Below are 72089 nucleotides of genomic sequence, written 5' to 3'. Positions count from 1 at the left end.
GACTATGGGTCCATAGCAGTAGCTAGATGGTTGTCTTCTCCCCATTGTGCTATCATTGTCGGATCTTGTGAGCTGCCTAACATGATCAAGATCATCTATCTGTAATTCTATATGTTGCGTTTGTTGGGATCCGATGAATAGAGAATACTTGTTATGTGGATTATCAAAGTTATATCTATGTGTTGTTTATGATCTTGCATGCTCTCCGTTGTTAGTAGATGCTTTGGCCAAGTTGATGCTAGTAACTCCAAGAGGGAGTATTTATGCTCGATAGTGGGTTCATGTCTCCGTGAATCTGGAGGGGTGACAAGAACCTCTAAGGTTATGGATGTGCTGTTGCCACTAGGGATAAAACATTAGTGCTATGTTCAAGGATGTAGTCACTAGTTACATTACGCGCAATACTTAATGCAATTGTCTGTTGTTAGCAACTTAATACTGGAGGGGGTTCGGATGATAACCTGAAGGTGGACTTTTTAGGCATAGATGCAGTTGGATGGCGGTCTATGTACTTTGTCGTAATGCCCAATTAAATCTCACTATACTCATCATGATATGTATGTGCATGGTCATGCTCTCTTTATTTGTCAATTGCCCAACTGTAATTTGTTCACCCAACATGCTCTTCGTCTTATGGGAGAGACACCTCTAGTGAACTGTGGACCCCGGTCCAATTCTCTTTACTGAAATACAATCTACTGCAATACTTGTTCTACTGTTTTCTGCAAACAATCATCTTCCACACAATACGGTTAATCCTTTGTTACAGCAAGGCGGTGAGATTGACAACCTCACTGTTTCGTTGGGGCAAAGTACTTTGGTTGTGTTGTGCAGGTTCCACGTTGGCGCCGGAATCCCTGGTGTTGCGCCGCACTACATCCCGCCGCCATCAACCTTCAACGTGCTTCTTGACTCCTACTGGTTCGATAAACCTTGGTTTCTTATCGAGGAAACTTGCTCGCCGTACGCATCACACCTTCCACTTGGGGTTCCCAACGAGCGTGTGCTTTACGCGTCATCAAGCTAAATTTCTGGCGCCGTTGCCGGGGAGATCAAGACACGCTGCAAGGGGAGTCTCCACTTCTCAATCTCTTTACTTTGTTTTTGTCTTGCTTAGTTTTATTTACTACTTTGTTTGCTGCACTAAATCAAAATACAAAAAAATTAGTTGCTAGTTTTACTCTATTTGTTATCTTGTTTGCTATATCAAAAACACAAAAAAATTAGTTACTTGCATTTACTTTACTTATTTCATCATGTTTCCTTTTAATTTTACCACGAAAGATATACCGGTAGGACGTGGGTCTATAGTTGGGAGAAATAATATAGAAGAATTTTTCAATCATGTTAGTACCATTGAAAATTTTGAAGATAGACACTTGGTAGACCTTGCGCCTACTTATGAAATTGCTGCTGCGCATTTAGTTACTTTGTTGGAAACTAAATTTGTTAATCTTAATCCTATAATCCAACACATGTTTCTCACACTTGGTGATATGGAAGAAGGGGAAAAGAAAGATTTTGTTTTAGAAACCCTTCTTAGAGAATTTGGTGGTCTAGCAAGAGAAGCTAGAAAGGTCTTTGCTAAATTTAATATGCTTGGTTCTCATACTAATTTTGTTAGTCTCCTTGAAAAGATGGACATGGATAGAATAAGATACACTAATAATATTGATGATGGTGGGGAGATCAAAGCACCAATACCATGTAAACTCTTAGCTATGAATGATGCACTAGAAAATAACTATGCCTGGCTTGTTCCTGAAAATTTGTTTGATGAGAGTAGCATGCCTAAGACTAATGAAAAGGGAGATGCTAAAACCTATGTATCTAATATATTATGCCTGGTTGAGAAAACTCCGCACCCCGCTGAGAATGCACCACCCTTCGATAATACTTGATGCACACTTTCTGCGCCTAGCTGAAAGGCGTTAAAGAAAAGCGCTTATGGGAGACAACCCATGTTTTTACCTACAGTACTTTGTTTTTATTTTGTATCTTGGAAGTTGTTTACTACTGTAGCAACCTCTCCTTATCTTAGTTTTGTGTTTTGTTGTGCCAAGTTAAGCCGTTGATAGAAAAGTAAGTACTAGATTTGGATTACTGCGCAGTTCCAGATTTCTTTGCTGTCACGAATCTGGGTCCACCTCCCTGTAGGTAGCTCAGAAAATTAAGCCAATTTACGTGCATGATCCTCAGATATGTACGCAACTTTCATTCAATTTGAGCATTTTCATTTGAGCAAGTCTGGTGCCATTTTAAAATTCGTCAATACGAACTGTTCTGTTTTGACAGATTCTGCCTTTTATTTCGCATTGCCTCTTTTGCTATGTTGCATGAATTTCTTTGATCCACTAATGTCCAGTAGCATTATGCAATGTCCAGAAGTATTAAGAATGATTGTGTCACCTCTGAATATGTTATTTTTTATTGTGCACTAACCCTCTAATGAGTTGTTTCGAGTTTGGTGTGGAGGAAGTTTTCAAGGAGCAAGAGAGGAGTATGATGCAACATGATCAAGGAGAGTGAAAGCTCTAAGCTTGGGGATGCCCCGGTGGTTCACCCCTGCATATATCAAGAAGACTCAAGCGTCTAAGCTTGGGGATGCCCAAGGCATCCCCTTCTTCATCGACAACATTATCAGGTTCCTCCCCTGAAACTATATTTTTATTCCATCACATCTTATGTGCTTTTTCTTGGAGCGTCGGTTTGTTTTTGTTTTTGTTTTGTTTGAATAAAATGGATCCTAGCATTCACTTTATGGGAGAGAGACACGCTCCGCTGTAGCATATGGACAAGTATGTCCTTGGTTTCTACTCATAGTATTCATGGCGAAGTTTCTCCTTCGTTAAATTGTTATATGGTTGGAATTGGAAAATGATACATGTAGTAATTGCTATAAATGTCTTGGGTAATGTGATACTTGGCAATTGTTGTGCTCATGATTAAGCTCTTGCATCATATGCTTTGCACCCATTAATGAAGAAATACATAGAGCATGCTAAAATTTGGTTTGCATATTTGGTTTCTCTAAGGTCTAGATAATTTCTAGTATTGAGTTTGAACAACAAGGAAGACGGTGTAGAGTCTTATAATGTTTTCAATATGTCTTTTATGTGAGTTTTGCTGCACCGGTTCATCCTTGTGTTTGTTTCAAATAAGCCTTGCTAGCCTAAACCTTGTATCGAGAGGAAATACTTCTCATGCATCCAAAATACTTGAGCCAACCACTATGCCATTTGTGTCCACCATACCTACCTACTACATGGTATTTTCCACCATTCCAAAGTAAATTGCTTGAGTGCTGCCTTTAAAATTCCATCATTCACCTTTGCAATATATAGCTCATGGGACAAATAGCTTAAAAACTATTGTGGTATTGAATATGTAATTATGCACTTTATCTCTTATTAAGTTGCTTGTTGTGCGATAACCATGTTTACTGGGGACGCCATCAACTATTCGTTGTTGAATTTCATGTGAGTTGCTATGCATGTTCGTCTTGTCTGAAGTAAGAGAGATCTACCACCTTATGATTAAGCATGCATATTGTTAGAGAAGAGCATTGGGCCGCTAACTAAAGCCATGATCCATGGTGGAAGTTTCAGTTTTGGACATATATCCTCAATCTCAAATGAGAAAATTATTAATTGTTGTTACATGCTTATGCATAAAAGAGGAGTCCATTATCTGTTGTCTATGTTGTCCCGGTATGGATGTCTAAGTTGAAGAATAATCAATAGCGAGAAATCCAATGCGAGCTTTCTCCTTAGACCTTTGTACAGGCGGCATAGAGGTACCCCTTTGTGACACTTGGTAAAAACATGTGCATTGTGATGATCCGGTAGTCCAAGCTAATTAGGACAAGGTGTGCGGTGACCCAGCATACCACTGCATGTTGTAGTATACAAGTCGTTGATATGATCTTTGTGAAGGGGCTTCCTCACAAATTGCCATATCCCTCAGAGTGGTACAACAGAAACATTGCAGGTCATAACACTCCATACTTTATTACAAACATTGTCTTAACAAGTTGGTATTCTCACAGGTCCTATGAGAACACCCTAAGATACTACTAAAGTACAATTACAACTCATACTAAAGATGAAAGAGCTCAACAACTTATTTAGGTAAGTTCTACGTTGCTCGGCTCTATGATACTAGGGTATGTCACTACTCCTCCACCTCCGTGTCATCTGGTCCGTAGACTATCCCATAGTCTACGCCTTCCACTCCGCCGGTAAGATCAGGTTCTTCGTAGACCAGCTCGTAGCTTCCTTCTGGTGCTCCATCGTTGATAGCCTCCACTTCCGGATCACAGTCTAGCAAGGGTGTCGAAATAAAGTGAGTACAGAGGTACTCAGCAAGTTCTAAAAGAATAAAAGGTGTTTGATGCACTAGCTACGACCATTGATCAGGAAATCGCAGGTCAATGCATGTTTTGAAAACATTTCTTCAAAAGGTTGCTTTTATTATGAAAACTATGCCCGTCAGTCTTCACAGGTTGACCAGAACTTCGTGGAGTTCCTTTCTGCCGCGTTCAGCGATTCCTTCCCGGAACAAGGAGTGACAGCCACAATTTGATACACTCTGCAGAGGTGCGTTACTTTTCCCACAAGAGATCTCACCCTTTTTGCCATCCGCAGGGACTTGCCCCCGTTCACACTTCCTTTGGTGTGAGGCCAGGTATAAAGATCCAAGCCCACACCGCCTTCTCCGCGACTGCAAACCCACCCTTTTGTCCGACCGTACACCTCCAGTAGACTTCCCCCGATAATACGGCTTTACTCATGGTGTACTCCGGACAATCCCTCATAGATCGTGGAGCTTATCATCACTAATGGATGGGGATTTAAAAGGATTTCCCAACCTATTGCGGCAGTGCCTCCAGCACCCCACCAGCTCTCCGATCCGTTGGCGTGCAGAAGGGAAAAGATACAGCTGGCTTTTCCAGAGCCATTATAGATCTCATGGTCAACGCGGTTTGTACGGCGCTAGAATCACTGGACGGCATTGGTAATTAATCCTAGGGTGATATAACCCATTACAATGGAACCTCCACCATATCAACACATACCATGATTCCATTGCCATCCACATAGTCATATTCATAGTTGGAAAATAACATTTCATTTGCGATGCAGGAATGATAAGTATATAGCTTTGCATTAAAGTAGTAGAAAATAATCAAGTTGACATGAGCAAGGGTGAACTTGCCTGTGGACTGCGAGATAGTGCGATTCAATGCGATTGATGGAACCTGGACCTCGGGTTCTGTAAGAAGCATCATTGTCTGGTAAGGACAATGTTATAAAAATCCAAATAATGCAATCATGGATGTATTATTTTATGGTGTATCCCTTTACCCCATTGAGTTATTACAATTTAGGGTTGTATTTAAGAGTTATGTCTTTGACGGTAATTTACAATTGATTTAAAAGTATTAATCATTATAATTCACACAAAGTACAACAATTCAAAGTAAAATGATTTTACTTGATAATTACCTTAGTTATTCCAAAATAATTTGAAATTATAGAGTTACCTCTATAGTTTTTGGAATAAAAAGAAATATAGTAGTTTTCTGGGAAAATTTCCCTTGTTCAAAAGAAATGACTTGGAATAATAGAATCTCATTTTGAAATGTTGGAAAATAAGTATTTGAACTTATTTGAGATTTTTCCTTGAATTTTAAATACAAGGAAATAATAATTTAAAATTCCAAGTTATTATTTAAATTCTGAAAATTCATAATTTTGAATTTGTTCCATAAATTCCATTTCATATTTTATTCTGGTTAAGATTTATTTTTCATTTATAAATCCAATTTTTATTGGATTTTTAGAGTTGTTTATGATTTATAAAAATTTGGTAAAGTTTTGGTCTTTTATTAAATGTAAAATGACCAAAATACCCCCTGGACCCCTATTGGGCCCAGCCCAATTAAACTAACCCAGGGACGGCCCAAATAGGCTGGCCCCCTTTTGGTTTCGGTGGCGCCGAAGCGGCCCACCTCACTCACTCTCACTCGGCCCTCTCCTCACTCGACCTAACCCTAGCCTCTGGCGATCCCGTGGCGATGGCGTCGCCGCCATGGCCGCCGCCCTGCTCCGGCCATCGCCGGCCTCCTCCGCCGTAGCCATCTATAGCTCCTGAACCGCCGCGAGCAGATCTATCGATCTGTCCGCGCCGTTTTTCCCCTCTCGTCCTCTCCTGGCGAATCGCCTCGATCTGGATCCACTGGAGAATCGCCTCGACGAACTCCGGCGAGATCTCGTCCTTGCCGACGACGTGCGCGCCTCCGAGATCGACCTGGCGCGGGTGCTGCTCGCAGCGCCTGTGCCGTCGTCTCCATGCTGTGCTGCTGTGGTGGTGTTCGTCGGCGTAACGCCGGCGACTTCCCTGGCTTTGCAGCTGCTATGGCCGCGCGGGCACTGCCTCGCCATGCCATAGCTTCTGCTTCCAGGCGCGGGTAAGGTCCTATGCTCCTCCTCCTTCTCTTCTGTGCGCCTCCCCTTGTTACTGTGCTTCTTCCTCCTCATGCTATGTCACTCTCTGGTGATCTTGTGATCATCTAGAGTCATGCTACTGCTGCGCAATCTTACTGTGCTTCGGTTTACTGCAAGCTAATGGTCAGATTACCAGTTACTGGTACTGGCACATGTCGATTTGCTTGCTGTTCATGCTATGCTTGTTTCTCTGCTACTTCTAGCTTGCTCTACACTTGCCCTGCTCTACTGTGCTTGCTTTGGCTTGATATACCCTGCTGTTCATGCTTATGGGCTTGCTATGCTTACTGGTTTATCATACTTGCTTGCCTAGGTGTACCTGTGTTGCATCTGTGACACTTGTGTGTGTGCCAGAGGTGCCTGTGATATGATTCAGTACTAATTCTGCAAGCCAATGATCCTTTGGATCATTTCTTGCTTGTTGGCTAATCTCTCTGTGTAGCTTGGCTTGCTATGATTGATCAACTTGATCAATTGACGGTCAGTGATGGCTTACTGGCTAATACTGTGGTTAAATGATTCACTTATCTGGTGATGCTGATGCTCAAGCATCCCTGTGCTGTTGCTTACTTGTACTGTTGCTTATTTCTAGCTATCTAGACTTGCTCTAGTGGCTATGAATTAAGTTGTATTGCTTAACAGTATGCTGTTGTCATGCTTAGCATGGATCTGTGATAAATTCATGCTTAGATTACTTAATTATGATGAACTGCTTATGCAGTGATGATTTAAATGTCTTGCTTGTATATGAGTTTGCTGTTCATGATTCTTTTACAAGCAATTAAACTCTGAATCCATTTCTGGATAGTGATGTGATCTATTTGGCTTGCTCTTATTTGGTGCTAAGTGTGATGTGACCTCAGTAGCCTTGCTACTGACTGGTTGCTCACCTAGTTGGTTGGATCTTGTTGGCTACTCAACTTTGCTTGCATATTAGGGGATCATAGTAAGTATGAATGCCAATATGCTTGCCTGTGAAGAAATCTAGGGTTTTCTGATGGTTGCTTGCTTAGGATCTTCTGTGTAGTCTTAGCTGCTAATCTATGCTATCTACTGGTGCTATCTGTGCATGTGATCTTGCTAGTGTGCATCTGTGCATGCTTTCTAGCTTCTGTGCACATGATTTGTATCTGGATGGTTTCTGTCTTAGTAGCTTTTGACTGGCAGTAATCCTTGGTGAAAACCAAGTGATGATCTACCCATGTGAGCATCTGCTCATCCCATGCTTATGCATATGATGGATTAGATCCATTGGATCTCTTCCAGGAACTAGGTATACCTTGTTCCAGCTCCTAGAAAGTAATGCTTTGTTGATGCAGACTTGGGTTTGTTCACAGCCCTTCACCTCCAGAGCTTGGATGATCTTCTAGGTCACCATGATCTCTGGTGGCTTGAGGAGTTGTGTGTGTTGGTTCTGTTCTTGCTCAAGAACAGATGAACTATGCTTGTTTTTGCTTCACCCTTACCCTGGTGATCTTATCTGGTCGACGGGTCACCGGTTCTAGGGTTTGTGCTCCTTTTATATGATCCCTACTTCTCTCTCTGCATTGACACACAAGCCTGGCATGCTTGGTGACTATGCTTTTGCATGGCCTTGCTGTTGCTGCCCAAAGACACTTGAGCTGTGTGCTCTCATATGCTGAAACTTGAGCCCTGGTGTGTGCTCGTGTTTGGTCTGCTTGCCCTTATCTTGTCTTGTCCCTGGTTTTGGACAAGCACAAGTGTGCTGTGACTTGGTTCTGTCCAAACTGAATATTGTGTCATTTGCTAACTCTAACATTTTGGATAGTTTGATTCTTTGTTTTGCAGGTTTATGAAGTTGGACATGGCCAGAAGATATTCCCCAAGTCATATAGTCTAGGTTTTAGGTTAGGAATAAAATTGTAATCTTCATTTTCATTTCTATTTCTTATTTATCAATTCTTGTATCAAGAATATTGTAAAGACTTTGTAATCTGTGTTGATATCAATAAAGCCCAAGGTTTTTGTTTATGAGCTTTTGATTATGTGACATTTATATTCTGAAATAAACATTGTATTTATGATTTACTTTGAAATTCAAAGTTGTTTGAATTCTGAATTCCATTTATATTGTTCAATGTTTATTGTTTAATGTATTAACACTTGTCAAATGAAATCAATTCCCCAAATCAACAAGATACAAAAGAGATCATGTCGAAATTTCCCTAACTCACATTGCCTAAACCTAAGTGCAAAATGAGAGAGAACCTCGATCCCTCTTAGGTTTAGTTGCAATAAGGCGCGAAAATTTCCCCCGTTTTGCGATGAAATGCACATCCCATTTCTAAATCTACCCTTCGTTGTTCCTATGTTCTGGGTTATTACAGCCTCTCCCCTTAACGAAACTTCGTCCGAAGTTAAGATTGGTACCTGAACATCTCGGGGTAAGACTTCCTGAGTTCTTCTTCTGTCTCCCAAGTAGCTTCTCGCTCAGGATGATGTTGCCATTGCACTTTGCAGTATTTGATTGCTCTGTTTCTTAACTTCTTCCATTGTACTTCTAAGATCTTTTCAGGCCTTTCCACATAAGTTAGGTCAGATTGCAGTTCTATTTCCTCATATGTGATAGGATCATCCGGTGCCTTCAAACACTTTCTGAGTTGTGATACATGAAATACATTATGAACTTGACTTAGTTGTGCCGGTAACTCCAACTCAAATGCTGTTCCTCGATTCTGACTGAGTATCTTAAATGGTCCTATATATCGAGGACTTAACTTTCCTTTTACTCCGAACCTCTTAAGTCCTTTCATTGGGCTAACCTTCAGATAGACCATGTCTCCCACTTTCGGTTCCCAATCTCTTCTCTTTAAGTCGGCGTAACTCTTCTGACGACTCTGAGCTATCTTGAGTCTATCCCGGATCACCTCGATGACGTCTTGTCTCTCTTTGATGTAGTCCGGTGTAAACTCCTTGTTTTCTCCGGTTTCAAACCAACAAATTGGTGATCTACACTTCCTTCCGTACAATGCTTCGTACGGTGCCATCTGAATGCTACTCTGATAACTATTGTTATATGAGAACTCCGCTAAAGGTAAATGATCCTCCCATGAGCCTCCAAAGTTCAGAGCACAAGCTCTAAGCATGTCCTCAAGTATCTGATTGGTTCTTTCGGTTTGTCCTCCGGTTTGTGGATGATATCTTTGTCTTGAAATCCAACTTGGATCCCAAAGATTCTTGTAGTTGTTTCCAGAATGCTGATGTGAAAATCGAACCTCTATCTGAGACTATCTTCTTTGGTACTCCATGCTTACTCACAATTTCCTTCACATATATATCCACAAGCTTTTCTGCAGTATCTTTTGTGTTTACGGCTATGAAATGAGCGCTCTTGGTAAGTCTATCCACTATTACCCATATCATATCCTTCCTCTTACTAGTCATTGGCAAACCAGTAACAAAATCCATTCCGATTTCATCCCATTTCCATTCCGGTATCTCTAGTGGTTTGAGTAATCCCGCAGGACTCTGATGTTCTGCCTTCACTCGTTGACATGTATGACATTCCGAGACATATTGTGCTATTTCTCTTTTCATGTTGTTCCACCAGAACATCTCCTTCAAATCCATATACATCTTGGTACTTCCTGGATGTATGGAATAAGGGGTTTCATGTGCTTCTTTTAATATGATTGACTTCACTTCTGGATCATCTCGGTACACAGATCCTTTTCTGGAAATATAATGAATCAAAATCCCCTAGATGGAATTCCGATGGTCTTCCTTCGCCAATCCTCTTGATTTCCTCTTGAATGAACAAATCATCCGCTTGCTTTCGGATAATCTCATATTTCAAGTCTGAGTACATCTCATCCATAATCCTCATGGTTGCAATACTTCCTTTGACATTACCCTGAATAAACAGAATCTGAGCATCTTCTAACTCTTTCCGAAGTTCCTTTGGAATTTCCCATTCCGTAGGTTGAGTCTCCGTACTCTTCCTACTTAGGGCATCTGCTACTACATTAGCTTTGCCTGGTGTATAGTTGATCTTAAGATCGTAATCCTTAATCAACTCTAGCCATCTCTTCTGCCTCATGTTTAATTCTTTCTGGGTGAAGAAATATTTCAAGCTTTTGTGATCGGTGTATAACTCACACTTGGATCCATATAAAAATTGTCTCCAACTCTTCAAAGCATACACAACTGCCGCTAACTCGAGATCATGTACTGGGTAGTTGTGTTCATGTGGTTTCAACTGTCTTGATCCATAAGCTATTACCTTCCGATCTTGCATAAGAACACATCCAAGTCCATTCTTGGAAGCATCACAATAAACCGTGTAATCCTTTCCAGGCTCAGGAACTGCTAACACCGGTGCTGTGGTTAACTTATCCTTGAGTGTTTGGAAGCTGGCTTCACACTCATCAGTCCATACAAATGGAGTATTTTTCTTGAGTAGCTTGGTCATTGATCCTGCAATCTTCGAAAATCCCTCTATGAATCTTCTATAGTAGCCTGCCATACCAAGAAATCCTCGTATCTCCTTAGTATTTTTAGGTGATTTCCATTCCAATACGGACTGAACCTTGCTTGGATTCACCGCTATGCCTTCTTTGGTTATAACATGTCCAAGAAATTCAACACTATCTAACCAAAATTTACACTTGCTGAACTTCGCATATAGCTGATGTTCCCTCAAAGTTTGCAGAACTATCTTCAAATGCTTGGCATGTTCTTCTTTATCTTTGGAATAGATTAGAATATCATCTATGAACACTATCACAAACTTGTCCAAGTACTTCATGAATATCTTGTTCATCAAATTCATGAAAATTGCTGGTGCATTTGTTAGTCCAAATGGTACAACCAAGTATTCATGGTGTCCATACCTTGATACAAACGCTGTTTTTGGTACATCTTCCTTCTTGATCTTGATTTGATGGTATCCTGACCTTAAATCTATCTTCGAGAAGACTCCTGCTCCTTGAACTTGATCAAAAAGATCTTGAATTCTGGGTAAAGGATACTTGTTCTTGATAGTGACATTGTTCAAATTTCTGTAATCTCCACACATTCTCTTTCCTCCATCCCTTTTATCCACAAAAATAACTGGTGTACCCCATGGTGACACACTTTCTTGAATAAATCCCTTTTGTTCCAGTTCATCTATCTGAGCTTTCAGTTCCACTAACTCCTTTGGCCCCATCTTATATGGTGGTTGTGCTATTGGTGCGGTGCCTGGAATCAGATCGATTGTGAATTCTATCTCTCTATCAGGTGGCATTCCCGGTAGTTCCTTAGGAAATACATCCTTAAACTCATTCACTACAGGAATATCTTCAATTCTCACTTCCTTCAAGCTGTTGAGTTCCAATCCAATCTCCAACTCACTGTACCTATCTCCTTGGAACACTATTCTACCTCCGATGGAGTTGCGAAGTGATACTGTTTTGTCTCCACAGTTAATCATCGCTCCATTTTCTGTCAACCAGTCCATCCCTAAGATGACTGATATGTCCTTCATGGGTATGATGAATAGGTCCGCGAAATACACACAGTCACATATGGTTAGGACTTGTGCTTCTTTCACGTGGGTTACTAAGATCGTTCCCCCCGCGGATAGAACAGTTATAGGGGTTTCTAACTTAGAACATCTAAGCCCGATTTTTTCCACAAATTCCAATGCAAGAAATGATGTGGTTGCTCCAGTATCAAATAATACTTTGCCAGGATGAGTAAGAATGCTTAGCGTACCTAAGACTGTTTGATCCGACTCTTCCGCTTGTTCCAAAGATGTGCAATTCAGCTTTCCATAAGGCTTTCCCTTCTTGTTGTTGTAGTTGTAGTTGCGGTTGTTGTTGTTGTTGTTGTTGTTGTTGTTGCGATTGTTCTTGTTGTTGTTTCCACCTCGTCCTCCAGAGCTCTGTCCGCTCCAGGACGCCTTGTTTGGACAATCCGGCTTGATGTGTCCATCCTTCCCACAACCATAATAGATGATTCTGGGTTTCTGACAATCCTTATGCGTATGACCTCTCAGGCCACAATTGTTGCAGATGATTTGATTGATTGGGTTCTGACTTTGACCTCCCCGGTTGTATTGATTACCAGTAGTAGGTCTGTATCGAGGTTTGAAACTCCGATCAGGTAATGGTTTACTGATTGGGTACTTCCTTGGCTCTATACGAGCCCTCTTCCTCCTGTCCTCCTGGACTTGCCTGTAGTCATCCTCGAAAGTGATTGCCGAGTCAATCAGTTCCTGGAATTCGGCAGTCCGTGCCAACCTCAGTTGCATCTTCATGTATGGATTCATGCCTTTCATGAACCGCTTCTTCCGCTTCTCCTCTGTATCTACATCCTCGGTGCATACACGCTAACCTATTGAAATCCCGAACATACCGCATGATTGGTGCGATTCTGTCTCGCTCTTCAAATTCCCTCTTCTTCGGCTCCACCACGCTGTCCGAACATGAGCATCCCGAAACTTCTTCTTGAACTCCTCCCAGGTGAATACTTTATCTGGAGGGTGTACTGCTACAAGGTTCTCCCACCATGATGCTGCTGGTCCTGACAACAGATAAGTGGTATATCTGATCTTCTCCTCATCGTTGCAACCAACGGTCTTCAATTTCCGTTCAGTATCCATAAGCCAATCTTCGCGTCCATTGGTTACGGGGCTGATGTGAATGGTAGTGGTCTTGCATTTTGGAAGTCCGATAGTGTTACTCCCTTGCCTTCATTACCCCTATCATTGATGACATGGGTAAAGAAATCCTGCATATTCTTGCTCTGGCTTTCCTGGTAACGCCTCCTATCTTCCTCCATTGACCTCATATACTGTTGGAAGTCTGGGTGCAACATTGGGTGTGGTGGTGGTGGTGCGTTTTCTGCTCTAGCTGCTGCATCTGCCTCCTCTTTCTCTCTGGCTTCCCGCTCTCTGCGAGCCTCTTCGGTTTCTACTAACGCCATTTCCCCCTAGTCCTGTAACAAAGAGCGATTACTCATAATTACACCATGCGAATGTTTTCTGAGCTCAACTCATTGCCCAGAACTAGTCACACAATGAAATCAAGAAGCAAATCCAAAACAAACATTTATTATGTATATACACCGTATAATACATAACACACTCACAAACTTATATTACATGTGGTATATATAAACCACTTATTTGGCTCCAAGCCCAAGCCAACGGGAATTTAAAATACGTTCTATTGCAATACCACCTAGATTACTTTATTCTTCATTGGAGCTCTACTCCTCATCGTCTTCATTCGCCTCCGCGTACATCCCTGGGGTCCATCCGGTACAACGGTCTGTCCTCCGAAGACCGTCCGGAATGAAGATTCTTCCCGTAGGTATGTAGTCTGAATCGGACGAAGTGCCGAGACAGAGATCTGTCATTCCAAAGTAACTAGATAAAGACTCATACATATCCCCAGTGTAATACAGCGCCTCTTCTCCAGTCATCCATGGAGGATTCCTATTCACTTGACCCCTCATCTTCTTCTTCTTCTTTTTCTTGGTTCCGTAACTCTCACCTACAACGTCTTTGGGATGTTTTGGGTAATCCCATCTCCAAATCTAAAGAAATGGAGTTGGTGTCTTTCTCTTTCTGCTCAAAGCTTTGGTTAACATTCGGGTTGACCGCATCACTCTCATCTCCTGTATCACATGGAATTGGCTCCTCCTTATCACCGAAAGGTTCCCCGAAACGCCAACCCGTCGAGTTTTCAATCGGTGACTCCGAGCAGTTTATGTTCCATGAGTGGTCTCCCCCATATCCAGTATCATACGATGCTGACACGTGTGGATAGTGCGGAACAAAGTTAGGTGTAAGTGGATCTCTTGTAGGTAGATTTCTCTTGAACCACTGGTCACTCAAATCTACATCACTGTCTGGGTTAAAGAAGGGTGTAGTATGTTGTGGTTGTGCCCTCAAATCATGCATCCGAGTTTGGACTTTATCAGGGTCCGTGAACTCAGCTAGCATGTGGTCAATCTCACCTCTCATCTTCATGTGTAAAAGATACATCGTGGTCAATAAAGACTTACAGCTATCCATGTCTTTGTCTTTGCAGCCTTCAGGACTTCTGTGTGCTAACACCAAATGATTCAGAGTGGGATCCTCATCTTCCTCGGCATGAGGTATATGAGAAAACTCTGAACATAGCAGTTCTACTGACTTGTGCTGCCTTATCTCAAGGATTGCCTTGAATAGGCCCATATGGTAGGCTGTGGTGATAGTTTTGGCTTCTCCGTATGGCATTATACGACTCATCAACAGTTTTTCCGGTAGTTGGACCGATACTCTGCACTTGGCTAGGATTTCCCCATCATAGTAAGTATACTTGATAACAGGTATCCTTGGATCGCAATGAAGTTCCTTCAGCATCCCGCACAGGAGAGCTGTTATTGGTCCATCATAATCACCGAGCCAACCCTCAACCTTCCTCAAAGTCCTCTTAGGAAAAGTGTTCGCCATTATGGCTGTATACAAAAGCAGAATATTAGTAGTGATAATGCATCATGATAGCTATAATAAAGAATTATCGCACTAGAAGATATGGTTTTGCTATTCTCAAGTGAATAACCACCATATTTCTAGAGAATCCTTTACTATTTCTACTAGACTCCTACAGGTTTCTTCCCTATACTAGGTTTTTCCAACCTAAGGTCGCAACATTTGCTCTGATACCAGCTGCGGTGACCCAAAGATACCACTGCATGTTGTAGTATACAAGTCGTTGATATGATCTTTGTGAAGGGGCTTCCTCACAAATTGCCATATCCCTCAGAGTGGTACAACAGAAACATTGCAGGTCATAACACTCCATACTTTATTACAAACATTGTCTTAACAAGTTGGTATTCTCACAGGTCCTATGAGAACACCCTAAGATACTACTAAAGTACAATTACAACTCATACTAAAGATGAAAGAGCTCAACAACTTATTTAGGTAAGTTCTACGTTGCTCGGCTCTATGATACTAGGGTATGTCACTACTCCTCCACCTCCGTGTCATCTGGTCCGTAGACTATCCCATAGTCTACGCCTTCCACTCCGCCGGTAAGATCAGGTTCTTCGTAGACCAACTCGTAGCTTCCTTCTGGTGCTCCATCGTTGATAGCCTCCACTTCCGGATCACAGTCTAGCAAGGGTGTCGAAATAAAGTGAGTACAGAGGTACTCAGCAAGTTCTAAAAGAATAAAAGGTGTTTGATGCACTAGCTACGACCATTGATCAGGAAATCGCAGGTCAATGCATGTTTTGAAAACATTTCTTCAAAAGGTTGCTTTTATTATGAAAACTATGCCCGTCAGTCTTCACGAGTTGACCGAACTTCGTGGAGTTCCGTTCCTGCCGCGTTCGGAGTGTCCTTCCCGGAACAAGGAGTGACAGCCACAATTTGATACACTCTGCAGAGGTGCGTTACTTTTCCCACAAGAGATCTCACCCTTTTTGCCATCCGCAGGGACTTGCCCCCGTTCACACTTCCTTTGGTGTGAGGCCAGGTATAAAGATCCAAGCCCACACCGCCTTCTCCGCGACTGCAAACCCACCCTTTTGTCCGACCGTACACCTCCAGTAGACTTCCCCCGATAATACGGCTTTACTCATGGTGTACTCCGGACAATCCCTCATAGATCGTGGAGCTTATCATCACTAATGGATGGGGATTTAAAAGGATTTCCCAACCTATTGCGGCAGTGCCTCCAGCACCCCACCAGCTCTCCGATCCGTTGGGCGTGCAGAAGGGAAAAGATACAGCTGGCTTTTCCAGAGCCATTATAGATCTCATGGTCAACGCGGTTTGTACGGCGCTAGAATCACTGGACGGCATTGGTAATTAATCCTAGGGTGATATAACCCATTACAATGGAACCTCCACCATATCAACACATACCATGATTCCATTGCCATCCACATAGTCATATTCATAGTTGGAAAATAACATTTCATTTGCGATGCAGGAATGATAAGTATATAGCTTTGCATTAAAGTAGTAGAAAATAATCAAGTTGACATGAGCAAGGGTGAACTTGCCTGTGGACTGCGAGATAGTGCAGTTCAATGCAGTTGATGGAACCTGGACCTCGGGTTCTGTAAGAAGCATCATTGTCCGGTAAGGACAATGTTATAAAAATCCAAATAATGCAATCATGGATGTATTATTTTATGGTGTATCCCTTTACCCCATTGAGTTATTACAATTTAGGGTTGTATTTAAGAGTTATGTCTTTGACGGTAATTTACAATTGATTTAAAAGTATTAATCATTGTAATTCACACAAAGTACAACAATTCAAAGTAAAATGATTTTACTTGATAATTACCTTAGTTATTCCAAAATAATTTGAAATTATAGAGTTACCTCTATAGTTTTTGGAATAAAAAGAAATATAGTAGTTTTAAGGAAAAATTCCCTTGTTCAAAAGAAATGACTTGGAATAATAGAATCTCATTTTGAAATGTTGGAAAATAAGTATTTGAACTTATTTGAGATTTTTCCTTGAATTTTAAATACAAGGAAATAATAATTTAAAATTCCAAGTTATTATTTAAATTCTGAAAATTCATAATTTTGAATTTGTTCCATAAATTCCATTTCATATTTTATTCTGGTTAAGATTTATTTTTCATTTATAAATCCAATTTTTATTGGATTTTTAGAGTTGTTTATGATTTATAAAAATTTGGTAAAGTTTTGGTCTTTTATTAAATGTAAAATGACCAAAATACCCCCTGGACCCCTATTGGGCCCAGCCCAATTAAACTAACCCAGGGACGGCCCAAATAGGCTGGCCCCTTTTTGGTTTCGGTGGCGCCGAAGCGGCCCACCTCACTCACTCTCACTCGGCCCTCTCCTCACTCGACCTAACCCTAGCCTCTCGGCGATCCCGTGGCGATGGCGTCGCCGCCATGGCCGCCGCCTGCTCCGCCATCGCCGGCCTCCTCCGCCGTAGCCATCTATAGCTCCTGAACCGCCGCGAGCAGATCTATCGATCTGTCCGCGCCGTTTTTCCCCTCTCGTCCTCTCCTGGCGAATCGCCTCGATCTGGATCCACTGGAGAATCGCCTCGACGAACTCCGGCGAGATCTCGTCCTTGCCGACGACGTGCGCGCCTCCGAGATCGACCTGGCGCGGGTGCTGCTCGCAGCGCCTGTGCGTCGTCTCCATGCTTTGTCTTCTTTGTGGTGGTGTTCGTCGGCGTAACGCCGCGACTTCCACTGGCTTTGCGGTTTGCTATGGCCGCGCGAGCACCTTTGCCTCGCCATGCCATAGCTTCGCTCTGTGCGCAGGTAAGGTCCTATGCTCCTCCTCCTTCTCTTCTGTGCGCCTCCCCTTGTTACTGTGCTTCTTCCTCCTCATGCTATGTCACTCTCTGGTGATCTTGTGATCATCTAGAGTCATGCTACTGCTGCGCAATCTTACTGTGCTTCGGTTTACTGCAAGCTAATGGTCAGATTACCAGTTACTGGTACTGGCACATGTCGATTTGCTTGCTGTTCATGCTATGCTTGTTTCTCTGCTACTTCTAGCTTGCTCTACACTTGCCCTGCTCTCTTGCTTGCTTTGGCTTGATATACCCTTTGTTCATGCTTATGGGCTTGCTATGCTTACTGGCTTATCATACTTGCTTGCCTAGGTGTACCTGTGTTGCATCTGTGACACTTGTGTGTGTGCCAGAGGTGCCTGTGATATGATTTAGTACTAATTCTGCAAGCCAATGATCCTTTGGATCATTTCTTGCTTGTTGGCTAATCTCTCTGTGTAGCTTGGCTTGCTATGATTGATCAACTTGATCAATTGACGGTCAGTGATGGCTTACTGGCTAATACTGTGGTTAAATGATTCACTTATCTGGTGATGCTGATGCTCAAGCATCCCTTTGTCTTTGTTGCTTACTTGTCTTGTTGCTTATTTCTAGCTATCTAGACTTGCTCTAGTGGCTATGAATTAAGTTGTATTGCTTAACAGTATGCTGTTGTCATGCTTAGCATGGATCTGTGATAAATTCATGCTTAGATTACTTAATTATGATGAACTGCTTATGCAGTGATGATTTAAATGTCTTGCTTGTATATGAGTTTGCTGTTCATGATTCTTTTACAAGTAATTAAACTCTGAATCCATTTCTGGATAGTGATGTGATCTATTTGGCTTGCTCTTATTTGGTGCTAAGTGTGATGTGACCTCAGTAGCCTTGCTACTGACTGGTTGCTCACCTAGTTGGTTGGATCTTGTTGGCTATTCAACTTTGCTTGCATATTAGGGGATCATAGTAAGTATGAATGCCAATATGCTTTTTGTGAAGAAATCTAGGGTTTTCTGATGGTTGCTTGCTTAGGATCTTCTGTGTAGTCTTAGCTGCTAATCTATGCTATCTACTGGTGCTATCTGTGCATGTGATCTTGCTAGTGTGCATCTGTGCATGCTTTCTAGCTTCTGTGCACATGATTTGTATCTGGATGGTTTCTGTCTTAGTAGCTTTTGACTGGCAGTAATCCTTGGTGCAAACCAAGTGATGATCTACCCATGTGAGCATCTGCTCATCCCATGCTTATGCATATGATGGATTAGATCCATTGGATCTCTTCCAGGAACTAGGTATACCTTGTTCCAGCTCCTAGAAAGTAATGCTTTGTTGATGCAGACTTGGGTTTGTTCACAGCCCTTCACCTCCAGAGCTTGGATGATCTTCTAGGTCACCATGATCTCTGGTGGCTTGAGGAGTTGTGTGTGTTGGTTCTGTTCTTGCTCAAGAACAGATGAACTATGCTTGTTTTTGCTTCACCCTTACCTGGTGATCTTATCTGGTCGACTGGTCACTGGTTCTAGGGTTTGTGCTCCTTTTATATGATCCCTACTTCTCTCTCTGCATTGACACACAAGCCTGGCATGCTTGGTGACTATGCTTTTGCATGGCCTTGCTGTTGCTGCCCAGCACACTCGAGCTGTGTGCTCTCATATGCTGAAACTTGAGCCCTGGTGTGTGCTCAGGTTTGGTCTGCTGCTGCCCTTATCTTGTGCTGTCCCTGGTTTTGGACAAGCACAAGTGTGCTGTGACTTGGTTCTGTCCAAACTGAATATTGTGTCATTTGCTAACTCTAACATTTTGGATAGTTTGATTCTTTGTTTTGCAGGTTTATGAAGTTGGACATGGCCAGAAGATATTCCCCAAGTCATATAGTCTAGGTTTTAGGTTAGGAATAAAATTGTAATCTTCATTTTCATTTCTATTTCTTATTTATCAATTCTTGTATCAAGAATATTGTAAAGACTTTGTAATCTGTGTTGATATCAATAAAGCCCAAGGTTTTTGTTTATGAGCTTTTGATTATGTGACATTTATATTCTGAAATAAACATTGTATTTATGATTTACTTTGAAATTCAAAGTTGTTTGAATTCTGAATTCCATTTATATTGTTCAATGTTTATTGTTTAATGTATTAACACTTGTCAAATGAAATCAATTCCCCAAATCAACAAGATACAAAAGAGATCATGTCGAAATTTCCCTAACTCACATTGCCTAAACCTAAGTGCAAAATGAGAGAGAACCTCGATCCCTCTTAGGTTTAGTTGCAATAAGGCGCGAAAATTTCCCCCGTTTTGCGATGAAATGCACATCCCATTTCTAAATCTACCCTTCGTTGTTCCTATGTTCTGGGTTATTACAAGGTGCGGGCACTATTAGTACACTATGCATGAGGCTTGCAACTTATAAGATATAATTTACATGATGCATATGCTTTATTACTACCGTTGACAAAATTGTTTCATGTTTTCAAAATCAAAGCTCTAGCACAAATATAGCAATCGATGCTTTTCCTCTATGGAGGACAATTCTTTTACTTTCAATGTTGAGTCAGTTCACCTATTTCTCTCCACCTCAAGAAGCAAACACTTGTGTGAACTGTGCATTGATTCCTACATACTTGCTTATTGCACTTATTATATTACTCTATGTTGACAATATCCATGAGATATACATGTTACAAGTTGAAAGCAACCGCTGAAACTTAATCTTCTTTTGTGTTGCTTCAATGCCTTTACTTTGAATTATTGCTTTATGAGTTAACTCTTATGCAAGACTTATTGATGCTTGTCTTGAAGTGCTATTCATGAAAAGTCTTTGCTTTATGATTCACTTGTTTACTCATGTCATATACATTGTTTTGATCGCTGCATTCACTACATATGCTTTACAAATAGTATGATCAAGGTTATGATGGCATGTCACTCCAGAAATTATCTGTGTTATCGTTTTACCTGCTCGGGAAAGCGAGAACTAAGCTTGGGGATGCTGATACGTCTCCAACGTATCGATAATTTCTTATGTTCCATGCCACATTATTGATGTTATCTACATGTTTTATGCACACTTTATGTCATATCCGTGCATTTTCTGGAACTAACCTATTAACAAGATGCCGAAGTGCCGATTCTTTGTTTTCTGCTGTTTTTGGTTTCAGAAATCCTAGTAAGGAAATATTCTCGGAATTGGACGAAATCAACGCCCCGGGGCCTATTTTTCCACGAAGCTTCCAGAAGTCCGAAGACGAAACGAAGTGGGGCCACAGGGTGCCCAAACCCTAGGGCGGCGCGCCCCCCCCCCCTTGGCCGCGCCGCCCTGTCATCTGGGGCCCCTATGCCCCCTCCTGACTTGCCCTTCCGCCTACTTAAAGCCTCCGTGACGAAACCCCCAGTACCGAGAGCCACGATACGGAAAACCTTCCAGAGACGCCGCCAACGCCGATCCCATCTCGGGGGATCCAGGAGATCGCCTCCGGCACCCTGCCGGAGAGGGGAATCATCTCCCGGAGGACTCTACGCCGCCATGGTCGCCTCCGGTGTGATGTGTGAGTAGTCTACCCCTGGACTATGGGTCCATAGCAGTAGCTAGATGGTTGTCTTCTCCCCATTGTGCTATCATTGTCGGATCTTGTGAGCTGCCTAACATGATCAAGATCATCTATCTGTAATTCTATATATTGCGTTTGTTGGGATCCGATGAATAGAGAATACTTGTTATGTTGATTATCAAAGTTATATCTATGTGTTGTTTATGATCTTGCATGCTCTCCGTTGTTAGTAGATGCTTTGGCCAAGTTGATGCTAGTAACTCCAAGAGGGAGTATTTATGCTCGATAGTGGGTTCATGTCTCCGTGAATCTGGAGGGGTGACAAGAACCTCTAAGGTTATGGATGTGCTGTTGCCACTAGGGATAAAACATTAGTGCTATGTTCAAGGATGTAGTCACTAGTTACATTACGCGCAATACTTAATGCAATTATCTGTTGTTAGCAACTTAATACTGGAGGGGGTTCGGATGATAACCTGAAGGTGGACTTTTTAGGCATAGATGCAGTTGGATGGCGGTCTATGTACTTTGTCGTAATGCCCAATTAAATCTCACTATACTCATCATGATATGTATGTGCATGGTCATGCTCTCTTTATTTGTCAATTGCCCAACTGTAATTTGTTCACCCAACATGCTCTTCGTCTTATGGGAGAGACACCTCTAGTGAACTGTGGACCCCGGTCCAATTCTCTTTACTGAAATACAATCTACTGCAATACTTGTTCTACTGTTTTCTGCAAACAATCATCTTCCACACAGTACGGTTAATCCTTTGTTACAGCAAGCCGGTGAGATTGACAACCTCACTGTTTCGTTGGGGCAAAGTACTTTGGTTGTGTTGTGCAGGTTCCACGTTGGCGCCGGAATCCCTGGTGTTGCGCCGCACTACATCCCGCCGCCATCAACCTTCAACGTGCTTCTTGACTCCTACTGGTTCGATAAACCTTGGTTTCTTACTGAGGGAAACTTGCTGCTGTACGCATCACACCTTCCACTTGGGGTTCCCAACGAGCGTGTGCTTTACGCGTCATCACACCTAAAAAAGCACTAGTAACAGGGGTGATGTGAAAGCAGCAGTAATATGAGAGCAATAGTAACAGTAACACAACAGCAGTAGCAGTAACACATGAGCAATGACACCAGAAAATAGTTGATACTACTTCCAATGACATATAGAACGAGTATATGATGATAAGAGATGGACCGGGGTTCCCAGCGATCTACACTAGTGGTAACTCTCCAATAACAAGTGACAAGTGTTGGGTGAACAAATTACAGTTGGGCAATTGATAGGATTGAAATAGCATTAAGACAGAACATCAAGATTATTAATCATGTAGGCATGTTTTCCATATATAGTCATACGTGCTCGCAATGAGAAACTTGCATAACATCTTTTGTCCTACCAGCCGGTGGCAGCCGGGCCTCAAGGGAATCTACTGGCTATTAAGGTACTCCTTTTAATAGAGCACCGGAGCAAAGCATTAACACTTGGTGAAAACATGTGATCCTCATACCTACGCCTTCCCCTCCAGTTGTCCCAATTTCTGTCACTTTGGGGCCTTCGGTTCCGGACATAGACATGTGCATACAACTTGTAGATACAATCTAAGCAATAATTATAGAGCTTAAATCTAAGATCATGCCACTCGGGCCCTAGTGACAAGCATTAAACACAACAAGATTGCAGCAACAATAACTTCACAAACTTTATAGATAGACTAATCATAATGTATCATCCATCGGATCCCAACAAACACAACACCGATTACATCAGATGAATCTCAATCATGTAAGGCAGCTCATGAGATCATTGTATTGAAGTACATGGGATAGAGAGTACCAACTAGCTACTGCTAGAACCCGTAGTCCATGGGGGAACTACTCACGGAGCATGATGGAGGCGATGGCGTTGATGGAGATGGCTTCCGGGGCACTTCCCCGTCCCGGCAGGGTGCCGGAACAGAGACTTCTGTCCCCCGAATTGGAGTTTCGTGATGGCGGCGGTGCCCCTGGAGTCTTTCTGGAGTTTCGTCGATTGGTCTCGCGTTTTTAGGTCGAAAGAGCTTATATGGGCGAAGAGGCGGCGCAGGAGGGGCACCCGGGCGCCCTCCCCATAGGCCGGCGCGGCCAGGGGCCTGCCCGCGCGCGGCCCTATGGTGTGGGTGCCCCAGGCCTCCCCTCTGACTCCCCTTCGGTGTCCTGGTCCGTCTCGGTGAATTATGATGTTTGGTCTTCGTTTCGTCGAATTCCGAGAATATTGCCCGAACAACCTTTCTGGAACCAAAAACAGCAGAAAACAGGAACTAGCACTTCGGCATCTTGTTAATAGGTTAGTTCCGGAAAACGCATAAAAACATTATAAAGTGCGAGCAAAACATGTAGGTATTGTCATAAAACAAGCATGGAACATCAGAAATTATAGATACGTTGGAGACGTATCAGCATCCCCAAGCTTAGTTCCTACTCGTCCTCGAGTAGATAAACGATAAAAAGAATAATTTCTGTAGTGACATGCTACTTACATAACCTTGATCATACTATTGTAAAGCATATGAGATGAATGCAGTGACTCAAGGCAATGATCTATAGTTGCTAACAAATAGATAACATATAGCAAAACTTTTCATGAATAGTACTTTCAAGACAAGCATCAAAAGTCTTGCATAAGAGTAAACTTATAAAGCAATAGATTCAAAGTAAAATCATCGAAGCAACACAAAGGAAGATATAAGTTTCAGCAGTTGCTTTCAACTTTCAACATGCATATCTCATGGATAATTGTCAACGCAAAGTAATATGATGAATGCAAATAAGCAAGTATGTAAGAATCAATGCACAGTTGACACAAGTGTTTGCTTCTAAGATGGAAGGAAGTAGGTAAACTGACTCAACATAAAGTAAAAGAATGGCCCGTCGCAGAGGGAAGCAGGGATTAAATCATGTGCTAGAGCTTTTCAAGTTTTGAAATCATACAGAGAGCATAAAAGTAAAGTTTTGAGAGGTGTTTGTTGTTGTCAACGAATGGTAGTGGGCACTCTAACCCCCTTGCCAAACAGACTTTCGAAGAGCGGCTCCCATGAACATTATCTCTCACATGTACTTTAGTTTAATTTATTTTTATTTTTGGGTGACACTCCTTCCAACCTTGCTTTCACAAACCATGGCTAACCGAATCCTCGGGTGCCTGCCAACAATCTCATACCATGAAGGAGTGCCTTTTTATTTTAGTTTTATTTAGATGACACTCCTCCCCACCTTTGCTTTCTCAATCCATGGCTAACCGAATCCTCGGGTGCCTTCCAACATTTCACATACCATGGAGGAGTGTCTATTTGCAAAATTAAGTTGCTTACTGACGAATCAGAGCAAAACATGTGAAGAGAATTATTAATGAAAGTTGATTAATTGGGGCTGGGAACCCCGTTGCCAGCTCTTTTTGCAAAATTATTGGATAAGCGGATGAAGCCACTAGTCCATTGCTGAAAGCTGCCCAACAAGATTGAAAGATAAAACACCACATACTTCCTCATGAGCTATAAAACATTGACACAAATTGAGAAGCATTTTCAATTGTTTAAAGGTAGCACATGAAGTATTTACTTGGAATGGCAGGAAATACCACATAGTAGGTAGGTATGGTGGACACACATGGCATAGGTTTTGGCTCAAGGTTTTGGATGCACGAGAAGTATTCCCTCTCAGTACAAGGCTTTGGCTAGCAAGGTTATTTGAAGCAAACACCAGTATGAACCGGTACAGCAAAACTTACATAAGAACATATTGCAAGCATTATAAAACTCTACACTATCTTCCTTGTTGCTCAAACACTTTTACCAGAAAATATCTAGACCTTAGAGAGACCAATCATGCAAACCAATTTCAACAAGCTCTACGGTAGTTCTCCACTAATAGGTTCAAACTACATGGTGCAAGAACTTAATCATGATCTACTTGAGAGCTCAAAACAATTGCCAAGTATCAAATTAACCAAGACAATATGAAGCATTTTTTGTTTCCAACCAAATAACAATAAGTGCAATAGCTTCCAACTTTTATCATTGAACATTAAAAGTAGAAGCGAAGAACACAAGTGTTCATATGAAAAAGCGGAGCGTGTCTCTCTCCCACACAAGGATTGCTAGGATCCAAATTTATTCAAACACAAACAAAAATAAAACATACAGACGCTCCAAGTAAAGCACATAAGATGTGACCGAATAAAAATATAGTTTCAATAGAAGAAACCTGATAAATTGTTGATGAAGAAGGGGATGCCTTGGGCATCCCCAAGCTTAGACGCTTGAGTCTTCTTGAAATATGCAGGGATGAACCACGGGGGCATCCCCAAGCTTAGAATTTTCACTCTTCTTGATCATATATCATCCTCCTCTCTTGACCCTTGAAAACTTCCTTCACACCAAACTTCTCATAAACTTCATTAAAGGGGTTAGTACTCGAAAAAACTTTAATCCACCTTAGTCCTGTAGTGACACATTGCAAGAACTCAATAAAACATTAGCTACAGCTCTCCACGTGTAGAAAGCCTTGCTTAAAGTCCACAAGAGACAATGCAAAAAACAGAGACAGAATCTGCCAAAACAGAACAGCCAGTAAAGACGAATTTTTAAGAGGTACTTCCGTTGCTCAAATCGGAAAACTCAAAACTATTGAAAGTTGCGTACATATCTGAAGAACACACACGTAAATTGGCAGATTTTTCGGAGTTACCTACAGAGAACCCAGCCCAAATTCATGACAGATAAAAATCTGTTTCTGCGCACAAATCCAAATCTAGTATCAACCTTCTATTAGAGACTTCACTTGGCACAACATTGCAATAAAATAAAGATAAGGAGAGGTTGCTACAGTAGTAACAACTTCCAAGACACAACAAAACAGTAGCAAAATAAATACATGGGTTATCTCCCAAGAAGTGCTTTCTTTATAGCCATTAAGATGGGCTCAGCAGTTTTAATGATGCACTCGCAAGAAATAGGAGTTGAAGCAAAAGAGAGCATCAAAAAGCAAGTTCAAAACACATTTAAGTCTAACCCGCTTCCTATGCATAGGAATCTTGTACGCAAATAAATTCATGAAGAACAAAGTGACAAGCATAAGAAGATAAAACAAGAGTAACTTCAAAAGTTTCAGCATATAGAGAGGTGTTTTAGTACCATGCAAATTTCTACAACCATATTTTCCTCTCTCATAATAATTTTCAGTAGCTTCATGAATAAACTCAACAATATAACTATCACATAAAGCATGTTTTTCATGATCCATAAACACATAATTTTTATCAAGCTCAAAAATAGTGGGATTAAAACTCTCAAACACACTTTTATCAATAATATAACAAGATGTTTGATCAATCTCAAGAGATATGGGACTCCTAGATAAAGTCAAGACTTCTCAAATCCCATTTTCATTAGTAGTACAATTAATATTATCAAGTAACATAGGACCATCATCTAGAGCTTTATCATAAACATTTGCTACGCAAAACTCTTTAGTACCATGCATTTCGATATCAGGCACAAACAAAGCATTATCATAAGATTTATCAAAATAGCACGGATTATCATAAATAACAGTAGCATAATTATTCTCACAAGTTTTACTCATAGGTACTATTTCAAGAGAATCCACAGGAACATAACATTCAACCTCTTTCGGTAAGCATGGAGGACAATCAAATAGTGTAAGAGATAAAGAGTTACTCTCATTAGAAGGTTGGCATGGGTAGCTAATCCATTTTCCTCCTTTTGTTCATCACTCTCCTCTTGTTTTTCATCCAATGAGCTTCCAGGTTTATCAATTTCCTCCTCTTTTTCATCCAATGAGCTTTCAGGTTCATCAATTTCTTCTTCCACAGGTTCCTGCAAATTGTGAGTGCATTCTTGTGCATTAATGAGTCTCTCTTTATAATCAATGATATAAGGATTATCACTGTAGCTTTCTATGCAAAAATTAAGGATAGAAGAGACATAATCTTTAAGGTCCTTACAAACAACACAAGTTTCATAATTTTTAGCTATGAAGGATTCTATCTCAGAGGCTCCCATAAATAAGACAAATTGTTCTACCTCTTCAGACCCAAGATTAATATAGTTATTCCAATTATAGTTCTTAATTAAAACTTCTTCACTAAAGCCACATTGAAATTTCAGATGTTTAGTATCCTCTTTAGAGCAACAATTTATATCATGGCGTTTAAGCAAGATTTTAGCAATTGTATTCAATTTTTCTATCACAGCACTCATGACTTTACCCGTTCTTGATTCTCTATAATTATTATATAATTCAATAAGCTCCAACATGGTTATGCGTACCTCCATAACAACAGTTTTTAATTTTTTTGGTTTTTCAAATTTTTATGGATTTTTGGGTATATGAGAAAAATAAAACAAGACAAAAAGAAACTAAGCAAAAGTAAACTAAGAAAAATAATACTAGACAGAAATAAACTAAGCACAAATAAACTAAACAAAAGTAAACTAAGCAAAACAAAATAAAAGAAAATAAAAACAGAGAGAGAGGTAGAGTGTACTCCCCAGGTGAACTTATGAGTAGAGCTATGCCTCCCCGGCAACGGCGCCAGAAAATAGTCTTGATAACCCACAAGTATAGGGGATCACAACAGTCTTCGCGGGAAGTAAAACCCAATTTATTGATTCGACACAAGGGGAGGTAAAGAATACTTATAAGCCTTAACAACTGAGTTGTCAATTCAGCTGCACCTGGAAAAGCACTAGTAACAGGGGTGATGTGAAAGCAGCAGTAATATGAGAGCAATAGTAACAGTAAAACAGCAGCAGTAGCAGTAACACAGGAGCAATGGCACCAGAAAATAGTTGATACTACTTCCAATGACATATTGAACGAGTATATGATGATAAGAGATGGACCGGGGTTCCCAGCGATCTACACTAGTGGTAACTCTCCAATAACAAGTGACAAGTGTTGGGTGAACAAATTACAGTTGGGCAATTGATAGGATTGAAATAGCATTAAGACAGAACATCAAGATTATTAATCATGTAGGCATGTTTTCCATATATAGTCATACATGCTCGCAATGAGAAACTTGCATAACATCTTTTGTCCTACCAGCCGGTGGCAGCCGGGCCTCAAGGGAATCTACTGGCTATTAAGGTACTCCTTTTAATAGAGCACCGGAGCAAAGCATTAACACTTGGTGAAAACATGTGATCCTCATACCTACGCCTTCCCCTCCAGTTGTCCCAATTTCTGTCACTTTGGGGCCTTCGGTTCCGGACATAGACATGTGCATACAACTTGTAGATACAATCTAAGCAATAATTATAGAGCTTAAATCTAAGATCATGCCACTCGGGCCCTAGTGACAAGCATTAAACACAACAAGATTGCAGCAACAATAACTTCACAAACTTTATAGATAGACTAATCATAATGTATCATCCATCGGATCCCAACAAACACAACACCGATTACATCAGATGAATCTCAATCATGTAAGGCAGCTCATGAGATCATTGTATTGAAGTACATGGGATAGAGAGTACCAACTAGCTACTGCTAGAACCCGTAGTCCACGGGGGAACTACTCACGGAGCATGATGGAGGCGATGGCGTTGATGGAGATGGCTTCCGGGGCACTTCCCCGTCCCGGCAGGGTGCCGGAACAGAGACTTCTGTCCCCCGAATTGGAGTTTCGCGATGGCGGCGGCGCCCCTGGAGTCTTTCTGGAGTTTCGTTGATTGGTCTCGCATTTTTAGGTCGAAAGGGCTTATATGGGCGAAGAGGCGGCGCAGGAGGGGCACCAGGGCGCCCTCCCCATAGGCCGGCGCGGCCAGGGGCCTGCCCGCGCGGCCCTATGGTGTGGGGGCCCCAGGCCTCCCCTCTGACTCCCCTTCGGTGTCCTGGTCTGTCTCGGTGAATTATGATGTTTGGTCTTCGTTTCGTCGAATTCCAAGAATATTGCCCGAACAACCTTTCTGGAACCAAAAACAGCAGAAAACAGGAACTGGCACTTCGGCATCTTGTTAATAGGTTAGTTCCGGAAAACGCATAAAAACATTATAAAGTGCGAGCAAAACATGTAGTTATTGTCATAAAACAAGCATGGAACATCAGAAATTATAGATACGTTGGAGACGTATCATGCACCTATACTGAGTTCTGTGAAGCCATGGGTTTTGGTGGTGGCCGTGCTCAAGGGTTCAAGATTCATTCTCGACCTAAGCTCGTTAAAGGTGACATCTCCTTTTGCTATCCCCCGAACCCTACAGCTGGTCCTCCCACTATCTCTGGGATGTATTACTCTTATCTCCTACTTGCCAAGATGTTCCGTGAGAGTCTCATCAGCAAGTCAGGTGACACCAGTGAAGTCAGGAACTACCACTTGAATCTGATGTACTATTGCCATCTTGACAACATGAGGAAAATTGATGGTTATGATCTCATTCACTGTGAACTGAAGCATTCTGTTCTGGGCCGCATGACTCCCAACTATGCTCAGTACGTTCAGCGGCTCATCAACAAGGTGGTACCTCCTCCCAACAACATGCTAGATCAAAGAATCATCATAGAACCATTCAAGTTCCCCGCTCAGGACACACGTCCGGAAGTCCCTGCCATGATGCCATCTGAGCGCCGTTCCAAGGAGCGACATGATCCTGCAGCTAGCTCCAGCTACTCTAGGCGCCCCAAGCACGGTGCTTCTCGCTTCTTCTCTAGCATGTGGCAAATGTGCAAGAATACCAATGATGTTGCACATCAGAGTCTTGCTTTGGACCAGGAGACACTGAGGCGACATAATGAGTTCATGGCGTCAAGGAATCACCCTATTCCTCCTTCTGGACCTGAGTTGGAGCCTGTAGTTGCACCTGCTTGGGAGATGCCTCCCATTACTGACGAGATGCTCCAGAACTTCGACCTCTCCATGTATTCTCATGGTGGTTTTCCTCCTAGGCCTGCACGTGCCCCTGCTATTGATGATGATGAAGAGGTTGAAGGTGATGCGGATGAGGCTGAGGATGATGATGGCGAGGGCTCCTATTCCACTGGGCATGAGTTCTACTGATGGGAGCGTTAGCATCTCTCCTTTTTTCTTCGCCTTTTTGGTGTTCCGATGCCAAAGGGGGAGAAGAGAGTAGAGTCTAAATCACAGGGTTCTTTGGTTGTCACAAGCCATGGGCGTTGCTTTATTTGATTCTTATATGGCTTGTGCTTATTTGCTTTGCTTTCTCAAGAACCATTTGCTACTTTGAATAATTCATGTATGGACGAGTATTTGTATGCTTAATCACTCTATTAGGATGATCATGCTTTATGCTTATATATCTTGATATACATGTCCATACCATGCTTTCTTCCTAAAGATATTGGGGGAGCTTCTCATATACCACAAATGGTGCACTTTGCATTCAAACGCAAATTCTCCAAGTGCACACATTATGGGGGAGCTGTCGTAATATCTTATATGGAATCAAGCTTTAGAGCTTATCATAATATATATATGTGACTCTAGCTCGGTTTGTCATCGTATACCAAAAAGGGGGAGATTGTAAGGGTATTTTACCCTTATCCATTATTTTGGTAACAATGACACCGTGCTAAGAGTATTTGGCCTAATACATGTTTGTAAGGATAATCCCAGGTATTAGCCAAAGAGGCATAAATGGTGTATCAAAGGAACAAGAAGGATAAAGGAGACCCCCACTTCGACAACAATCAAAAAGGGGGTCTACAGGATGGCGCCGGTCATAGGCCCGGTTGGACCGGCCCGTGCGCCGGCAGACTCCGGTCTGCCGCCCGGTCGACCGGCGCGGGCCGGCGCCCCGGCGCCAACCGGCCCCTGCGCTTACACCAATCGGGAGGGCTACTGTAAGCCTCTGGAACGCTCCGGTTCAAGCCCGGTCTGCCGCCCGGTTTGGACCGGCGGCTCCGGTCCCTGGTCCGGTTGGACCGGGTGATGGACCGGATGCTCCGGCGCCGACCGAGCTCCGTGCCGACGCAAACCGGGAGGATTACTGAGAAGGTTTTCGAGGCTCCGGTTGGGGTCCGGTCTGCCGCCCGATTTGGACCGGCGGGTTCGGTCCCTGGTCCGGTCCGATCGGGCCCTGCGCGGGACAGTCCGGTCCCTGGTCCGGTTGACCGGGAATCTCGGGAGAAAGCTGTGGTGACCCGGCATACCACTGCATGGTGTAGTATGCAAGTCTGATATAACACCAATGAAACAATGTTCCACTAGTATTATATCGCTCAGAGTGGTACAACAGAAACATATGCGGGTCCAAGGCATGTCTATAGAATTACATACAGACTCTGTTACATAAGATCAGCACAGCCTCCTACTTTACAATGAGGTAAATCTGCAAATAAACTCCAGAAGAACGACTCGTAGTCTAATTCTATCACGAACTCTATGTGTAGAGTATTTGACTAGCTATAGGGGCTATGAATAGATTCTAGCTAAATAGGAGCTAGGTTTAGGAGGCTAGTTTCCTTCTATGGCTAAACTAGGTTTTCTCCTTGTTGGATGTGATATCTGATTCTTCTGACAGGGTCATGTCCCGTGAAGTAGTTGTTGACTCCTCAGTCTCCGAGTTGCACTGTAGATCCTCCTTCAATGCCTCCATATCTAAGCAGGGGATTTAAGAGTGGGATGAGTACGAGCGTACTCAACAAGTTCATTATAGGAAAGAGGTGTTTAATGCACTAGCTACAGCATTAGACCAGAAAGTCTAATACCAATGCAGGTTTTCATAATCATTTCTTCAAAAGGTTGCTTTTATTCAGAAGAACTATGTCCGTCAGCCTTCACCGGTTTACTAGAACTTCATGAAGCTCCTTTCCGGCCACGTTCGCAGTTCCATATCCCGGAACAGGGAGTGACAGGTCACGGTTCTTTACACTCTGCAGAGGTGTGTTGCTTTACCCATAAGAGATCTTAACCTTGGTGCCAACCGGGCGTACTCCCCGTCCACACTTCCTTTGGTGTGAGGCCCGGTATAAGGTCTAGCCAATCATGTTCCTCCGCTACCTCGAACACCCACCCTTTGTTGCATGCCCCGACCCTGGGTCCACGCCGGTCCCATTATTCCTGTAGATTTCAAGGTGGACCCCGACCACGGCACGATGCTGGGCTCTACCATACACTCCTACGCCGGTAGCTGCAACCCATCATAGACCGTAATACCGTGGGGACTTAGGACTCCCCAGCCTCACCGCTTGCTCCTTCGGGCGACAAGTGTACTACGGACTATGCCGTGGGGACTTAGGACTCCCCAGCCTCACCACTTGCCCCCTTGGATTACAAGTGTACTACGGTAAAGCGCATCCGTTGATGAACGAGAGGTGGAAACACTTTTGACTATTCCGTCCCACTCCGGATCTTATGGTTAACACGGGTATTACGGCACAAGAATCACTGGCGACATTTGTTGTTTAATCCTAGATGGATATAAACCCTTGAAATGGAACCTCCACCATATCAACACAATCCATGGTTCCATTGCCCACCACATAGTCATATTCATAGTTATGAAAGTAGTGGTTTTGGTTTTTATGCAATAGTGATAACCATAATACTTTGCAAGTAATTTGATAGAAATACTCAAATGATATGAGCAAGCGATGAACTTGCCTTTCTTGACTGCAAGATTATGCAGGCAAGGTCTTCGATACGTAATAACTCCAAATTCTGAAATAGCATCATCGTCCGGTAAGGACGATGTTTAAAAGATTGGCAAGGATGCAATAATGCATAAGTATGAGATGCAATCGTTCTAAACGTGTCCTAACCCCGATGATTTAGGATTAGTGAGTGGTAATGATTGGTTTAGGGTGTGTTGCACTTTTAGAGTGATTCACATACAAGGTTCTTATTCAGGTGTGATTGCTTGGTATTATAAACAGGTAGATGATAAGGCATAGTAATCAATTGAGCACACAAAGAATGATAATTGGCATAATGTTAACAAATAAAGAACAGTGGTTAGTTTTAACTCTATATGTCATGGTTAATGATTGATTATCATATACTTCAAAAGAATAACTTTTGAAGAACATGTTCTTTAATAAAGAACAAGTATGATAATTAGGTTTGTGGGGTTTTATGGTTTTCCATGGTTCTAATTGTTTTCTGGAGTAAGTAGTAGATGGATCCTAACAAAGTTGGATTCATCAACACCAAGGGCTGGTAGGGTTGAGTTAAGCCTATGCATCTTGAGCAATTTATTATAAATAGTTGCTATCAAGTTTGGTATACCTTGCTGGTGATAGCTGGTATTGGCTATAGGTTCTATTAGGCAGGATTGATGATGATTTCTTATTTTCTTCAAAATAATAACTTTTGAAGAACATACTTCTTAAATAACAAGAAGTATTACAATTAAGGTTGAGGTTGTCTTGTATTAGCCATTGGATCTCTAAGTAGAGAATGGTTGGTTCCTAAATAAGATGGTTCATAAGTATCTTACACTAGTAGGTTTTAGTGGAACAGGGTTCTGTAAAGTAAAATGGTAGGTATGGTTGCTGTTAGGGTTCATCACATTGGTGTGATGCTAAATAGGAATGAATAAGGATGATGGCTTTGGTACTAGGATCTAGGGTTTACACTTGGTTAACCCTACTTAATTATCTAGGTCTGATGAAGATGAACACATGGGATGCTAATTAGTAGTGATAGGGTTCCCATATTTTATGTGGATTTGAACTAGTATTTAGTTGTTAGATATGAATCTATGATTATTAATGAAGTAACATGATCACATGTTACTTAGAGTTTTAGGTTTGGAAACAATTTTAGGGTTAATATGAAGTAATGGATTTGGGATTCCTACTTGAATTAGGGTTTTGGGTTTCACATGAAATGATGAGTTCCTAGTTTTCTTCTTTATGGAACTAGAGTTGCATAATTACTATTTAGTTCATAACTTAATAACTTCATTAATAAATTAGAAGTTATTAATAACTTTGAAATAATAATATTGGATTTGGCATTTTATCATTTTTAAATAATTAATAATTAGGGTAATTATTAATCAGGGTTTAATTCCTATTAATGAAGATTTAATAAGTTCCAAGTAAAGAAATTTAGTTTTAATGTTTTCTATATTTACTTTACTGATTTTATTTATTTTATAATTCTTTTCTAATTATTGAATTTTTAATTCAATTATGATAAATAAAAAGGCTTATTTAATGAGTTTAAAATAATTAATTTTTTATTAAAAATAAAAATTTCATATTATATTTTTATTGGATAGAGTTTAGTTTTTTAAGAATTTTGATATCTCATTTATATTTTTCTGAGTTATAATGATTTTTCTATATTTTTGCAAAGTTTCAGGCAATTTCTGGAATTTTGAATTTAAGTGCAATTACTAAAGTTACCCGGTACAGATCTAACCCTAGCAGCTGACCAGTGGGGTCGTGCCCACCTCAGCTGCCACATAGGCGGAGACTAGTCAAATTGACTCTGGAGTTGACTCGCCACGTCACCTCGCCGGAGAGAGCTCCGGCGATCGACGGCAACGCCGATACTGAGCTCTAGAGGTGGTGTGAATGGTCTCGATCGAACCGGTACTCGATGTGGAGTCTTTTGGTACTATCGCCACCAACCAGAGGTCACCGGAGTAGCTCCGGCGAGCTCTACTGCGGCGGCGCAATTCCGGCGAACTCGGGAAACATGCTACGGTGAACCAAATCATGCAAAGGAATAGTCCAGAGATGCGCAAACATACACTGGTGACGTTGGTGTGGTCGATGGCGTCAATCGTGGGCGGAAATGAGCTGAACTTCGCCGATACTGGAGATGAGCTGCGGAAGGGAACCGCCGAATTCGCCTGACCCTGGGCTCCCCTGGACGCGATCTTCCTCCCAGATGGAATAGCAGTCGAGGCGCACCTCCGGGTCCTAACCCTGGCCTCCGGGGTGGCTTGAATCGGTGGCTAGCCGGAGAACTTTCCGACAGCAGCCCCGGTGTGTGGAGACGATAGAGAGAGATGGAGGGTCTGAGAGAGATTATGGAGGGGCGATGAGCGTCTAGGGTTTCCTGGAAATGCCTGGGAAGGTTTTATGACTCGCGGAGAGGTCCCAAACGTCATTTCATCGCCGGCAACGGCTGAGATGCTACGGCAATGTCGGTCTCAAGTTTGGACGGAATCAAGACGAGCTTGGATAATACGGACATGGAGATCCTTGTCTTGGCCTCTGGCATGGTGAATGCGTCCGGCGGCGTCCTAATCCTTGACGAGGACGTGGCCAGGGTGCTCCTGCGCGGTGTCGTCCCCGGAGAGGAAGAAGAAAGCGTTTGCCTTCTATTTACACGAGACGGTATGGATCGTTTCTTGGTGGGCTGGGCCGGTGTGGGGCTGGCTCGTGGGCTGACTGCTGGGCTGCTACGTGGGCTGCTTCAGTCCATCAGGTAAGCTCCTCCTTCCTCTATTTTCTGTTTTATTTCTTATTTCTATTTTATTTTTCTGGTTTCTATTTTATTGTTTGGATTCAAATTTGAATTCAATTCTGCCCTGCAGATATTTGCATATACTTTTAACTTGGCAATTACCTCTTAAGTAATAATTCTACTTGAGACTTACTATTTTGATTTTTAATATGATGATAGGTTCAACATACACAATATTTCAAATATGCATGTTAATAATTTATAATTTCCATTCTCTTTCTTTTGGAATTCCAAGTATTTCTAATACTTGTAATACTTGTTAATAATAGATGAAATGTTGGCTTTGATTTATCTAGCAAGGATTAATTGATGGATTGTGATCTTAGTGCTTAGTCTTCTATTTTAAAATAGGCTTTCAAGAGTGTGATTTCATGTGTCCTAAGTTTTATAATTTAAGGAGTTGATATAATGGCATGATTTCATGTGCCTGAATATTTATAGGGCTTGATAGCTTATTTGATAATTTGACTACTTGCATAACATTTTATGTGAGCATCTATTTGTTAAGATCTTATAAGTTTTATTATAATCCTATTTCAAGGTTAGCACTAGGATTATATTTAATAGCACCTTGAATTACCTAGAGTAGATATTACTCTTATCATGGTTGGGTCTTGGTTATAATGATAAGTGGTTGATCACCACCATAGGTCTAATCAAATGGTTTAGCACTAGGTTATTCTTTAGTTCCATATCTAAGCATGAGCTTTAATTAGTGAACAATTCTAGGGTTCTCATCTTATTCACCTAATGGCAATTGGTTTGAATCTCAATTAGAGCTTGGTTTTATCTTATACCCATAGATTTCTATTATATTCATAATCTATTGTTCCAGTAGCTAGAGTAGCTATATTTCTTTTTATAGTTAACTTTGGTTATATGGATGGATGGTGTCTCACCATATTAAGTATGGAGTTTTACTCTAAGATTTTCTTATGTTCTATAATTTATGAAATATAGATATGGTAGGATTCTTCTTATGATTATCAAGTGATTCACAAGTAAAGGTTGGGATGTAAGCCTAGATTTGATTACTAGTGATCTCCCTATAATTTCATGTGGGAATGGAATCTACTTATCCTAGTAGGGTTTAACTTATCCTCACATACCTCAAGAGCATGATCATGGATTAGGCATGATCAACTTGTTCTTAATATCTTTACCTCAAGTTCTTAGGGTTTATGATCATCACTCAATTTATATTGTTCAAGGTTTGGCTTCCTAAGTTATCTCTTATTAAATAGGTTTCTCACTTCCATGATCAAGCATTGTCTTGATCAACTAGGGTATAGTACTTCTATTTCACTTTCTAGGATGGGCCTACTATGGTTGCCTCTAAAGTATATATCTCAGGAGAATGCCTGAGATATTATGTTAGGGTTCTACTTGATCAATGATGATACAATCATCTGGTATATGGATAGTTCTCTCCCTCACATTCAAGTGTTGCCTCAACTACTTAAGTGTAACACCATAGCTTGGGCTCTCTTATAAAGGAATGGTTTATTCTTGGGTTTATGGTGTATTCACAATATCTCAATAGGTATCAAGTCTAAAACTCCACTTGGGTATATTGGTTGAATTAATCTCCTCCTTACTTTATCAATTCATAGATATGGTATTATGCCATGTGGTATTAGGTTATCTCACCATTCCAAGGGAAAATGGTTTACAACCTAATACTTTAGTTCAAAGGTCTATCATTGATCCTCTAATAAGTAACATAGAACTCTCACTTCTCTAGGTTTGATGTGTATTAGTATGTAGTAGAGAGGAATATATATTTCTAGAGTTTATCTCCTTGTCTTGCTTCAAAGAATGAAGTGGAATGGTTACCATGAGGTTCATGGTAGGATCAAGGATTGGTTTAAGGCATGGAAAAGATAAGTCAAGAATGGTTTGTCCATTTATTAGTACTTGATTTCCAATTAAATGGATGTTCTTATGTTATGGCAAGGAATATCATGTTGTGATCTTTAATAAGATCCAATAGTTGATCATTGAGTAAAGTGTTGTTGTATTAGATTTAATTCCATTTGATCTAACCCCTTAGATCATATCACTTCTACCCAAAACAAGGTTTTAGCAAAGTCACATTGAGGTTTATAGCGCTTGACTTGATGATCTACTTCAATTCCACCAAGGTCAAGTGAAACTTCAGTTACTGTGACTGTTTTACTTTAGAGCGCGAAAATTCCCCAGATTTTCTATGCATGAATGCAATGCACACATCTGTTTCCTCTATTTTTGTAACCCCATTACCTGGGATATTACAGTCTCTACCCCTTAAACTAAACTTCGTCCTCGAAGTTTGATCTCTCTCACGTTTCTGGAGTGTGGATCTGACTTATGCAGACTTAAACTTTTCTAGAACTCCGTAGTGATCTCACTGGATATAATTGAATATATCCCTTGTCCAGATTCTTCCTGGAATCCATTAGGGTTTGTCTCTGAACCATGGTTCTTACTTTGATTCATTGATATCTTCCAACTCTATAAGCTTGTTTCCTTTCTCATTGAAGAATCAATGATGGGACTTTTTCTGGTGCTGCTAGTCTTAATTGAGGACTAATTTGACAATAAACTCCTAATTGATGGATAGGTCTTTGTTTTCCCTTACTACCAAAACTGCAATAATGGTACTAAGTAAGGTACTTAGCATGGAAATGATCACGATGGTTTATTCCTCTAAGAATGGATTAGACTCATTTAGTCCATCCAATCATGGTTTATAATTGATACTTATAACTATTTTGTGTTCTTTAGGTTCCATGAAAGGAATCATTCTATTAGTCTTTGATATTGGTATGTTCAATCTTCTTCATTCTTTGACCATCTTGAGCTGTATTTAATCTACGGTATTTTCTTTGTCCAACTTCTTTATGCTTGACTTACTTGAGCTTCCGTACTATTGAGTAAATATTACTCACTTTCTCAAGTTATAGTCCACTTCTTACTTCCTCGAGGTATGAACCTCGGCTTCTGGTCTGACATCCGTCTGAAAGTAGTGTTCAACAATCTTCTGAAAATAAGATCGAACTTCCTCTCAGTTCAGACCTTCTGCTTCTTTCTAGCTTAAAGTGTTGAGTCATTGTACATCCAACTCAATCTTTACTCTACCCCTAAGAGCATCCCCACTCGTTGGCCCTCCCCACGCCCTTTTCGTCCGGATTGGAGGAAGATTTGGCGTGGGGAGGACTAGTTTCCCAGCCGCGTGCCCAGGCGAAGACGACGGTGCGAGTTTGAAAAACGGAAACTTGATAAACTTCGGCTAAATTCGGGCGAATATAGACTAAATTTAATGATATTTAGACTAAAACGGGCGGAGTTCATACATAGAGGCCGAATTCGACTATATTTCGAATTCGGCTAGGGGAATTCAAATGCTAATTCTAAAACACGGCGCTCTACATGCCCAAACGGCGGTAGAACACCGTGTAGTCGTCGCCGCCGTCGTCGGAGCCGTCGTCCTCGACCTTCGGCGCCCTCGGCGGCGCGGCCTGGCGGCTGCTGCCCTGGCCGGCGTCTCCCCACCCCGGGGATGGCTTGTACCATTCGTCGTCCGAGGACTCGAGGTCGACGACGGGGACAACGACGCCGGATGGAGGCGTCGCAGGACGGCGGTAGCGCGCGGCGTCGTCGGCGGCGGTTGGAGCGGCGCGGGAGGCGCGGACGGCGAGTCGGCGTGCGGCGGCCAGGTCCGGCAGCCGCCATCGCTGCTCCTCCTCCTCGCGCTCCCGATCTTGCCTGGACCACGCAAGGGCGGCGTCCTCGGGGAGGGCGTTGTCGGCGGGCACCAGGTCGTTGAGCGACCTGGCGATCGCCTCCGCCACGGCGGCGTCCTCCGCGCGCTTCGCCTCCTCCTCGGCGAGCCTGTTTGCGGCGGCGGCCGCGGCGTCCTCCTTTTTCGGCGCCTTCCTCTTCCGCCCTGGCTGGGAGGGTTGGTCGCGGATGACGAGGGCGCCGCTGCTGCGCCCTCTGGTCGGCGGCGGAGACGCTGGCTCCTTCTTGACGCGCACCGGCGTCGAAGGCGACGTCGCCTCCTCCCTCTTCACCGGCGCGAAGGATGACCTCGGCGCCGATCCGGAAGACGACGAACTGGCAGCCATGCGCCGTGGCTGCCAGACGTTTCCCCGGCGGCGGCTCGCCGATGCCCTCGATGGAGGGGGCATCGTGAGCACCGGGAAGTTTCCGCCCTCGATGTGCGCGAGGACGTTCACCAGCGTCCTTTTCGGCGCGCTCCACCAACGTCGGCGGCCCGCGGCGTTGTTGCGCGGAGGCGGAGGCGGCGGGCCGTCGTAGGAGGCGAGCTCCCGCTCCCACTGCCGCAGGAAGTACGAGTTCCACGCCGTGTAGTTGTCGGGGTGGTGGCGTGGCTCGGCGCGTTCCTCGTCCGTCAAGGTCATCCGCGCCTCCTCGATGGCGACGTCGAGGGCGTGGCCCCGAGGCGGCGGCGGGATTGGTACGCCGCCAGCACTAAGCCGCCACCCGCCGCCGGGAGGCCTCGTGTCCGGCGGGAAGGGGTACCCCGCCTGGTGGAGGAGGTGCCCCTCCCACGCGTGGAGTGACCGGCGGGGGAAGCCGTTGTTGGCTGCGCCGTCGTCGTCGTAGAACGCCATCGGGAGAGTAGAGGAAGAGTGGAGGGAGAGTGGAGCACGGGGTACGCCTCGCGGCGAGCGGACCGGCGTATATAGGCGCGGCTGGCGCGGGTGATTAATGACGTGTGGAATGCGACGCGTTCGCGGCGAGCTGACCGGCGGCAGCCTTTAGTGCGCGCGGAAGACGATGCGTGCGCGGAAGACGACGACATTAACTCGCCGCGTGGCCGGCGAATGCAGACCGGCGGCAGGCTTTTACAGCGCGCGGAAGACGATGCGATGAGGACGACGATCGGTTTCTCTCGCCGACAAGTTGGGGCCACCAGACGCGCGGGAAGTTTCCTCGGTGTTTCCCGCGCTTTCCTTTCGTCCGGACTCCCCGAGCGCTCCCCGGGGGGCCGGGGATGGCGTGGGATCGCCGGATGAATTTAGGCCCAAATCCGGACGAAAACGAGGAACCGGGGGCGCGACTGGGCCGAATTACGCCGTCCGGATGGAAAAAACGCTCGCCGGGGGCCTCGTCGGGGAGACGAGTGGAGATGCTCTAAGAGTTTTCTTATGGTATTCAACTCCTTTTCTTCCAATTATTGGACTTATGATTAAAATATTGGTCTAGGTGTAGCTTATGTTTTATATTCTTCTAAGGTTTTGCGAAGAATCTATGTGGTGTATCCACTCAGTTGTGGACATCCAATGTGAATCCTTCGACTCAATGATTATAGGTCATTGTTATTTGGCTAACAAAATTTTATTTGTTCACAACTTCTTGGTACAAATAATCCAATTGTGGACTACTTGATACCAATTGTGGCTATTTGTTATCTAAAAATGGATTCTATTATAGGTTCTGATCAACGGGACGAGACATCTTCTACTTTATCTTGCAGTATTGATCCTATACCAATTGTGGTCTTCTAATATCAACTATGGTGTTCTTATATATGCTATGGTTTCATATATATCATCTTCCTTCATACTGGGTTTATTTTGCAAGAAAACCACTAGCTGACACTATGAATATAGTATTCTGAGTGATTTCCCATGCATTCCCTTTTCCATAATGACTATGGTTCTACTTCTACTACTCCATAATCACCAGATTTCTCACCTTCATGCTTCTTATGTACTAAAGTACTCCTATGTTGAGGTAAAGCATGAGTTTTGATTGGTACTTCCTTCAGAGTATTGTGGTTACTTCCCACAACTTTGCTTCCTTTCTCTGATGAACCTTCATCTTGTTTTCGGAATCTTCCAGAATTCGTCGCTTCCTCACACGAATACCATTACCCTCTAGATCTATAGCATCAAGTAATGACTTGATACTGCCACATGCATTTGCATATCAAAGTCAAACTTCATGTATGGATCTAGTGAAACAATGAAATCCAAGAAGATCCAAGAAGATTCAACTTTGTGCTTATAATACACATCATCATAAGCCTGAATATAATAGCTGAGTAAGACATCTCTAAACATCAGGCTGAGATGTGTAGTATATAACACCACATAATATAGGTTTATATCGTGATACTTAGCACGAATATATGGGATTCTACTATTTGTCTCAACATTTACCTTAATTGCACAATTGCAATGAGATAAACTTGACACAAAGTGGTCTGGAATAGTTAAGGTTAATCTAATTTTCTTTGGAAGTGCTAACTTAGCTCCCATTTGGTTGAGGACTATTTCACATGGTATATCTGGGTTCTAATATTGCTACTCTAAACACATAACAATTGGAATATTACTCCGATACTTCCAAGTGTTTCTACCATAAACATATGGTCTTGATGTGCTTGGCACACTTCTTATTGTTTTGGAACACAATTCTTGCACTGTTGTTGAACAACTGGCTTCTTTTTGTACTTCTCCTAAGTATATATGAGGCTCTAGTACATCACATAATGATTCTCAGGTGAATCATATATGATTAGCAACTCTACCTTGTAAGTAGACCTATATTATTCCTATCACTTGTTTGTATCACTTACTATCAGTTGTTTCATAAGTTCATATAAATTTTACTTACACTATTACTTGTCTGGGTCTACATCTTCTATTAGGATATCTTAATTATCTTCATCACTTGATATTACTTCTAGTGCAGGTCTGAGTAATTCTTATTTAACTATAACATGTGTTGGTACACATCTTCCAATAGGATATCTTCCTTATGGTTGTATCCTCTCTTTGGACTAACATGTATTGTATACCAACTGTGATCTACTCATCTATTGTTTTAAGGACTTAATGGTATACTACCTACTTGGGATTAACTAACTAACTTCTCTTAGTAAAGATAGATAAGAAAGGTTGACTTAAGTGTGTCAGGATTATTCTTAAGTGAATATCCATCTCAAATCATAAGAAGTATTTGGTTTAACTAAGACAACTTCCTATAGACACTACCAATCCTATAGGTCTCCTTTTAAAGGGTTTTAATCCTAGGGTCAAAGCATTGGCTCTGATACCAACTGTGGTGACCCGGCATACCACTGCATGGTGTAGTATGCAAGTCTGATATAACACCAATGAAACAATGTTCCACTAGTATTATATCGCTCAGAGTGGTACAACAGAAACATATGCGGGTCCAAGGCATGTCTATAGAATTACATACAGACTCTGTTACATAAGATCAGCACAGCCTCCTACTTTACAATGAGGTAAATCTGCAAATAAACTCCAGAAGAATGACTCGTAGTCTAATTCTATCACGAACTCTATGTGTAGAGTATTTGACTAGCTATAGGGGCTATGAATAGATTCTAGCTAAATATGAGCTAGGTTTAGGAGGCTAGTTTCCTTCTATGGCTAAACTAGGTTTTCTCCTTGTTGGATGTGATATCTGATTCTTCTGACAGGGTCATGTCCCGTGAAGTAGTTGTTGACTCCTCGGTCTCCGAGTTGCACTGTAGATCCTCCTTCAATGCCTCCATATCTAAGCAGGGGATTTAAGAGTGGGATGAGTACAAGCATACTCAACAAGTTCATTATAGGAAAGAGGTGTTTAATGCACTAGCTACAGCATTAGACCAGAAAGTCTAATACCAATGCATGTTTTCATAATCATTTCTTCAAAAGGTTGCTTTTATTCAGAAGAACTATGTCCGTCAGCCTTCACCGGTTTACTAGAACTTCATGAAGCTCCTTTCTGGCCGCGTTCGCAGTTCCATATCCCGGAACAGGGAGTGACAGGTCACGGTTCTTTACACTCTGCAGAGGTGTGTTGCTTTACCCATAAGAGATCTTAACCTTGGTGCCAACCGGGCGTACTCCCCGTCCACACTTCCTTTGGTGTGAGGCCCGGTATAAGGTCTAGCCAATCATGTTCCTCCGCTACCTCGAACACCCACCCTTTGTTGCATGCCCCGACCCTGGGTCCACGCCCGTCCCATTATTCCTGTAGATTTCAAGGTGGACCCCGACCACGACGACAGTGCTGGGCTCTACCATACACTCCTACGCCGGTAGCTGCAACCCATCATAGACCGCAATACCGTGAGGACTTAGGACTCCCCAGCCTCACCGCTTGCTCCTTCGGGCGACAAGTGTACTACGGACTATGCCGTGGGGACTTAGGACTCCCCAGCCTCACCGCTTGCCCCCTTGGATTACAAGTGTACTACGGTAAAGCGCATCCGTTGATGAACGAGAGGTGGAAACACTTTTGACTATTCCGTCCCACTCCGGATCTTATGGTTAACACGGGTATTACGGCACAAGAATCATCAAGACATTTGTTGTTTAATCCTAGATGGATATAAACCCTTGCAATGGAACCTCCACCATATCAACACAATCCATGGTTCCATTGCCCACCACATAGTCATATTCATAGTTATGAAAGTAGTGGTTTTGGTTTTTATGCAATAGTGATAACCATAATACTTTGCAAGTAATTTGATAGAAATACTCAAATGATATGAGCAAGCGATGAACTTGCCTTTCTTGACTGCAAGATTATGCAGGCAAGGTCTTCGATACGTAATAACTCCAAATTCTGAAATAGCATCATCGTCCGGTAAGGACGATGTTTAAAAGATTGGCAAGGATGCAATAATGCATAAGTATGAGATGCAATCGTTCTAAACGTGTCCTAACCCCGATGGTTTAGGATTAGTGAGTGGTAATGATTGGTTTAGGGTGTGTTGCACTTTTAGAGTGATTCACATACAAGGTTCTTATTCAGGTGTGATTGCTTGGTATTATAAACAGGTAGATGATAAGGCATAGTAATCAATTGAGCACACAAAGAATGATAATTGGCATAATGTTAACAAATAAAGAACAGTGGTTAGTTTTAACTCTATATGTCATGGTTAATGATTGATTATCATATACTTCAAAAGAATAACTTTTGAAGAACATGTTCTTTAATAAAGAACAAGTATGATAATTAGGTTTGTGGGGTTTTATGGTTTTCCATGGTTCTAATTGTTTTCTGGAGTAAGTAGTAGATGGATCCTAACAAAGTTGGATTCATCAACACCAAGGGCTGGTAGGGTTGAGTTAAGCCTAGGCATCTTGAGCAATTTATTATAAATAGTTGCTATCAAGGTTGGTATACCTTGTTGGTGATAGCTGGTTATTGGCTATAGGTTCTATTAGGCAGGATTGATGATGATTTCTTATTTTCTTCAAAAGAATAACTTTTGAAGAACATACTTCTTAAATAATAAGAAGTATTACAATTAAGGTTGAGGTTGTCTTGTATTAGCCATTGGATCTCTAAGTAGAGAATGGTTGGTTCCTAAATAAGATGGTTCATAAGTATCTTACACTAGTAGGTTTTAGTGGAACAGGGTTCTGTAAAGTAAAATGGTAGGTATGGTTGCTGATGACCCACAAGTATAGGGGGTGTATCGTAGTATTTTCGATAAGTAAGAATGTCGATCCCAACGAGGAGCAGAAGGTGTTGACAAGCAGTTTCGATGAAGGATTCCCTGTAAATGCTCACAGACAAGTATTCAGGGGGTTTTGATGTAACGGTTGAATAAAGTACGAGTAAGTAAAGTGCGAGAGTAACAATTGCAACGAGTGGCCCAATCCTTTTTAGCACAAAGGACAAGCCGGGTTGTTTACTTATAATGACCAAACGTTCTCGAGGACACACGGGATTTTAGTCTAGTGCTTTCGCTACATACGGCTAAATAATCTTCATTGTTATGATAAGTGTTGTGTGCGTGAACCTATGCTAATGTACCGACCTTCCTAGGACTAATACATACTTGTGATTATACCCCTTGCAAGCATCCGCAACTACAAGAAAGTAATTAAGAATAAATCTAACCACAGCCTTAAACTCTGAGATCCTGCTATCCCTCCTGCATCGATATACCAACGGGGGTTTAGGTTTCTGTCACTCCGGCAACCCCGCAATTGGCAAACGAGTACAAGATGCATTCCCCTAGGCCCATAAAGGTGAAGTGTCATGTAGTCGACGTTCACATGACACCACTAGAAGAATAACACCACAACTTAAATATCATAGCATTGAATATTACTCAACCATAGTTCACTACTAACATTTAGACTTCACCCATGTCCTCAAGAACTAAACGAACTACTCACGAGACATCATATGGAACATGATCGGAGGTGATATGATGATGAATAACAATCTGAACATAAACTTGGTTCAATGGTTTCACTCAATAGCATCAACAACAAGTAGAAATCGATACCGGGAGAGTTTCCCCTATCAAACAATCAAGATCAAACCCAAATTGCTACGGCGGTGACGGTGTCCAGCGGTGGAGACGGCGGTGATGATGGTGGAGATGATGATGATGGTGATGGAGATGATGTCCAGCTCGATGACGGTGACGATGGCGTCGATTTCCCCCTCCGGGAGGGAATTTCCCCGGCGAATTCCTACCCGCCGGAGAGCTCTTTTCTCTCTGGTGTTCTCCGCCCCGCAGAGGCGGCTGTAACTCTTCGTGAGGTACCCTCTCTGGCTTAGGTCTTCGGGACGAAGGGTTTCGCGAAGAAAAGGAGGCGAAAGGGGCTGTGGGGCCCCCACACCACATGGTGGCGCGGCCAGGCCATGGGCCGCGCCGGCCTGTGGTCTAGCCCCACCTTGGGCCTTCTCAGCTCCTCCTTCTGGCTTCCTTCGTCATCTTGAAAAATAGGATTTTTGGTATAATTTCCTTCCACAGTTGATCTTCCGAAATATTGCGTTCTGACGGTGCTTTTTCCAGCAGAATCCTGCCTCCGGTGCTTGATCCTCCAATAATGATGAAACATGCAAAATAGATGAAATAACATAAGTATTGTGTCCAAATATGAAATATATCAATGAATAACAGCAAATTATGATATAAAATAGTGATGCAAATTGGACGTATCAACTCCCCCCAAGCTTAGACTTCGCTTGTCCCCAAGCGAAACTGAACTCAGTAAACAGGACCACATGTTTATGGAGTGAAGAGTCGACAAATAAAATACGGACAAGAAGCATCATATTCATTCACACAAGACATTCTAGTAAACAACTTCCTCATATAACTCAACTTGAAACAAGTATAAAGTAATCACAAATAAAGGTGCATAAGAAATCATAGTTGGTGATGGCAAACTTTGTTCTTGGTCAGAGAACAATTAACAGATTATATTTATCTCATTGAGCAGCGCTCTCATGTTGAAGTTTATAAGGCACAACTTGCATACTCAATCATAATGGTCTTCTCATGATCATTGATAACTTGCAAAGCTATATTCATTCAGATAAAACTTGAACTAAACAAGGAAAAGTAAAAGGCATGATAAAGCAAATCACAATATAATGGTTTGATCACAACTACTCAAATGCTTGCTTGAGATGGAGGGAAATAGGTTTACTGACTCAACATATAGTAAAAGACAGGCCCTTCGCAGAGGGAAGCAGGGATTAAATCATGTGCTAGAGCTTTTTCAGTTTTGAAATCATATAGAGATAATAAAAGTAATATTTTTAGAGGTGTTTGTTGTTGTCAACGACTGGTAGCGGGTACTCTAACCCCCTTGCCAGACAACCTTCAAAGAGCGGCTCCCATATTATTTTCATTTTACGTGGCACTCCTTCCAACCTTTCTTTCACAAACCATGGCTAACCGAATCCTCGGGTGCCTGCCAACAATCTCATACCATGAAGGAGTGCCTTTTTATTTTGGTTTTATTATGATGATGACACTCCCCCCAACCTTTGCTTACACAAGCCATGGCTAACCGAATCCTTCGGGTGCCGTCCATCAATCACATACCATGGAGGAGTGTCTATTTAGTTTAATTAATTTGGGACTGGGAATCCCATTGCCAGCTCTTTTTGCAAAATTATTGGATAAGCGGATGAAGCCGCTAGTCCATTGGTGAAAGTTGCCCAACAAGATTGAAAGATAAAACACCACATACTTCCTCATGAGCTATAAAACATTGACACAAATAAGAGATAATAAGTTTTGAATTGTTTAAAGGTAGCACACGAAGTATTTACTTGGAATGGCAGAAAATACCATGTAGTAGGTAGTTATGGTGGACACAAATGACATAGGTTTGGGCTAAGGTTTGGATGCACGAGAAGTATTCCCTCTCAGTACAGGTTTTTGGCTAGCAAGGTTAATTAGCAAGCATAAGAGTTGAGGGAAACAAACAAATATACATGTGATAGAAACAATCATGCATCTTCCTTGTAAGCACAAACAATTTTAACTTCAGAATAATAAGCTATGAGCTAACAAGAAAGAAAGACAATGAAACAACTACATGTATTTCTCTTTTCTACTTAAACCTCAAAGTGTTGTTGCTATTGACCAATGCTAAGTTTGCCAAAACCAAATAGATTTATTCAATGCTCCCAAAGTGATACCAATACTAACAACAAGGTAAATCATATAATAGAGATTGCAAACTAAAATAAGATGTGCAATATGTAAATGATAAGACTTCTCATTAATATTCCATAACGATAACTCACACCAAGGGATACATAGATAACCAACTAAAGGAGAGATACTTCCAAACTGCAACCCATCTTATATGATAACTTCCCTACTCATGATATGACGCTACTTGACAATAAAAAAGTAAAAGATAGTGATAATGTGATACCGCGGCACTCCCCCAAGCTTGGAACAAACCAAGGGGATGCCAATACCGATGATGAATTACTCCTGCGGCGATGGTGGTGATGAACTCCTCCCGCGCTTCTTACAGATCTCCTTCAGCTTCAGTTTCTCAGCTTGGCAATTCTGCACTAAGACTCGAAGAGATTCATTGTTATCTGAAGTTGGCGATGATGACCTTGTGATGTGAATCGAGTGGTATTCCAGCATTCTTCGAAGACGGCAATTCTCCTCCTGGAGTATCTCCACTTCTCTTCTCAGAGCCCGATATTGATCACAAAACTCATCGGTAGTCCGTAGAGCTTCTTCCAACACAGGGAAGGAGTCGAGGCTAAGAGCGGGTGGTAAAGGTCCCTGCAAGTTATGAGAAAAAGAACGTCGAGTGTCAACAGATCCCACCAAGATTTGCTTGCTCCCAACGGCTTGCTGCTCTTGTCTTGATGGCACCCTCTTCACTTCTTCCTCCGAAAGCCCCTTGCCCTTGTTGTTGGAGGCCATGGTGCTTCTAGACCGAAAACAGATCCTGGCAGAAACAGCTCGAAACAAAACACATCGAGAAAACGATATACGGACCTCCAGGGGTCCGGGGGATTATATAGCAAAAAATTTCACGACAAAAGGAAAGTACCAGATCGAACCAGAGTCGGAAAGGGGCGACGAGGCGGCCAGACCATAGGTCGGCTCGGGCCCAGGTCAGGCCGCACCGGCCTATGGTGGCACGCCCTCGTGCGTACTTTCCACTCCATTTCGATCTCGTAATTTTTCATATTTTCCAAAAACAGCAAAAATATTGTTCGGAAAGTAAATCGCGTACTTTTCATTACCAGTACTGTTACCTATTCAAAGTCGAGTTCTGGCGGACTGTCAATTTGCCCTTTGATGAAAGCCTCCGGCGTTTCCACTTGAATAACATCAACATCAACATTATAGGAATCACCCGAGATATAATGCTTGAGTCTTTGTCCATTCACCACTTGCGTAGCATTGCCTTGGAGAGAGCTAATTTTAATTGCTCCTGAACGATACACCTCCTCGACAACATATGGTCCTTCCCATTTCGAGAGTAATTTCCCTGCAAAGAATCTGAGACGAGACCGATACAATAGGACTTTATCCCCAATATTAAATTCTCTTTTGATAATCCTTCTATCATGCCATTTTTTAACTTTTTCTTTAAAGAGTTTAGCATTTTCATAAGCTTCACTTCTCCATTCATCTAGAGAACTCAATTGCAACAACCTCTTATCACCGGCAAGTTTGGGATCTTTATTTAATTCTCTAACAGCCCAATAAGCTTTGTGCTCTAGTTCTAAAGGTAAATGACAAGCTTTCCCATAAACCATTTTATAAGGTGACATTCCCATGGGATTTTTATAAGCAGTTCTATAAGCCCATAGTGCATCCTTCAATTTACTAGCCCAATTCTTTCTAGTTTTATTAACAGTCTTCTGCAAGATAGATTTAATCTCTCTATTTGATAATTCTACTTGCCCACTAGTTTGAGGATGATAAGCGGAAGAAATTCTATGATTAATACCATATCTAGCAAGAGTTTTTCTAAAACCTCCATGAATAAAATGAGAACCTCCATCAGTCATAATATATCTAGGCACTCCAAATCTAGGAAAAATAATATCTAAAAGCATTCTTAAAGAGGTCTCACCATCAACACTTTTTGTAGGTATGGCTTCCACCCATTTAGTAACATAATCAACAGCAACAAGTATATGAGTGTTACCTTCTGAAGAGGGAAAAGGTCCCATGAAGTCAAATCCCCAACAATCGAACGGTTCAATAACAAGAGTATAATTCATAGGCATTTCATTGCGTCTAGAGATATTACCAACCCTTTGGCATTCATCACAAGATAAAATAAACTTCCTTTCATCTTTGAAGAGAGTTGGCCAATAAAAACCTGATTGTAGAACCTTTTGAGCGGTTCTTTCTCCGGCGTGATGTCCTCCATAAGCACTACCATGACATTTACTCAATATCTCCTGTTGTTCATATTCGGGAACACATCTTTGCATAATACCATCCACTCCTTCTTTATATAAGTGTGGGTCATCCCAGAAATAGTGCCTCAAGTCATAAAAGAATTTCCTCCTTTGCTGAGCTGAAAAGGTTGGAGGCAAGTACTTGGAAACAATAAAGTTAGCATAATCAGCATACCAAGGACTGTCTCGCGAGCTCACCTTTATTACAGCCAATTGTTCATTTGGAAAACTATCATTAACAGGAACAGGGTCATAAGCAATATTTTCCAATCTAGACAAATTATCAGCGACAGGATTATCAGCACCTTTCCTATCTACAATATGTAAATCAAATTCTTGCAAAAGAAGTACCCATCTAATAAGCCTCGGCTTAGCATCTTTCTTTGTCATAAGGTATCTAATTGCAGCATGATCAGTATGAATCGTAACTTTTGAATCAACAATATAAGATCTAAATTTATCACAAGCAAAGACTACAGCTAATAATTCTTTTTCAGTTGTAGCATAATTTCTTTGAGCAGCATCAAGAGTTTTACTAGCATAATGAATAACATTCAGTTTTTTATCTACTCGCTGTCCAAGAACAGCGCCTACAGCAAAATCACTAGCATCACACATAATTTCAAAAGGCAAATTCCAATCAGGAGGTTCAACTACAGGAGCAGTTGTTAAGGCTTTCTTTAGAGTTTCAAAAGCTTCCTTACAATCATCATCAAAAAAAAAGGTACGTCTTTTTGAAGAAGATTAGTAAGAGGCTTTGAAATCTTGGAGAAATCTTTAATAAATCTCCTATAAAACCCAGCATGACCAAGAACACTACGAATACCTTTAACATCCCTCGGATAGGGCATCTTCTCAATTGCTTCAACTTTAGCTCTATCAACTTCAATACCTCTCTCGGAAATTTTATGTCCCAATACAATTCCTTCATTAACCATAAAGTGGCATTTCTCCCAATTAAGAACAAGGTTAGTTTCTTCACATCTCTGCCAAACTTTATCAAGGTTTCGCAAGCAACTATCAAAAGAATTCCCATAGACGGAAAAATCATCCATGAATACCTCTACAATACTCTCGCAAAAACCATGAAAAATAGCAGACATGCATCTTTGAAAAGTAGCAGGGGCATTACATAAACCAAAAGGCATACGCCTATAAGCATAAGTTCCATAGGGACAAGTAAAAGTGGTTTTCTCTTGATCTTTAGTTTTAACAGCAATTTGAGAAAACCCAGAATAACCATCAAGAAAGCAAAAATGAGTATTTTTAGACAATCTTTCTAGCATTTGATCAATAAACGGTAAAGGGTAATGATCTTTCTTAGTAACTTTATTAACTTTTCGAAAATCAATGCACATTCTATACCCTACAACCACTCTTTGAGGGATGAGCTCATCATTATCATTAGGCACAACAGTCATTCCTCCTTTCTTGGGAACGCAATGCACAGGACTAACCCATCTACTATCAGCAATAGGATATATAATACCAGCTTCAAGAAGTTTTAATACCTCATTCCTTACCACCTCCTTCATCTTCGGAATTAGACGACGCTGATGTTCAACAACAGGCTTTGCATCATCTTCCATATTAATAGCATGTTGGCAAATAGAAGGAGAAATCCCCTTCAAATCATCAAGAGTGTAGCCAATAGCGCCTCGGTGTTTCTTCAATATTTCCAATAGCCTTTCTTCCTCAAACTCTGTAAGCTTAGAACTAATAATAACAGGATATATTTTCTTATCATCAATATGAGCATATTTAAGATTATCAGGCAATGGTTTTAAATCAAAAACAGGATCTTCCTTTGGTGGCGGTGTTGTACCCAAATCTTCCACCGGTAAATCATGCTTGAGAATAGGTTGGCGAAGAAAAATTTCCTCAAGCTCATCTCTTTCTTTCCTAAAAACTTCACTCTCGCTATTCTCCAAATGTTGCTGCAAAGGATTATTAGGAACAAGAACAATAGATGCACACTGCTCCATTTTAAAATCATTACTAGGCAAATCAGCTTTATAAGGAGTTTTGGTAAATTTAGAGAAGTTAAACTCATAAGATTCACCAGCAAATTTAGTCAAAATTTTCTCTTTCTTGCAATCTATAATAGCTCCACAAGTATTTAGAAAAGGTCTACCAAAAATGATAGGACAATAATCACTAGCAGCAGAACCAAGTACCAAAAAGTCAGCAGGATATTTAATCTTACCGCGTAAAACTTCCACATCTCGAACAATACCAATTGGAGAAATAGTTTCTCTATTAGCCAGCTGAATAACCACATCAATATCTTCAAGTTCACAAGAATCAATTTCGTGCATAATCTCCGTGTAAAGCTCATAAGGAATAGCACTAACACTTGCACCAATATCACATAATCCATAATAGCAATGATCACCAATTTTAACAGATTGCATAGGAACACTAACTTGTTTGGGTTTATTAGGATGTGAAACAATATTAGAAGCATCTTCACAGAAAATAATATGACCATCCTCCACATTTTCAGTCACAAGATCTTTAACTATTGCAACAGCAGGTTCAACTTTTATTTGTTCTTCAGGTTCTACAGGTTTCTTTTCACTTTTATGAACCACACTATTTATAACAGAGTACTCCTTCATTTTAGCAGGGAAAGGAGTTTTTTCAATATAAGCTTCAGGAATAACATGATCAGCAGTTTCAACTACAACGCATTTATTAATAGATGAATCAATTTTATCTTTATACAGTTCATGATACTTATCAAAATTCTTCTTAGGCAATTCATAATGAGAGGCAAAAGCTTTATAAAGATTTGCAGCAACTTGAGAATCAAGACCATATGTAGCACTCATATTACGAAATTTATCAGTATCCATAAAAGCTTCAATGCATTTATAATCATAAATTATACCTGATTCTCTATCCTTGTCGTTCTCCCAACCTTCAGTATTTTCTTGGATCCGATCAAGAAGGTCCCTTTTAAACTCTTCTTTGTTGCGTGTAAATGATCCAGAACAAGAGGTATCCAGCAAGGTCTTGTCTTGAAAAGAAAGTCTTGCATAGAAATTATCAATAATAACATTACCAGGAAGCTCATGAATGGGGCATTTGAGCATTAAAGACTTCAATCTCCCCCAAGCTTGGGCAATACTCTCTCCATCATGAGGCCAAAAATTATATATGCGATTCCGATCCTTGTGAATTTCACTTGGAGGATAGAACTTAGAATAAAACCGGGGCACAATATCATTCCATTCAAGAGAATCCCCATTATCCAGTAATTTATACCAATGCGCCGCCTTACCAGACAGCGATATAGAGAATAGTTTGTTCCTCACTTCATCCATAGCAATACCTGCACACTTGAATAAACCGCATAATTCATGTAAGAACAATAAATGATCTCCAGGGTGGACAATTCCATCCCCTTCATAGCGGTTATCCATAACACGTTCAATAATTTTCATAGGTATTTTATATGGTATCACTTCCTCACCTGGCGCCTCATCCACTACCGTTGCAGTAGTAGTAGATTTCCCAAATAGAAATTGAAGAGAAGATCTCTCCATAATGACTTATAGCAGCGAGAAATAAAATCAGCACAAACAAGTAAAGGTTTTCCTTACCAATTCCACTTACCAATAGCGCTTCACTCCCCGGCAACGGCGCCGGAAAATAGTCTTGATGACCCACAAGTATAGGGGGTGTATCGTAGTATTTTCGATAAGTAAGAATGTCGATCCCAACGAGGAGCAGAAGGTGTTGACAAGCAGTTTCGATGAAGGATTCCCTGTAAATGCTCACAGACAAGTATTCAGGGGGTTTTGATGTAACGGTTGAATAAAGTACGAGTAAGTAAAGTGCGAGAGTAACAATTGCAGCGAGTGGCCCAATCCTTTTTAGCACAAAGGACAAGCCGGGTTGTTTACTTATAATGACCAAACGTTCTCGAGGACACACGAGATTTTAGTCTAGTGCTTTCGCTACATACGGCTAAATAATCTTCATTGTTATGATAAGTGTTGTGTGGGTGAACCTATGCTAATGTACCGCCCTTCCTAGGACTAATACATACTTGTGATTATACCCCTTGCAAGCATCCGCAACTACAAGAAAGTAATTAAGAATAAATCTAACCACAGCCTTAAACTCTGAGATCCTGCTATCCCTCCTGCATCGATATACCAACGGGGGTTTAGGTTTCTGTCACTCCGGCAACCCCGCAATTGGCAAACGAGTACAAGATGCATTCCCCTAGGCCCATAAAGGTGAAGTGTCATGTAGTCGACGTTCACATGACACCACTAGAAGAATAACACCACAACTTAAATATCATAGCATTGAATATTACTCAACCATAGTTCACTACTAACATTTAGACTTCACCCATGTCCTCAAGAACTAAATGAACTACTCACGAGACATCATATGGAACATGATCAGAGGTGATATAATGATGAATAACAATCTGAACATAAACTTGGTTCAATGGTTTCACTCAATAGCATCAACAACAAGTAGAAATCGATACCGGGAGAGTTTCCCCTATCAAACAATCAAGATCAAACCCAAATTGCTACGGCGGTGACGGTGTCCAGCGGTGATGATGGTGGAGATGATGATGATGGTGATGGAGATGATGTCCAGCTCGATGACGGTGACGATGGCGTCGATTTCCCCCTCCGGGAGGGAATTTCCCCGGCGGATTCCTGCCCGCCGGAGAGCTCTTTTCTCTCTGGTGTTCTCCGCCCCGCAGAGGCGGCTGTAACTCTTCGTGAGGTACCCTCTCTGGCTTAGGTCTTCGGGACGAAGGGTTTCGCGAAGAAAAGGAGGCGAAAGGGGCTGTGGGGCCCCCACACCACATGGTGGCGCGGCCAGGCCATGGGCCGCGCCGGCCTGTGGTCTAGCCCCACCTTGGGCCTTCTCAGCTCCTCCTTCTGGCTTCCTTCGTCATCTTGAAAAATAGGATTTTTGGTATAATTTCCTTCCACAGTTGATCTTCCGAAATATTGCGTTCTGCGGTGCTTTTTCCAATGAGAATCCACAGCTCCGGTGCTTGATCCTCCAATAATGATGAAACATGCAAAATAGATGAAATAACATAAGTATTGTGTCCAAATATGAAATATATCAATGAATAACAGCAAATTATGATATAAAATAGTGATGCAAATTGGACGTATCAACTCCCCCCAAGCTTAGACTTCGCTTGTCCCCAAGCGAAACTGAACTCAGTAAACAGGACCACATGTTTATGGAGTGAAGAGTCGACAAATAAAATACGGACAAGAAGCATCATATTCATTCACACAAGACATTCTAGTAAACAACTTCCTCATATAACTCAACTTGAAACAAGTATAAAGTAATCACAAATAAAGGTGCATAAGAAATCATAGTTGGTGATGGCAAACTTTGTTCTTGGTCAGAGAACAATTAACAGATTATATTTATCTCATTGAGCAGCGCTCTCATGTTGAAGTTTATAAGGCACAACTTGCATACTCAATCATAATGGTCTTCTCATGATCATTGATAACTTGCAAAGCTATATTCATTCAGATAAAACTTGAACTAAACAAGGAAAAGTAAAAGGCATGATAAAGCAAATCACAATATAATGGTTTGATCACAACTACTCAAATGCTTGCTTGGGATGGAGGGAAATAGGTTTACTGACTCAACATATAGTAAAAGACAGGCCCTTCGCAGAGGGAAGCAGGGATTAAATCATGTGCTAGAGCTTTTTCAGTTTTGAAATCATATAGAGATAATAAAAGTAATATTTTGAGAGGTGTTTGTTGTTGTCAACGACTGGTAGCGGGTACTCTAACCCCCTTGCCAGACAACCTTCAAAGAGCGGCTCCCATATTATTTTCATTTTACGTGGCACTCCTTCCAACCTTTCTTTCACAAACCATGGCTAACCGAATCCTCGGGTGCCTGCCAACAATCTCATACCATGAAGGAGTGCCTTTTTATTTTGGTTTTATTATGATGATGACACTCTCCCCAACCTTTGCTTACACAAGCCATGGCTAACCGAATCCTTCGGGTGCCGTCCATCAATCACATACCATGGAGGAGTGTCTATTTAGTTTAATTAATTTGGGACTGGGAATCCCATTGCCAGCTCTTTTTGCAAAATTATTGGATAAGCGGATGAAGCCGCTAGTCCATTGGTGAAAGTTGCCCAACAAGATTGAAAGATAAAACAGCACATACTTCCTCATGAGCTATAAAAAAAAAGTCGAAGTCGCCAGAAACCCTCCAGAACGCCGCCACATCGCGAAACTCCGTCTCGGGAGCCAGAAGTCTCCGTTCTGGCACTCCGCCGGGACGGGGAATTGGAGGAGATCATCGCCATCATCACCGCCAACGCCTCTACATCAACCAGCCATGTTTCCCCCGTCCATGTGTGAGTAATTCCCCCGCTGTAGGCCGAAGGGGATGGTAGGGATTGGATGAGATTGGTCATGTAATAGCATAAGATTGTTAGGGCATAGTGCCTAGTGTCCGTAATTGGTACTTTGATGATATTGTTCCAACTTGTTATGCTTAATGCTTGTCACTAGGGCCCGAGTGCCATGATCTCAGATCTGAACATGTTATTGTTTCATCATGATATTCATTGTTTTATGATCTTACCTGCAAGTTGTATACACATGTCGCTGTCCGGAACCGATGGCCCCGAAGTGACAGAAATCGGGACAACCGGAGGGAATGGTAGTGATGTGAGGATCACATGTGTTCACGGAGTGTTAATGCTTTGCTCCGGTACTCTATTAAAAGGAGTACCTTAATATCCAGTAGTTTCCCTTGAGGCCCGGCTGCCACCGGCTGGTAGGACAAAAGATGTTGTGCAAGTTTCTCATTGCGAGCACGTACGACTATAATTGGAACACATGCCTATTGATTGCTTTGTACTTGGACACCGTTTTATTATTATCTGCAAATGCCCTGCTATGATTGTTACATGAGTTTCTCTCATCCATGCAACGCACGTTCATCCGTCCCCGTGCCTACAGTATTTTAATCCTGCTGTTTACTAAAATCACTACTGTTGTCTCTGTTACTTTGCTGCTGTTATTTCACTACTGCTACTGCTATAAAACTGTTACTACTGATAAACTCTTGCGAGCAAGTCTGTTTCCAGGTGCAGCTGAATTGACAACTCCGCTGTTAAGGCTTCCAAGTGTTCTTTGTCTCCCCTTGTGTCGAATCAATAAATTGGGTTTTACTTCCCTCGAAGACTGTTGCGATCCCCTATACTTGTGGGTCATCAAGACTATTTTCATATTATATTTTTATTGGATAGAGTTTAGTTTTTTAAGATTGCAGCTGAATCGATAGTCTTGCTGCTGATGTTGATCTTTTGAAATCGAAAGTTATGCCTAATAGGGATATTGAAAATAAAATTGTTACTACAGCAAATGCAATCCAAGTTAGAATTAATGAGAATATAAGATTAATGGCTGAATTGCGTGCTAGGTGGGATAGAGAAGAAAATGAAAAACTAGCTAAAGAGAAGAATGTAGCTAAAGTTTGGACTATTTTCAATAATTGGCTTTCATATTATATTTTTATTGGATAGAGTTTAGTTTTTTAAGAATTTTGATATCTCATTTATATTTTTCTGAGTTATAATGATTTTTCTATATTTTTGCAAAGTTTCAGGCAATTTCTGGAATTTTGAATTTAAGTGCAATTACTAAAGTTACCCGGTACAGATCTAACCCTAGCAGCTGACCAGTGGGGTCGTGCCCACCTTAGCTGCCACATAGGCGGAGACTAGTCAAATTGACTCTGGAGTTGACTCGCCACGTCACCTCGCCGGAGAGAGCTCCGGCGATCGACGGCAACGCCGATACTGAGCACCAGAGGTGGTGTGAATGGTCTCGATCGAACCGGTACACGATGTGGAGTCTTTTGGTACTATCGCCACCAACCAGAGGTCACCGGAGTAGCTCCGGCGAGCTCTACTGCGGCGACGCAATTCCGGCGAACTTGGGAAACATGCTACGGTGAACCAAATCATGCAAAGGAATAGTCCAGAGATGCGCAAACATACACTGGTGACGTTGGTGTGGTCGATGGCGTCAATCGTGGGCGGAAATGAGCTGAACTTCGCCGATACTGGAGATGAGCTGCGGAAGGGAACCGCCGAATTCGCCTGACCCTGGGCTCCCCTGGACGCGATCTTCCTCCCAGATGGAATAGCAGACGAGGCGCACCTCCGGGTCCTAACCCTGGCCTCCGGGGTGGCTTGAATCGGTGGCTAGCCGGAGAACTTTCCGACAGCAGCCCCGGTGTGTGGAGACGATAGAGAGAGATGGAGGGTCTGAGAGAGATTATGGAGGGGCGATGAGCGTCTAGGGTTTCCTGGAAATGCCTGGGAAGGTTTTATGACTCGCGGAGAGGTCCCAAACGTCATTTCATCGCCGGCAACGGCTGAGATGCTGCGGCAATGTCGGTCTCAAGTTTGGACGGAATCAAGACGAGCTTGGATAATACGGACATGGAGATCCTTGTCTTGGCCTCTGGCATGGTGAATGCATCCGGCGGCGTCCTAATCCTTGACGAGGACGTGGCCAGGGTGCTCCTGCGCGGTGTCGTCCCCGGAGAGGAAGAAGAAAGCGTTTGCCTTCTATTTACACGAGACGGTATGGATCGTTTCTTGGTGGGCTGGGCCGGTGTGGGGCTGGCTCGTGGGCTGACTGCTGGGCTGCTACGTGGGCTGCTTCAGTCCATCAGGTAAGCTCCTCCTTCCTCTATTTTCTGTTTTATTTTTCTGGTTTCTATTTTATTGTTTGGATTCAAATTTGAATTCAATTCTGCCCTGCAGATATTTGCATATAGTTTTAACTTGGCAATTACCTCTTAAGTAATAATTCTACTTGAGACTTACTATTTTGATTTTTAATATGATGATAGGTTCAACATACACAATATTTAAAATATGCGTGCTAATAATTTATAATTTCCATTCTCTTTCTTTTGGAATTCCAAGTATTTCTAATACTTGTAATACTTGTTAATAATAGATGAAATGTTGGCTTTGATTTATCTAGCTAGGATTAATTGATGGATTGTGATCTTAGTGCTTAGTCTTCTATTTTAAAATAGGCTTTCAAGAGTGTGATTTCATGTGTCCTAAGTTTTATAATTTAAGGAGTTGATCTAATGGCATGATTTCATGTGCCTAAATATTTATAGGGCTTGATAGCTTATTTGATAATTTGACTACTTGCATAACATTTTATGTGAGCATCTATTTGTTAAGATCTTGTAAGTTTTATTATAATCCTATTTCAAGGTTAGCACTAGGATTATATTTAATAGCACCTTGAATTACCTAGAGTAGATATTACTCTCATCATGGTTGGGTCTTGGTTATAATGATAAGTGGTTGATCACCACCATAGGTCTAATCAAATGGTTTAGCACTAGGTTATTCTTTAGTTCCATATCTAAGCATGAGCTTTAATTAGTGAACAATTCTAGGGTTCTCATCTTATTCACCTAATGGCAATTGGTTTGAATCTCAATTAGAGCTTGGTTTTATCTTATACCCATAGATTTCTATTATATTCATAATCTATTGTTCCAGTAGCTAGAGTAGCTATATTTCTTTTTATAGTTAACTTTGGTTATGTGGATGGATGGTGTCTCACCATATTAAGTATGGAGTTTTACTCTAAGATTTTCTTATGTTCTATAATTTATGAAATATAGATATGTTAGGATTCTTCTTATGATTATCAAGTGATTCACAAGTAAAGGTTGGGATGTAAGCCTAGATTTGATTACTAGTGATCTCCCTATAATTTCATGTGGGAATGGAATCTACTTATCCTAGTAGGGTTTAACTTATCCTCACATACCTCAAGAGCATGATCATGGATTAGGCATGATCAACTTGTTCTTAATATCTTTACCTCAAGTTCTTAGGGTTTATGATCATCACTCAATTTATATTGTTCAAGGTTTGGCTTCCTAAGTTATCTCTTATTAAATAGGTTTCTCACTTCCATGATCAAGCATTATCTTGATCAACTAGGGTATAGTACTTCTATTTCACTTTCTAGGATGGGCCTACTATGGTTGCCTCTAAAGTATATATCTCAGGAGAATGCCTGAGATATTATGTTAGGGTTCTACTTGATCAATGATGATATAATCATGTGGTATATGGATAGTTCTCTCCCTCACATTCAAGTGTTGCCTCAACTACTTAAGTGTAACACCATAGCTTGGGCTCTCTTATAAAGGAATGGTTTATTCTTGGGTTTATGGTGTATTCACAATATCTCAATAGGTATCAAGTCTAAAACTCCACTTGGGTATATTGGTTGAATTAATCTCCTCCTTACTTTATCAATTCATAGATATGGTATTATGCCATGTGGTATTAGGTTATCTCACCATTCCAAGGGAAAATGGTTTACAACCTAATACTTTAGTTCAAAGGTCTATCATTGATCCTCTAATAAGTAACATAGAACTCTCACTTCTCTAGGTTTGATGTGTATTAGTATGTAGTAGAGAGGAATATATATTTCTAGAGTTTATCTCCTTGTCTTGCTTCAAAGAATGAAGTGGAATGGTTACCATGAGGTTCATGGTAGGATCAAGGATTGGTTTAAGGCATGGAAAAGATAAGTCAAGAATGGTTTGTCCATTTATTAGTACTTGATTCCCAATTAAATGGATGTTCTTATGTTATGGCAAGGAATATCATGTTGTGATCTTTAATAAGATCCAGTAGTTGATCATTGAGTAAAGTGTTGTTGTATTAGATTTAATTCCATTTGATCTAACCCCTTAGATCATATCACTTCTACCCAAAACAAGGTTTTAGAAAAGTCACATTGAGGTTTATAGCGCTTGACTTGATGATCTACTTCAATTCCACCAAGGTCAAGTGAAACTTCAGTTACTGTGACTGTTTTACTTTAAAGCGCGAAAATTCCCCAGATTTTCTATGCATGAATGCAATGCACACATCTGTTTCCTCTATTTTTGTAACCCCATTACCTGGGATATTACAAAAGCTGATGTGTCAAGTGAGCAACGGCCATATTTCAAGGGACACTATAAATACCCCTTCTCCTACCTCTGAAGGTGTAGGCACTACACTACAAGCTGTTCTTGAGCTCTCTCTCTCATACTCCATTGCTAGAAACACCAAAAGCCTTAGATCTCCCTCCTCCACCCAAACTCAAATCCCTCCGGGGAAACGATAGAGGAGGACCCGATCTACTGTTCTACCAAGCCAAATCTCATTCCCCCTTGTATTCATCAAGAAGCTTGCTCTCTAGGGTTCCTTGGAAACCTTAGGTGGGCAAGAGTGGTCCGGAAGCATCCGGGCTGTGGATTTGCTCCTGACAAGATTGTGAAGGTTTGGAGGCTACCTCAAAGTCTACCACAAATGAGTGAGCTATTCCTTCGTGGGATAGGCTCCGGAGAATAGGGTGAGCCTTCGTGGCGTGGGGAATCCTTCGTGGGACCTCCACCCCTCCAAACGTGACGTACCTTTTTGCAAAGGAAGGGAACACGGGAATACATCCCCGTCTCCGCGTGCTATCGGTTATCTCTAACCGAACTCCTTACTTGTGATTTAACTGCCTGTGAGAGCCTTCGTGCTCGAGTTAGTTGTATCCTCATATAGGTTGTTTCACCTAGTTTGCATTAGACTCACCTTTATATTCCGCAAAGCCTAATATTGCAAAGAAAGAATTAAAATCTGTAGAAACCTATTCACCCCCCTTAGGTTTACCATCTCTGAACTTTCACCTAGAGGTACTGCCTCACAATTTTAGTTAGGTTCGGGTGGTCCAAAGTAGGTTCGGATGAGGAGGTAGCATCTTCATCAGGAGGCAGCCTCTTCAACCATAAAGTGAAAACTGAGTAAAAATGGGAGAGAGAAAGAGAAAAACCAAATCAGCTTTTGAGAGAAAGATATATTAATGCGACCATAACATGGCATGCATATGTCAAAAGTTTTATCCAAGCCTAGTTGGACAGCTGTCTCCATTGCTCATGCCCTAATGCACCCTTTAGTACCGGTTCGTAAGGCAACCGGTACTAAAGGCCTGGACGGAAGCCCCTTTTTTCTACTAGTGACTGGAGGCAACAGGGAGAGATGACATGTGGGTCACTGTAGTATTACTTCTGTTCCAAAGTATAATCTTTTTTTAAAAGCTATGAAAAATGCTTATATTTTGGAACGGAGATAATAGTATTATGTTTCTTCTCGCCAAAACAGGTTCAATGTTTGATCTGAACTGAAACAGGATTTGAACGTTTATGGATTTGAAGTTTAGAATTCATTTCACTAAACATCTACCACAAGCTAATTGAGGTTTAAAGTGGACTTATTAAATGACAGGATTTTCGCTGAACATCTGCCACAAACTAATTCAGATTTAAAGTAGACTTTGTTCCCTTCCAGAAATGTAATCCGTCGTGTCGTGTGTGTACGCAACTACGCATATCAATCTGCAGATAATTTGGGCAGCAGCATGCGCGCGTGCGTCAGAGGCCGGGATCATCGATGAATGTCCCGACGAGCCGGCCGGCAGCTAGACATCCAAGTGCAAGGATTCGAGACACAAAAACGGTCAACGGGTCAAACGTGTCTGGGAATAAAGGTGCAGCGATCGCAAAGTGACCAAAAGGTAAAGGCAAGTGCGGCATGGTCCATCCTTCTTCGCAACGTACACCGAAAATAAGGAGTCCCGCGATCTGTGTCATCGGAAGTTGGGACTTTGCCACTGGCCGAAATACCGTATCTTTACTCTCTTCGTTCGGATTTGTAAGCCCCGTGTGAATTTTGAAACTTATTACTATTTGACAATCAATATGATTGTGTACACTTATGTTTTATATTTCTTTGGTTATTGAACTGATGATCGAAACTATGCAAAACACATACAGATCGTATAAACTTGGACATAGATCCCCAAAGAGTTTCATTAAGACATTTTCGGACGAGCGGACAGAAAGCAGCACAGCCCAGCAACACGCTTCAAAGGCCTTTTCTCCACGGCATGCCCCAATATCATGTCTGGTGTCCCGAGGCCATCCCGCTACAGGGCTCTTTACGGGTGCGCCGGACACAACCACGTGCCTCTATCATTGACCTAGGGTTGGACACGCTGGTGTGTCATCATCTTTAAACCTGTCACCTACCTCTCGTCAAGCCGCGTAAATGGTTGGGCAGGTTTCCCAAGCGTGGCGTGGTTTCCCCAAGCGGGAGCAAGATGTCTCGTCGAGGCCATTATAACATAAATAGTTGGAAGACGAGATGTGCACTTTGACAGGGCCGGCTCTGACCCATGGCCGCCATGGGCGACGGCCATGGACCCATGACTGGAGGGGGCCCATGATCACGTCTTGCTTTGTACCCTGGTTAACTGATGTTTTGTTTTGGGATGAGATAATTTGCAGTTGCAGAGGCATGCACGACAAGAGAACACCAACAATTGGGAGCGGAAACGGACATAGCCCACCCAGCGATTGCCGATCGAGGATATATATCGTTAGCTCGTGTATCGTTTGTTCGACTGCCACATCATGTTGAGATCGACGATTGGTATTTGGACGATTGAATCAGTAATTCAATTTTTTTGCTTCGCCCTGCTTGCCACCAGATACGTTCAACTTCAGCTTGCTCCTAAATACGGTTCCAGCATTACATTAGGTTTCTAGTTTCACGTTCTTAATTCCTTCACGATTATAGGTGTTCCAATGTTTGCCAAAGATATAAGTCTGGTGCTAAGAAAAAAGAATAAAAGAAAACATGAGAACTAGTTTATTGAATTGCAAATGGTATACTTTACTTGAATTAGATCTCCTAAATAATTTTGCATCTAGAAATGCCCTGAATTTTTCTTCCCTCGTGAAGCACCGAAGCATTATTCTCGATGTAGTCATTGGAATTTGGGTCTCAAATGAGGCAATCAAGCTAGCATGACATACTTGTTCTATTTCGCTACTCGTTTAGTTTTCCGGTCATTAGATGACATTGTTTGTGTTGAACAATCATTTTTATACATCTCAAACTAAATGATCGTATGCTATCGCTTAAAACTTTTCAAGTGAAAATAGGCACACGTATAACGTTTATATACACATAGATATATATAGCCTTAAGGGCCCATGCCTCGACTTCGCCCTAGGGCCCTCCAAAACATAGAGCCGGCCCTGACTTTGAGACTAAAGGCGATGCAAGGCTAGTCATCAAGTCGGCGGGGCATGTTGAGGTACTTCAGGTCAACATAATCTTACTTGAGGCGTCAAGGTCTGCACTGAAGCTGCCATTCGGCCTCGGCCTTCTTAGGGTGGGGAGGGGCACTTTTCGGGCGATGCAATGGAGGGGAGCCAAGTGGCGCCGACGAGAGATGATGTGGTGCTCCACCTGGATAAGAAAAAATGAACAAGAAAAAGAAAATGTGGGAGCCATGTATGTGGAGCCAGGTTTGAGAGAGAGGGTGGCTAGCAAGTGGGGCCAGGAAACCTACAAAAAAAACCTCATAATTTGTAGTGTAATGTTTCCCAAATGATCATTGTTTTGTGTTGCCACATCTACATGTCACAATAACGATTAAATCACTTAGAGTGATTGTTACTAGACAGATATGTTTTTTTTGCCATAGTGTTAGTCAAGAGCGGTTGTTTTCTGTCAAAAAGAAATTGAAAGGTGGTGGTTTTTGAAACCCTAGCCTATGTTAAAATAGTGACCTAGCTTATCTTGAATCGTTAAGATAGTGAGTTCAAAACTAAAACTCGACTTGACTCGACTCATGAGACTCGCGAGATAGCTAGTTTAGCTCATTTAACTAGATACATATTTTGAAATTTTAGCTTATGTATAGAGTATGTACGTTTCGAGTCCTATCCCCATGAACTTTTGATGGTAACATATCATTCCAAAAGCCTATATATAATTAGATTTCTTCTTCTAGTATGAAATTGATACATCATGACTCGTATATTCTATATACTTGGATAATATTCTATATTCTTGGATATATATAAAGAGCTCCACATGACATTGACCGTGATTCCGTGATTAGGAATGGAACCACGAAACCTTACGTAGTGGAGAATACTTGGAGTTCCCTTCAATTAGAGAGCAGGATCGGAGGCTTTGTGCCCGACATGGAGGAAGCAACAGCTCCGTGGGACATGGAGACCCCACCCGTGTGCAAGTTTGTTTAGCAGCAGTCCAGGGCCGAAAAAATGGATTCCATCATGCCAGGCAGTCCGCAGCCATGCCTATGCGATACACGGCCAGACTGTACGCGGTTGCTGGATGGTTGGTCGATCGGCACGTGTGAGTGCCACGCAGGCGTGTATGCATGCATGCACGCCGCCACGTGGCCTGAAGCCATTGGGTGGGTATCAGGCTGGCTGCTGGTTGTTGGGCTGAGATGCGGGACCTCCGTCTGCTGCCACGCAAAATCTGTTGCGCCCGTTTTGTTGACGAACGTTGACCAAATGTAACGTTGCATTTTGGTAAATACAAACCCCTCCAGTTAGAGCATATTACCTCCATCCGAAAATTTAAGTCTTATTTTTTTAATAAAAAGTTAAAATCTAAGTAAATTTTTTTGAAGTAATAAAACCTAAGTAAAATTTGATCAAACTTTTAGAAAAATGTATCAAAAATATGATATTTTGTAGATACTATATGCAAATATTCAATGATATTATCTCTCTATTTTGCATGTTAATGATTTTTGGTAAAAACTTAGTCAAACTTAGCATAGTTTGAGTTTCAAAAAATAATACTCCATCCGATTCATATTAATTGACTTTAATATGGATGTATCTAGAGCTAAAATATGTTTAGATAAATCCATATTAGAGTCAATTAATATGAACCGGAGCGAGTATAAGCTTTAAGCTTTGGGAAGAAGATAGTTTTCAGTTGCTCTTCAAATGGCTCCATAAAAGGGCTTTGGAAGCGTAGGACCAAAAGCTTCGTCTAGCTACGGCCCCAAAAGCTATTTGAATCTGGTGCGGCACAGAAAACTGTCCGGCTATCCCAAACCAACCTCTACCTATAGGGGGCTCTCGACACAAGCAGCAACAAAGTATGCTAGTGACAAAAAATAATGTATATTTCTCTTTTTCATTTTTCTTTCTCTTATTTTATTTCTCCCCGCCTCTGTGCTTCTTACGCGCCCATCTCGCAAACGCGCACCATTCACTGTCGGTGATGCCACCGAAGTCGCTGAAGCCGAAGCCAATGAGGAGCTGAGGACCTACAACAAGCCACGCACGAGGACAACGCCGAAGGATAAGCTGGCGGACGTCTCGCTAGAGGTGTGGGAGACGGATTGCATCCTGCAGGATTGCGTGACGGCGGAGGTCGAAGCTGAAAAAGGCTCTGGTGCTATGTGTATCCACTTGCAGGTTTAGCCTGGGCGTTACCGTCGGAAGGAGCTCGTTGACGTCCCTCCGCTCCATGAGCTCGTCGCCATCCATCCACTTGAGGAGCTCGTCGTGTTTCGGTAGCGCATAATTTGAATTGTGGCCAAAACTATGTGCTTTTGATTTAAATTTCATACAAAATTATGTGAACATAACCCATCACAAGGTAATGTGGGCTAGATTAGGAAACTCCTACAGTGTGACTGGAACCCTGCAGGGGCAGGTGATTTCATTGCGTTAGTGACATGGGCATACCCTTCGGGTACCCATTATTGGTATACCTGGATCGGCTCGGCCTAATATGGAGAAGGCCCAACAAGGCAACCCGAAGAAGTAGTCGACTAGGACTCTTGTAAAACCATAGACTGGTTGCATATATAAAGCTAGCCAGGGCACCTGAAATAAGGAGGACAACACATAGACAGAATATAGACAACATAGCTCCGCTATGGCGGCACCCGGTAAACATACTTGTGATCATATACTGGATTGCTAGCAGCACGTAGTGATCCTCCACCGAGGGGACCCGAAGCTGGGTATGTTGTGTGCCTAATCTCGCTCCCGGAATCTCCATCGTCGCTCTCTCCCGAAACCCAAGTCTACAATACGTAGACATTGCCGAGGTGATCCCTCGTCAATTGGCCCAAGGCCTCTCCGGCCCTTTTCATAGACTAGTTTGGTTCACCTTTGCGGCTCAATGTTGAACACTTCGGAACATTAGGAACAAACAGATTATTGAAGGAAAGCTGATTGGGAATAATCCTGGTGATGTTTTTTTTTATCAAATGCTTCTTCATATGCAACATTGAAAGGGAGATAGTGCAATGATGGACGCGGCGGCGGGCGACATTAGGAGGCTTTACGGGCGGACTAGAGGCGAGTGGGCCTCAGGGTGATTGTCAAGCGATGGTTATTATGCGGCTCTATCCAAGTGTTTGCTATCCTTGTATATTGATCGTGGGGTGATCAGACTTGTTGGTGTGGTGTGTGAGTGTGTGTATGACTTTGACTATGTTGGTTGCCGTTGATGGTTTTATCTATAGAGCCGGGCCATAGGCCTTATGTTTAAGAAATAGGTGTAACTATTTCTTAATTGAGTGAGAACTAACTTCGTTCTCAGTTAGGTGATTTCATCAAAGTTCAATTACAACTCATGTTGCAACACATCACTAGCATAAATCACGACGCAAATCGAATAATGTAAGACTTAGCTGCCGAGAACTAAGGGCATCTCCAGCGGCGCGACGCAAACGGTCGCTCACGACCGTTTGCGTCCGCGCGGACCGAAAATGCGTCTGGCACCACCTCCGGCGGGGCGACGCAAAATGATCGGGCTGTCCACGGAGACGCAAACCTGGCCCAAATATGCGCTAGGTTTGCGTCTCCGCGGACGCTCGGCGGTCACGCGGAGCGTCCGCTCGCGTCCCCACGGGCCCTCATGGCAGCGTCCTAGGTTCGATCGGCCTCGAATTCACAACGCGCGTCGGTGTGGCAACCGAGGCGATCAACCGCCGCAATGGAGCGTCGAACCGCCGCGGAAGAGCAACCGTCGGCCTCTTCGTTATACGCGCCGCCGTTAATCCGCGCACATTATAACCCCCGCGTCTACGGCAATTCAAGTTCAACCGCCTCCTTCTTCTTCCTCTTCTTCTTCTTCTCCAACACCGGCACGCCATGAGCGACTACACGCTGCTGTCCGACGCGGAGAGCGAGGGCAAGTCGCCCGGATTTCTGCATTGCTGGGAATCCACTGCGACGCCAAGCGATCCAGGCTCCACGCCCAGCGACCCTGCCTCCACGCCGAGTGAGGACGAGGAGGACGGAGGCGGCAATGGCAGCGAATGCCAGGAGGAGGACAGAGGTGGCGCTGCCAGCGACGCCGAGGACGAGGAGGAGGGCCAGGAGGAGGAGGAGGACTCCGACAGCAAGTTCGCCCGGTTGGATGCGCAGGAGGCGGCGGACGACAAGGCGGCAAGGAAGAAGTCCAACGAAGACGTCATTTCTTCCAGTTTCAACTCCTCGACGGGCGCGTCGTCCTCCAGTTCCGACGAGGAGGTGACAAGCAAGAGGCGCTGGAGTTTCGACGATGAGGTAGGGCTTTCTAACAAGAAGGCCAAAAAATAGTTTGAGTTTATATGTTTTAAAATTTCTTCTTTTTTGTATGTTAAATATGTTTGAATCTAGTCGATTGAAGTATCCGGTTAATTGTTTAGGCTATAATCTATTCGACTGGACCAACATGACATCATTGAGTACAACTTTTTCGCGTTTAAAACTTGATCATTCAACAAAATTAAAAAGAAGTAGCACAAAAAAACACTTGCATATCCAAAATGCGTAACACTTGCATGTCCAAAATGCGTCGTCCCTGCTGTAGGCCGTTTGGAGATGTGACCAAGTCCGGAGATGTGACCGAAGTCCGGAGATGCTCTTGTAGAATGAAGCTGGAGGCCTCGACCGGGCATCATTTCTATCGACATGGATCCTTCAGCTGGTTCAGCACGTGCCTCACCCGCCGCGCGAAGTCGGCAGGCAGCTACACCGGCACGTGAGGGACGCGTGCGCCGTACCTTGGGCATCCGCCCGCCGCGCGCTGCCGCTGCGTTCACCGTGGCGATCGACGCTCTTCGATACGCGTGCGTGTCCCCCGTCGCACGTGCGGCGCCGGCGCGGCTCCCGGTCATGTTCGTAGAGAATCCAGCCGGAATACGGTAGAAATGATGGAACCCGGCGGTCAAGGTGTCTAGTGTCGAAACCTGGAGTGTCTATCGAGGAGAAGAAGAACAAAGGTGGTGGTGGGCGTCACGTGGACATGGCCATTTCGTAGTAGCAACTAGCTAACCGATGGAGAAACTACATGGCGATTCGCATAGCCTACTACGAGACGCAGTTTCACACTCACTAATCACTTCAGGCTCTTAAAGTTAAAAAGCTAGCGCACGCACGGTACTGTCTCTATGTATCTTCTCTCATTCACATTTGTCAGGCCATGATCGAGTCAACGACTCACACGTCGTCGATTTTCTCCTCATTCTACCGGTTTGCATGGAAAAAGAAACAACTCACACACACCCCGAAGGACTTGTCAAAAGTCAAAACGCTGCAATTCAGAGAGGTTTTGAACTACGCATTGCATTGGAAAAGAATTCATATCCAAATAAACACTCTTTGCATGGGTTTTTGAGATATGTTTATCTCAAAAACACTCGCATGGGTTTTCCCCTTTCTGCAACTTGGTCCGTTGAAAGTTGTATGGAAGAAAACTTTATTTGGATTATTTATGCACTTCGATTGGTTGCTAACATTTGCAGTTTAGCGATGTGGGAGAAAAGAACGTCCCTTCTTTTGGTTGCCCCGGGGAGGCGACCCGTACATAATTCATACTTCCTAAATAAACCCCATCTAGACAAATCGAGCAAAATATAATAATGAATAGCATGTATATGAACATAAATCTGCTTATTAGAAGGTAATTGTTCATGCTAGAAGAAGAAGAACCAACAAAATCTACCATATGAACAAGCAGTTAACCCTAACACTACAGATCTATCGTACATTTCAAAAAGGAGCTTAGAATTATGTATTGCAAACAGATCTATGCATATACTACCGGCCAAAAGAGGATTCCGAACATACCGCCATAGATGAACCTCGCTGAGTTGAGCTTGAACCGGGGACTAACGCGCCTAGGTCAGTGTTGAGAGAGGGTTCGATTGTCCGTAATTCCATCATCGTTGTAGTGGTCTTGGATCTATTGGTGGTGGTGCGACCGCCGGCGGCGAGAGAAGAGGGCGGGTGAGAATAGCCGAGTGACAGGGGAGAGTGAGTGGTGACGGGATTTATGACGTGACTTCTCGATGTGTCGCGCAGTCTTCTGTTTTTTCCCATGTGTGCAACCATGTATCCACATTGCACCCGCCATCCCCTGTCCCGTCACGAATGAGGGAGACAATTATGCCTACCAGGCCAAGATTTTTGCTGCTTTAAGATACGTGCGGTGCAGGACAAAAGTTTATGGTGCACATCCAACGCCGGAAACTCCGCAAGGTGTGAGAAGTAACTTCCCGATTATCCAAACATGACACTAGCCATCTTCCGGCCGGCCGGCCGCCGGTGGGGATGCATATGCAAAGCAAACCGCGGTGACCGTAGGAGCAGCAACCCCCGGATAGGTGTCCTAGGGATAACAACGGATCCTCTAGCCGGGAGGGCACGTCACCCACTGACTCACGGGATAGCCTGATAGGGACGATGCATATGCCCACCGATAATGAGACCGCGGACGTGAGAGGTTGCTGGCTAATCAATCATCAGCGCGCCCGCGAGTGATTCTCAAGGGATATACTCCACACCTGCACGTACCTTACCTACAGCTTTGCTTTGCTTCCCGTACTAACCAACAATTGCTTAAACTAAGCCCACCTTGCTAGCTGCCTGGAGCGATCAGACCGGCCGGGAAAGCTCGACGCCTGCATGTGCACCGCACTAACCATCGACTTCCTGGCTAATTAAGCTCCCGTGCGAGCCACCTGCGTGACATGTTCGTGGTTCAGGTGCAGGTTGGTAGGTCTTGTCGATCGGAACCACTGCAGAACCCTCCAGAAAACCTTGAGACATGGCAAGCTTCAGATGTTCACACGCGTTTCTGACAGGTAATCCTAATGTGACCAATTGTCTGGACATCACACTCTTCGCATGGCTGCAACCTGAAGAAGGTAGGCGACTTACCCTGCATGTTCTTGCTGAACTAACTGCCCGTTTTTCTCCGGCGAAAAACGGCCTCGCCGACAGTCCAAAGGGGTATCGGTTTCGCTGATTGTTGACCATCAGTGTGTAGCACGTTTCCTGCACGCGTACAGGACGACCACGTACGTACTTCTCACCTCACGTGCACGGAGAGGAGAAGAGGAAAAGAGGCGACAAACGTGAGAGAGGAGAGAGGTCGCACATGCATGCGAGAATGGACTTGTACATTTTGGAGTACTCCGTACAAGACTGGAGACCTAAGGCAGTAGGCGCGAGCGGGGACAAGGATTGTTTCTCCTTTGATTCATAGATACAAAAATCATAGGGGGGGAAAGCATAGGAATGAGATGACATGCCTGCTTAAACTCTATCAGAAGATGAAGAATATTTGATTGTAGCAAATGAATTTTT

This window comes from Lolium perenne, chromosome 2 (assembly GCF_019359855.2).
Source record: "Lolium perenne isolate Kyuss_39 chromosome 2, Kyuss_2.0, whole genome shotgun sequence".
Taxonomy (NCBI): domain Eukaryota; kingdom Viridiplantae; phylum Streptophyta; class Magnoliopsida; order Poales; family Poaceae; genus Lolium; species Lolium perenne.
This window is presented reverse-complemented; position numbering follows the sequence as displayed.